Source organism: Aythya marila, assembly GCF_965140915.1.
Source record: "Aythya marila genome assembly, chromosome: 1".
Lineage (NCBI taxonomy): Eukaryota > Metazoa > Chordata > Aves > Anseriformes > Anatidae > Aythya > Aythya marila.
In genome coordinates this window covers 114,115,691-114,171,625 of record NC_139042.1, presented here as the reverse complement: position 1 = coordinate 114,171,625, position 55,935 = coordinate 114,115,691, and the positions used below count along the sequence as shown (strand labels likewise).

At 40.6% G+C, this 55,935-nt stretch overlaps 1 long non-coding RNA gene across 1 annotated transcript; it reads left to right on the top strand.

Annotated features, from left to right (window-relative positions):
• Positions 1 to 3,820: 3,820 nt before the first annotated feature.
• LOC309879627 lies at positions 3,821 to 54,816 on the top strand. The gene is made up of 6 exons (XR_014317808.1): positions 3,821 to 3,911; positions 5,976 to 6,047; positions 6,385 to 6,444; positions 11,580 to 11,698; positions 52,186 to 52,260; positions 53,655 to 54,816. It is a non-coding gene; the product is annotated as an uncharacterized lncRNA (long non-coding RNA).
• The last annotated feature ends 1,119 nt before the right edge of the window (positions 54,817 to 55,935 follow it).

Genomic DNA, 55,935 nt, shown 5'->3' with positions numbered 1-55,935 from the left:
CAGTCATTCTGAATGGAGTTACCTGATGATACAGCTGCAATTTTTGATAAGGGACTGAGTGTGGGTTTGCCGGGGCAACCTGGTTTCTACTCAAAGAAGCTGTTTGAAGTTGGTAGGCATGTTGTCATGTTAAGCAGAGAGAAGAAAAATATTTTGCTTAATAGATTTCATGACCCTCTTCTCTCTGTCAAGTAACTAATTTTTATCTATATTTTCCAGGTGTAAGAAAAAAAACAGGTGATGGTGGTAGTCTGCAGTTTTAGTCTCTTGGACCTCTGTAACTCAATGCAATGGAAGCTTCAGAGATTTTGTTCTTTCAAAATATCACTGAAAAAAAATGATGGTTTAAAGCTGAAGTCCTAGAAAAAAAAAATGAACAGATGAGTGGAATCTGTTTTCAAGTTGTACATTTTAATTCTTTATATTGTAATTGTTGTAATTAATATTGTAAAGGCATTTATAAAATTTGCAATGATTTAAATGCAGGGAGAAGCCCTCCTGATTACCAGGTTCACAGGTTTGAAAACTACACGAATGATTTAAATTGGGAGGGATGTCTGGAGATTATCTAGTCCAATTTACCACTTGCCTCAGAGTTGTATCAGATTACCCAGAGCCTTGTCCAGATGAACTTTGACCAACTTTGAGGATGGAGCTCTGTACAACCTTTCCTGGCATATGACTACCATCACAGGGATAAACTTATTTGAACAACACTTGCTGTAACTTCTCTGTTGCCTCCTACACAGTGAAGACACCTCTGAGAAGAGCTTGGCTCAGTCTTCGCTGTAACACCCAGCCCTGTTAGGTATCTGAAGACAGCAGGTAGCTTCTCACACCCCTCAGACTCCCATCTGAACAGCCCCAGGGCCCTCAGCTGTTCACTATGCATGATGTGCTACAGCCCCTGATCTCTCCATGGCTCTCCCTGGGAATTATCCCAGTTTGGCAACATCTGTCTTGTACTGGGAGGGTTAAGGCTGGACAGTACACCATGAGGCCTCACAAACACTAAAAATAGAGAAGACGTCTCCCTTGACCTGCTGGCTACACTTGTAGTTACAAAGACCCATAGGCAGTTAGCTGTCATTGCTGCAAGGGCATTCTGCTGACTCAAGTTGTTATTCACCAGGACTCACAGATCCTCCTCTGCACAGGCCAGATCTTGTTCTCTGCTTTGTCTCTGTTCCTGCATTTTCTGAAGATAACAATTGAGTTAATTTTCTGTAGCTGAGGAATTGAATACTGCTATATACTTGGTTTAACATGTGTACCATGCATATAGTTAAGATATGTAGTTGCCATAAACTTTGACCTTGACTTTAAAAAAATCAGTTAGCTCTCATAAAGGGGAAAAGTTGCTTTGTGTGTTGTTTGACACTGGATTTGTAGTTTTCTTGCTGTCACATTGCAGGCGACACACTTTGCTGCCATGGTAATGAATCAAAGGTTACCTGCAAGCCAGACAACTGTGGTATGTGCAGCTGAAGATGAGCTTATTTTCTTTGTGCCTTTAAAAATACTTAATTAACTCCAGAGACCTTTCTAGCTAAGACATTTAATTTTCAAAAAAATAAATAGAAGATAAAAGAGTAAAGATGGAGTCACACTTGATTGTTCCTGTTTGTTAACAGATTCTCTGTAAGGACAAAGTCACTTCAGTGCATCATCCCATAGTATGGGTCTTGGTCACATCTATAGCAGGATAACTTCTTGTAATGATACTGACTTATGAATCTAACTTTCCATTTCCCTGTATCATGGGTTTGTATTGGATAATTGATTTGTAACTAGCACTTCTTACAGGACTGGTGTCTCCAGTTTTCAGGAAGGTGTCCCCACCTTGTTAGGTATGTACAACTCCTTGTATGATAAAATTATTTTGCTCACGGAATCCCCAGATCTGCCCAACTGCTGCATTCAGAGGTGGAAGGGGAAGATACCTGAAAGACACGGCAGCCTGGCACAGTGAGATGTGCTGTCCTGCAAGTGTCCTTGTCCACTGGAAGAATTTCATGCAATCTATACTGGATTAAACCACAGATGGATTTTGCCCTCTGAATCAATGGAGCATTCGGATTAAGGGTCTGTGGAAAAGGGAAGCCATATGAAGGGCCAAGGGTCATGACTGAAAAGACAATTTGCTATTTGTCAGAATAAAGACTGATCTACCTCTTCATATGTGACAAGTGTAATTTATTTAAGAAGAAAAAGAAACAATGTTTAAACACACGCTACCTCACCTCCTTATCCTCCCCTCAAAGAAAACAGCCCCAGGTAGCATCATAGCAGGATTTCGTAACAAATTATGAATTATTAGGTTCAGAAACACTTTAAGGGGGAAGAAAACATGATGTACTTCAGAACTACATCACTTTAAATTGTGCTTTTCATATTTTTTCTTAACTGTTGATTCACTCTGCAGTTTCTGGAAACAGAAGACTGTTTTGTCTTGACATATGAGGAAAGTTCCTAAATGCTGTTTGCTCTTTAGGGTTAGCATCTCAGTACAATCTGCAGTAGAAACTTCTATCACATTTGCAATGCTCACACTTGGAAGACTGCAGCTGCCAAACTTCACTAAGGCTGCCTAAAACTGACAATACAAAAAATCTTGTAAATAATATGGTAAATGGTGGAAAATAACAATTAGTTCTATATTGGTGGTTAAATATGCTAATGTACAAACAGACTTATATTGGAAGATCAGGTAATTTTTATGAACCCGGGGAAAACGCTGTCTGAATGGGCAGCAGCAAAATTAAGGATGTCTGCTGAATTACCCAAGATATAAATGCAGAGAGGGTACTTTTCTGCTTTAGATTGTTATATTATGTGCCTTTCAAGCCTTACAAAATGTTTATTACAACTTCAATATTATTTGTACTCATAGCTTTATCTGCAGAAAATATAATTAGTAGCCACACTTACCAGAGAGTTCAAATGCTTTTGTCTTTGTATTTTAAGTAATACGTTGATTAAAAACCACTTCCCTTTTTTAACAAATGTTTCAACTCCGAAATATTTGATTGGGGGAGGTGGGCATGTAAAAAATGCCCCAGTGAAATCTTCTGGGACATACTACTTTAATGTAAGAGTAACAGGACATATCAGGCTGTGAAAATAACATTCCCTGCTGTCACATCTAGCTGCTTGTAAATTCACAGACTGACATTATTTCATCTGTAAAGCTGTTTTGTGTCCATAACTTTAATAGAAAGACTGAGCACCTGATAACTATTGGCTACGGACCTCCTGATTTCCAGGTTACAGGTGCATTTGGTAAATCCATACTAGTTACTCCTATGATGAATTTGCTGTCAGTTTGTAGTTTTCCTTTCTGGAGTCTGTTATCCTCTGAGTGCATCTATATGCAATGCCTGTAGTTTTCCCTTGTACTTCAGTGTACTGGATTAAAAGTAGTGTTCATTGCTGGTAATGCTTATCTATTGGATGTAACCACTGTAAGAGACAAATAGCTTCTGAGCCACCTTCTCTCCTACTTTGTCCTGAATGCTTAGGCTTTTAAATTATTTATCAAATAGCCTCCATCAAATCTCACACCCAGTATCTATATCTCAGGTAGTAGTGTTGTTAAACTGTAGAAGAGTTGCTTTTTTCCTATATTCAGACACATGGGAAACAGCATGTGGTTCCTTAGCTGCATGTAGTTCCTTGATCACATGTGGTTGTATATCTTCCCAGGGGCTGGCAGGATAATTAACCTGGCTTCAACTACTTGAAATGCTATTTTTGTTGAAGGAGGATACATAATATGAACACTGAGGCATTAGGATGAAATTAATTCCATCAGAGTGGCCAGGGAGTCCTGAAGAAAAGACTGCTATTGCACTCAAAATCCTACCAATTAGTGTTCTGAACTACTTGGGCATTTCTTGTGTCACTGGTTGGTAAGCTGCTAGTTGAACAGTGCACCTCAAATTTAAGGCAGGTGTTGCTGGGAATGTAATTACTTGTTTGCTCCCACCTGCTACTTGCTACTCTTTTGTGGTTTTCACAAGTGTGCTGATGTGTGGTGAGTAGTGACTTGTGATTTAGGAAAAAATATATATTTTTTGTCTGATATAAATACTTGGTGTTCACTAACAACAGGGATGTGAAGCTAATGTTTTTAACAACAATGGTGTCTTTGGATGAGATGTTATTTAAATAGCATAGCATAGCAAATAATGGAAAATGAAACCATATAGTACTGTAACTCACTCACACAGCTCTGCTGTTAACATTGCATGGAGGGGAATCAGTGAGCTTTCCATCCCACTGTTGCTAGCATTTTGCACAGTAGATGAAGGTAAAGTGAAGAACAGTGGTTATCCAGCACTGCACAGGTCTGCAGGTTTCTGTGACTCACACTGTCAGGGACAGGGGAGATGGAGGTGGGTGCTGTCAGTGCTCTGCTGTGGTTTAAGTTGTTCTGATGTGAAAGTGGGAAGAGTGAAAGGCTGCCAAATTCTGCTTGTGTCTGCTAAATGGTCACCTGTTCTTTCTCCTATCTATTGTGCAAGGCTCATGAGATCTATAGTAGAAGGTGCAGTGTCAGAGAGGAGCAGCAAGGCCAAGGACTGCTCTGAAATCATTATTCTGATGGAGGCATGTTCCTTCATATAAAGATTAAGGTGTATGCTAGATAAGAGAGAACTCAGTACCCTCGTTAAACTGTGTTGGGGGGAGAAAGCAAGGTTTCTGTCCCTACACCAGCCAACCTCACAGAGCAGAAAAACTTCTTTAGGGGATGTTGAGAGCTCGGCTGGAATGAGACTGAGTAAGAATTATTAATTCAGTGTTGAAGCATCCCTGTACAATGAGGGTGAAGTAAAGGTTTGAAATAAGTATTTGGGGTTGTTCTGGTATTTTGGATTTCTTCATTTTTCAGGTATTTGCTTTGGAATCCCCATTAAGTGCTCTCATTTTACTAGTTGACTCTCCTGAGGCCTTGTCAGCTTATAGCAATATGTCCCTGATTCATTAAAGAATGAGAAGGTACTTGCAGCTTAAAACTTCTTGAATATCAAAAAAGTCTTTCCAGCCCAAGTATAGACAGGGTAGTTCTTCATTTTGTTGTTACTTGGTGACTGTTTTAGCATCTGCTGATAAGCACATACCGCTCTGCAGCTCTGAAGTGTCAGTGTTTCACTGCTGGGTGAGTTGTTAGATATCTTGAATGTGCTTCACAAAATGTACAGAATGTCTTAGACTGTTTTCTATGTTGGACGATCCTAAGGCTTAGGTGCTACCGTTTCTTACTACTACAAAGTAGGAGGTATCAGAAGCATGATTAAACCAGGCATAGGGAAAAACTTAAAAACAAACTTCGCATGTTGTAGCATGATGAGGAGTAACTGGCACCTCCACAGCAGCCCAGCTCTGTTTAAGTGAGGCTGGAACCTGGATTGTTATCAAGCCCATGCCATTAATTTCAGATGCTTTTCTAGCAAGCTTGAAATGAATCACCATGTGACTAATCAGCTATGAGCCCACTAGCAGAAGGCTGGCTAAGCACTGGTCAATACAAAATCTGCCAATTGCTCAAGCACAGCAGAAGTTAGGCAAACAGCTACTGTCTTCTAAAAATTGCAGCCTGAGCACTCTCACTGCTGTTGTTGACAGATAATTTGAAATCTGAGGGTTTGTGGGTTTTTTCTCTTTACGAAGCTAAGCTCCACAAATCAATGTTGCTATGGAGAAGTGCCATGTAATCATCAAGGGCAGACGATGAACTAATTAATTGTAGAAATCCAACTGTAGCACTGACGATACCCCTGGGACAAGGAACAGTTACCGTTAAATTCGATTGGGCATTTTCAGGGAACCAGTGTTTCCTTGAATATACTATAGTGCTGGCTGATCAACTGTGACAAATGGAAGTTCAGGTCATGAAATGTGTGTAACCAATGATGCAGATGCCCAGCTACTTATGCCTGAACAGGCACATCTGACTTCTGCTTTTTGTACAGATTTGGGGAAAGGTCCGGTTTTGCCCAGAAACATGCATGCATGAGTTTGGATCACAAACTGTTCAGCTGAAGGTGTGTAGAAACTGTTATTTGATTGATACTTTATTATTGGTCTAGATGTAATATTTCAATGAAAGGAACCTGCTGATTGCAATGTGTTTTTTATATAATGCCTCTCTCTCCTTTCTTGTCTACTATGTTCAGTTTTGGCTAGGAAATCCATAGTCCTGTCTTCCTGTTCTGAGCTGCTTGAAAAAGAGTAATATTAAGCAGCAGCCTTTAAGATGTTTAAATAGAGGCATTACTTCACAAGAAAGGAAGAAAAACAGCTCTGAAAATGCATTAAAAATAATATGGGGAACTGCTTATGAAGTGTGACTTCTTAAGGTTTTAAATCTTGTTACCACAGAGTCACTGATCAGTTTGATATCAAGAGAATGGTGGAAATCTCAAAAGGCTGGAGAAAGAGGTAAGAGATCAAGTTGTTTTCAATTTGAAAAAGTTATAGTTGCTAAGGTTAGCAATTCAGCATGAGAGGCATCATTCCTGGCTCTGATGGCTGAGAGAAGAGGAAGGTGGGAGATATCATAAATTGCACATTAGTATTGTATCAATCAGAAAGGAATTGGATGCCCTTTCAGTGTACTGTGTGCATCCCAATGTGTAACCTCATCAGTCAGGGCCAAAAAGGGCAGAGAGCCTGTGTTACCTCATGTTTGGAGACTCCTTTGAAAGGAAGACACAAACTTTCTTAAAAGGATGCGGAGATGTGTCCTTTCTGGATATAAATCTGAAAAGGCGAGTGTTGTGCTTGGCTTGGCCTGATCAAATCCCCCACACCTCAGTAAGAAATGTTAATCTGTAGTACAGCAGGGCCTGGCTTGGTAGTGTGGAAGAATTGGGAAATTAGCATTTCTGAATAATTAAGAGTTCCCACTAATCAGGCCTGTGAGAAGTCTTTCACAGTGCCATGGCATGTCAAGAGAGACACTGGTAAGGCTATTCCAGGTGCAGGATAAACTGAGTTTACCCACATTTGCCAAAGGTGCATTTCAGCAGCTGCTTTAAGTGCTTGGAGCTTCATTTCCAATTCAGAAGGTGGATTTGTAAATGCCTAATGAGATCTGTCTGCTTTCCAGCTGCGTGTGCTGCTGCAAGTACAGCTGACCTGTCTCAGCTCTCAGGTGGCTCTGAGAAGGAAAGCAGGGCATTAGTGAGGGGGCTTGGCTGTGTACCCCCTCTCCTTAGGTGGGCGAGGAAGGGAGACTCTGCAGTGGGGTGCTGGAGGCTGCTGTGGACCTGCAGATAAGGCTGCTGTGGGCTGCCCTTGAACCTTAGGGAGGAGGACAGCCTTCTGAGGAGTGTCTTGAGCAGGTACCTTGACTGGACTGTGGTCACTGGGGGGGAAGTGTATTTAACAGGAAGGGTAGGCCTGTTGTGCATGGCACTGCTAGGCCACAGCTGGGAGCCCTGGGTGGTGTGTGTGTGCAGAGTGATGGGCCTCAGGTGGCAAACCTGTTGTGCTCCTGCCCTTTTCTTCAAGGGGAAGGCCTATCCCTTATTGTAGTGAGGTTGCTGGCCTGGATTAACTAGCAGTTTGAACCAGCGGAAGAAAATGCTGCTCTCTCAAGACTGCTCTCTCAAGACTGTTCATGGTATTAGTGCTTGAAAAATAAGTGTATTTGTAGTGAAGTGCAGCTACGGGGCACAGGAGGAGAGATGGCATTTGCGGAGCAGCAGACCCTTCAAATTGTAGGTCATCTTGCTTCTAATAAATTGCTTTGACATTGAAAGAAAGAATAGCAAATCGCTATTTGCTATAAAAGACTAGTTGTCTTGTTTTGACCGAGTTGTTGAAGTAGTGCTGAAGGAAGCCCTGCCGAGGGAAGCTCATTTGCACAGGGTTGCTGTTACTTATCGCCTATAGCAATGATCTCAAATATTGGAGCAGCGATTTCTGGTACAGCACAAGGAAGGATGGTGCTCGGGATTGAAGAAAAAAGTGGAGAGTGGAGTCATGGAAAGGCTTTGGGGTAGTTCAGTCATAGCCACTACATGTGAATGCAGACAAATAACAGAATAGGAAATCTGCAGAAGGCAGCTGCTTATGGATAAAGAAAAAACAGTAACAGAAGTCAAACCAGCATGGTATGAAAATGGATATAAGGAAATGGGGAAACTGTAGTGCACTTGTGCTGAACAGTGGATTGAAAGGGTTGAATGTTTCTGTTGACCATCAAATAAATGTGAGGGTTCTAACCAAGGTGCAAGTGCTGGAAAGCATATTGCCAGTTGCTGACACCACATTGGTGCTGTCAGAAGAGCTCTGAGTTGAAAATGAGAAATTAGCTGTTCTAGGTGAGGTAATGGAAATCTTGAACACAACCTACAGCCTCATGTGATAACGATAGCAATGGGAAGATGCTGTCACTGCTGTTGTCTCGTCTGAGATGCTTGTACCACTGTGACTTCTTGAGTATAAAACAATTGTGTTAACATCTTGCTGCACACCACAGAGATCCTGGAGTTCCTCTATCTCTTAACCTGATGCTATACCTTGTCTCAAAGCAGTTCAGGCAGCTAGCAGGCTCGCAAAAATGTGAACTGAAAGTTCTCAGGAATCCCTTAGATTTGGTCTTGCATCGTAAGTTCATTAAGATTGTTCTCAAAACCAAGTAGAGTTGCACTAGAAGGCAGAAAAAACAGAACTGGGCTAGTCTGTATTAGCAGAAAGAAGTTGCTCACAGAAACAAGTGGAGTCATAAATACAATCAGGTAAAGATGATTTTTCCCCCCTGTTAACAGGTAATTACTTCTTGTTCTTGGCATAATTATAGTCATTTTACATCTTAATTTGACTATAATCAATGTTTCCTTACCCCTTTTTTTCTTGAAAAATAAGAAAATATCTTATTACTATTAGCTACTTATTACTATTAGGTACTCAGGTGGTCTGTTAATAAGCCTGAATCTGAAGCACTGAGGTCTTTGTCTCTATAATGGTCTCTATAATGAAGTGGATGTTTGAGTTCTGAAGCTCACCCATTAGTACATGTATCCTGTTTACAGATGCTACATGTTTGACAAAATACCTACATTCATTTTGACTGAGGAGAAAAAAGGTGCTATTTTATCCATTTTTAAAAGATGCCATTTTTGTAATACAGAATTCATCACGTGTATTTGTTGATCACAATTGTGATCACCTCCATGGGACTACTAAGGATTTAAGTCTTTTCTCCAACACTTCTACTTGATGTCAACTGCTTAGATGGAAATCAACTCTTCCCACTGTAGCTAACCAGCTTGTTATAGGTTCTTTCATCCTCCTGCTTTACTCAGCTTTTTTCATATTTCCTGGTCCCACCACCAGTCCTTTCCCTGAAAAAAAACAAACAAACAAACTTCTTCATCAGGTTATAGTCTTGCCAATCCAACTTCTACGTTTATCCCTGTCATGTTTTGTTGCTTTTTCATGCAAGGCATCACTGGTTTTATTTCACTGCCCAGACCTCAAGCCTTTGCTACAACAAGCTGTAAACTCCTTCCTCTTCCTGTCCATTTGGTCACTTTGCACTGTAAGAAGCTACGGTTTTAACTTCTCAGTATAGATGCTGGTTTTTGAAAGAGGCTGAACCAGTCCCCCAGCTGCTACTTCCACCACACAGCAAATCCAACTGTTCATCTTACTTGCTGTCAGGAGTCTGACAGGTGAATCAACTCCAGTCTAATTATGGTTGCTTTGGGGGGCTGTTATCTTTCAGCGGGGTTAAAGACTTGAACTGCAACCACCTGACTGCTCAATCTATTCACTGGGCATCAATGACTGTGTTTAGGCAAGACTGATCACCTGCCTGGCATTAGTCTCCTGTTTGGCTGTATTAGGCATGTTCACTCTGAAATCTCTACCCATTAAAACTTGGGCCTGATATTCATATTCACCCAAGAATTAAAAGATACACTTTGTAAAGTCATCTCAATATGATAAATTCAGAGTTCACTGTTGCTTTCTTGACAAAGAGTAGACCCAAACTAACTAACTGTCAGTGGAAAGTCTGGTCTGCAAAATCTGTCTTCTAGGGAGACCAGTAATTACTGAGAGAAGGAAATAGAACATGGGCTTGAGCAATAAATGTCTACAGAGTTAAATTCAGCTAGTTAAGCTGGCAGGAATTAATCTGTTAGAATCAGAAAAATACTCTGTACATTGGTAATTCTTTAGAGGACTAAAAACAGGTCTGCCCCTCAAAGTACAGAAATGTCATTGATATGGTAGTTTGTCAGGTTCTATGTTGCTGCACAGTAGACAGACTCTGGCCAAGAAATGTCAGACCTTGTACTAAGTGCATTTAAAAGGGGGTTGAAAAAAAGATGTAATAGGAAAAAAAAAATCAAGTTTTTGTGGGCAGTTCTGAACCTTTTCAGAAGTTATCATTTCTTTCCTCTCAGAGGGTGTGTGGCAGAAAAGCTAAGCACATGTTGGTGGATCAGATTTATTCTCCATGAAGAAGCTGTTAAAAGCTTGTTGGAAATTACAGGAAAGTGCTTTAGAGGACAACAGTGTCACCAGATAATGCATTGTCTGTATAGGTGTTGGGTTCGAATGTGAGCCTGCTACCTCGGAGCTTGATTTAAAATCTCCTTCCCTACCAAAGAAACAAATCTATTATTTTGATTTGTGTAGGCTTGAATCTGTAACAGTCATTATCTCTCCTAAAGCTTAGCAGAAGTCTGCTAAATCAAGGGAACCCAGTATGTGATTGCTAGCGTGTAGGATATGGTGGACCCCATGGGTGATACCCATGGCAACCGTGCAATATTTTAGAAGTGTGAATTAGCTGTCCTTCAAAAAGTTTCCCTATAATCTCCAGTGAGACTTCTTATTTTTTTTTAATTTAAATAAATCTTAGGTGAATGGCACACTTGTCATCTCTCCCACTGAATTATTTATTCACTTCCAGCACCTACTTGCTCATTTGAAATCCTGTGCTGTCACGTATTCATCAAGGAAAGCGGTCTTTGTTCAGTCTGAGAAAATGCTCAGACTCTGCATATCTAGCAGTATCCTCTGCCTGGGAAAGAGGATGTTTGAGAAGAGAAAGCCCTCATTCCCCTGACCCCTCCTTTGGTCTCTTAATTAGACTCGGAAGCTGAATAAAACAAGCATAAAATTTGGCACAGAAGAGCGATGGACTTGGGGTCAGAATGGAAGTAGCATTTGGGCAAGCGTGGAAAGCCAAGGCACTGATAAATTCATGTGCATCAATATTCTTGTAGAGTGATTACAATAATTATGTAGAAATGTCAGGAAAGGAATGGCCATGAAAGAACAAACCTGATACATGAAAATACTCTTGTATGGTTAGTTGTGGGGATAACTGGGTAACAGAAAGGCTTTGGGGTTCAAATTGTTGATGTTGGGAATCCTACTGTCTGGTGCTTTATTACTAAGTGGTTTCCCCAGAGGTTTTTGGTCTAAACTCTGAACCTGCTTTCCAGTTTTCTGCAAGTTTGTCTTGATATAGACGCATTTACTGTATTTCTGGCATTATTGGTCTTTTTGTCATTTAAGCATTATTTAAATAGCCTAAATGTCTGTTCCAGATCCTGCTATTTTCTGATGTTAAAAGGATGTGTTGTCCTTGTGAGTCAGCCACGTCAGTTCTGTTTCCATTTCCTAAATCCTCATGTGGCAAGGAAGAAGAAATTTTTAAAATGAGTAGGTAAGTCCCTAAGGACAGTGATTCTCCCCAAACAGCCAAGTGTTCAGCCTCTCACAGAAGCGACACTGCTGCATGAAACCATCAGGAAGAGGTCCTGGTGGATGATTTAATGGGTAGTGTTTTGTGGCCTGTTCCTGTATTATATGATAAGGTAGGTCCAAGAATGAGCTGTCTTCTTTTCATTACCCTGATGCTGTAGTACCATCCAAGGCAAGAAGACGAGGGCTTAAATGGTGTAGTTTGGAGGGGCTCAGGGGAGAGAAATCAAGAGGAGGAACACAAGGCTCAATGTTCTCATTGCTTTCATGTTGTCATTTGAGTGAGGCTGATTGTTGCATATGTTTGAAACTCCAGTGATCTCAGGATATAGGTTTGAGGGAGGCCGGTCTGCAGGCTGACAGCCCGTACTGGTGGGCTGCAGATAGCCCAGGGTTGCTGTGGTGTCGAAGTGCCTGGCATGCTTGTGGATGAAGTTACAGCGTGTAAGCAGGCTTGTGGCACATTCGGTTACATGAGTAGGAGTTGAAATGAGGGCGTTAATAGTCAACCTTGTCAAATGGCAACTGTCAAAAGACAGAATACATCCTACATATTTCCTGCATTTTTTTTCCAAGGGATTCCTGCCTTATTGGGAAAGGTGATGCCATCAGTTAAGTTTTATTGACACTGAAGGTACTGTTTGTATACTGGGCTTGCAAATAGAGGGTTTTTTCGTATGATGATGGTCTAAGTCTATTTGAATGATCTTAATCTAAGAAGATAGGTTGATATACTTTCCATTTGAGCTTAAAAAAAAATCCTGGTAGAACTGGAAATCAGAAAATATAAATATATATACATATAATTACATATATATAAAGTTATATATATATATATATATATAATATATTATTATATATAATATATATATAATATATAATTATATATAATTATATATATTGGCATAACAGCATTGTAATACAGCTTCTACCTATAGTTAGTGGCCTTTTTGGTGTGCCAGGTATCCTTGCCTTGCCAAATTACAGGTGAAGCATGCCCATAGGCAGAATTGGAAGTTGGCAGATCCTGTCTCAGAGGCAAAATGCCACGCAGCAGGTGACCAGCAGCGCATTGCCTCTGAACGAAGCCAGGGCTCCTGCCTAACCCGCACTCAGCGTGCTCAAAGCTGGAGGCTGCTGCCTCTCCCAAAATGCCACAGCTTCCACTGGCGTCGTGTGTCACTTCAATCTTGTCACAGTCTGTTGGGCACATGCGATGTGGCAGCAAAGCCCAGAAGCTGCTTTGACAGATCTCTATCCTGAAGCTATATCAGGAACAAATTTCAGTGTAGGGAAACATGCCAAAAAACTGCAGATCGGATTGCTCATACATGTGGTTGCCTATGTCGTTGTGAAGTCGAACAGAACTGGACACGGAGAAACCATTCAGTGAACTGTTGCTCAGGCTGGGATGAGTTTTCCTGTAAAACCTTTGAATTAATTTCTGGGGAAGGAAAATAAGTTTCAGTTACTGTAAATAACGATAGAGAAATCATAACAAGTCATTCTGAAGTCCAGGCACATCTTGAAAGGGATGAGTCTTTGTGTCTGGCTTCTTCAAAATGATTGTATTAATACCCAGTGCATATTGACATAATCTCCAGGAAGTTTTCCAGCAGTGCTTTATCTCTTGCATTTTCAGATCAATAACACAAAATTAGACACTGTAAAACTTTTTTTTTTTCTTCCTAATGGCTATTGCTGACTAGCTCAAAAAGGATTCCAGTAAACTAATCTTATTCAGAGATTATTGTCTCTAATTGGGAGATGCTGATTAGTTACAATATGTTAATGACAATTGAGGAGTAAGACCAGTAGTCAGATCAAGAGATGTAAACAAATCTAAATATAGGAGGTAAAAAGAAAGTGGACAGTTTGAAGCCCATTACCAAGGGCATTGCTAGCACAGCCATTGGAATACATGGGGAATGGTAATAGAAATCATGTGCAGTACAAAAATGTCAGTAAAATACTATCATTGCCCCTTACAGTGACGAATCTAACAAGTATCTTCTTACTAAACACATTACCTGTGCAATATACATTAGTGTAAGGGTTTGTCCACTTGTTGTATGTGATTTTTTTTTTATGCTGAAGGTCAAATTGGCTTCTTGAAAATCTTCACCTTCTCTTTGCTCTTTTCCTTCTGTTTCATTTTTACCATTAGTAGAAAGGATCACAAAGGCTCATTTGAGATGTTGTAACCTCAGAGCATGTATCCTGTTATCTTGTTGTACAGCATGAGCAAAGGCAATGTATAGGAAGCATCTTTGGTTTTGACATGGCTTAGAAGTAGTGCTACGTCTAGATAACTCTCTGTAGTGTCCAAGTGACAGGGTCCAGGTATAGCCAGATGTCTTAGTTGTTGTAGGTCACAGATGACTGAGGCTGCTGATAGTTCTTTCACAAAACACCCAATAGCCTGGGGGAAGTAAGAAGTGCTAGCTACAAAAAATAAAGTCAAAAGCCTGGAAGAAACAAAAATCCAAATAAAAGTTGGTTTAGAGAGAAGGAACAGCTGAGCTGCAATGCCAGCTAGTAAATATAGTGGTGGAAGGACTGTAACTAGTTTGTCCCTGCACAAGCAATAAGGAGCCAGAGGCTAAAACATGAGAAATGCACAGCTTTGACAAAACCACTATTTGCCAACCTGACCCAGCATTACAGAAATCAATACATGTAAAAAATGTGGTATCTATGAACTGTGCTTTCACTTTATTTAAGTGAGGGGGTTGTATGGATCCAGATGTTGCCTTTGGTTCTTTAATATCTTGGAGAACAGTGGAGGACCCGATATGGAAACCTTTTTTTCCTGAAACTGCATGAATAAATGGCTTTTAAAGTTAATTGCACCTTTCCTTTTGGATATTGTTACTGTCTGTCAACCTCTGGCATCATTGGAATAGAGACAGCTTGCTAGGTGCTATATAAATAGCACAGAGAAACCTTGTTTTCAGGAATAATTTCAAGAGGATTTCTGCTTCTAATTTGTTTGGTGATTTAACAACTCCCAATGTATCTGTGTTTTCCTGGGCTTTTTGTAACCCCACTTACAAATTTGAGCTGTTGTGATTTATTTTTTGTAAGGTATTCTCTACTGCATGTTCTCTACTGCGTTCACCTGAGTATGCACTTGTACAACTTCTTGTATCTTGTTGGCTTAATATATTAGGAATCCCCGTTACATCACTATATAAAAAATGTAAGATGGTTTCCAATTCTGTTCTGGAGTCATGTCTTTGGCTCTTAAGTTGTGTCCTTTATTCCTTGTGCAAGCTACTCTGCTGATAGTTCTGTAAGTGTTATATTGAAGGGAAAAAAATGGAGTATGTCCTGAATGCCTTGCAGTTGCAGTAGTATACACACAGCATACAACAAATACTTCTGTCAATACTTGGGCTTTAAGTTCTGAAAGGGATGCATATATGCTACAACTTTGTAAAGGACAAGGAAGTAATGTGGAAGATGAGTTTCCATGTGAATTTAGGACTTATTAAAAAAAAAAAAAAAAAGTATGAGAGGTCCACGTCAGAAAGTAATCAAAACTTTGATGCGCTATAAAAGTGTACGTCTGAAATGTTCTTGGCAAGTAAAAGTATTACCAGGCAGTACCTTAACAGTTTTCCTTGTATGGCTCTGCAAGAGAAATGTGGCTGTTGAAAAATTTGACTGTGAGCTTGTGTTAGCTCAGGTTGCCTCACATGGGCCCAAAGTTTGTGCAGCCTCACTCAGAGATAGCTCAAAGCAGTCACCCTGCTTCAAGAAAATACTCTAAGGTAAGCATTTGATAAAACAATGATTCTTTGAGTGCTGGAAGAAAGATGTGTTCCTCTAAGCTTCACCTAGAGAATGGAGCCTTCCTGAACTTGTGCTTCCATCTCTCCTGCTTAAGAGTGCTATTTCCAAGCCTTTCCTCCCTCAGACATAGCATCTGAAAATAAATGAGCAGGATCCTAGATGAATCAGTCTAAAGTAAACCTGTTTCCAGAAAGAGGGTGTTCCTCTGTAACAACTGGTAAATAGGAGAATGATCTAAGTACATCAGTGTGGGTGCTGTGGAGGATACCATAGGGTACAATTAGCTGGCTGGTGCTCAGAGGTTGCCACTTCCGAAGGGTAGAGCAAGTTGTCTGAAAAACTTGTGGCACCAGTGTAGATGATGACTTGATTGAGAAACTGCTGTGTGTGACTATAAACAGCAGATGAAGCGGGGCCCTGGACGCTGAAGCAATGGGAGGTTTCCTCACTCGGCCCACGGGTTGTATTCCAAGTGGGTTGATGTTTTATTGTAGCTATTTCATGGCATGTTGTTCAAACCAGTGGGCTGTATGAGGGAGTTGAGGAATGGTGATAACTCTCGACAAGCTGTTCTAGACCATGGAAAAAATTGTATGGGTGTAATACGAACTTAAAGGATCAAAGGACTTGTGGGTGTAAAGGGAGTAATTTTGACACCAGAGCTCCACTGAAGGGAGACAGAAGGTACTCATTGGATAGCCACGTGCCCCCATAAGCCAGAAATATTTGTTCATTGTAGGTGATGTTTAGCATTGTAGATACAGAAAAAGATTTAGTACTACATTTTCTGAGTGTTACTTTCAGCATACGCTGTCTTGTGAAGGAGAAAGGAAGATGTTAAGGCAATAAGACAGACGTTAATCATAATTTTCTTTCTTGGATCACTGTTAAGCAGCTGTCTTATTCATTGCTTCATTTCCACCAGGGGCCGATGATGTGGAATTACAGTACTTTTATAGCAGCATCTGTCTGAGCCCACTTTGGAAACATTGGCTCATTAGCAGGAAGCCACTCAAAAATGTTCCACCTTGCTTTTCTGCGGCTTAGCATAACCAGGATGTAGACAGCACGTTTTTTTCCTCTGGAACTGCTAAAGTAAGGACTACTGTTGAGCTTTGTGCATGTTGGTCGTGCACCATGGGATCGGGACCACAGCATGTGACAGACTGCGGCTTGATTGCAAGTGGTCCTGGGGGGTGAGTGGTGTCTGTGTGTGGGAGGGCCCACACAGCTTGACTGGAAACTTAAGATCAAGCTGTCTCATAAGGTTGCTGTAGTTAGCTTTTTCCAGCTGGGTTGTTCATGCTAAGATCTCTTTTCGTATTACAGCATGTGTGTTTCCCCCATTACTTTCCTCCTCCACCCTTGTGAATCAGCAAAGACTCCATAAAAATGAAAAAAAAAAAAAATGCTAGGGAAGTATTTGGAGGCTTTTAGGGTGAGGAAGGGATAGAAGTGTGTGTTAAAATTAATAATTGTTCTTTTTTGTTGTTCTTTGTCAGCAATGGATGTTGTCACCCTGCTGTTGTGTCTGAACCTTAAGCACTAAGCATAATGTAGACATAAGGCCATACCAGTCAGCGAGGTGTCTGGCTGAAATGTGGGCCCTCACAGGCAGGTTCCCAGGTTGAGGTTCAAGGTAGTGCAGTTGAAAATTTCAAGACATACTCTCAGTTTCTGAAGCAAGAAGTTATATTCTACATTCTCCAGCAAGAAGGTTCCTGCTATATTTAGCACTGAATACTGTGTGCAGTTCTGGTCTCCACAGTATAAAAAGGATGTTAAGGTCCTTGAAAGTGCCCAGAGGTCAATGGAGCTGGTAAGAGCTGGAGAGCGTGTCCTTTGAGGACAGGCTGAGGGCACATGGGTTGTCTCATTTGGAGAGAAGGAGGCTGAGATGTGACCCCACTGTTCTCTGCTGTGTCATGAGGAGGGGAAGGGGAGAGGGAGGGATGTGCTGCTCTCTGCTCCTGGTCACAGATGACAGGATGTGTGGGAAGGGTACAAAACCTTCCTGGGGTGGGGGGGGTGTTGTGTTCAGAGTGGACATAAGATAAAAAATTACTTCAAGGGTGGTCGAACTCTGGAATAGGCTTCCTGGAGAGGTGGTTGATGCCCCTTGCCTGTATTCAAGAGGCAGTTGGATAATATCCTCAATAATATGTTTTAACTTGTATTTGCTCTGAAGAGGTCAGGCAGTTGGACTAGAGGATCTTTGAAGGTCCCTTCCAACTGAACTATTCTATTCTGTTATTGTATGTAGTCCAGGCATGCAAACAGCTGAGTGTTCTTGAATGTGTTGAAAGGAGGATTTCAGCTGCTCCTTATACCATCCTTTTTAGGAAAAGAAATCATACATAATGTCTGAAGGGCAATCAACACATGTCAGTTATAGCACAGCATAATTGCTGATCCACTCATGGCTAGATGTGACACTTGCACATATTCTGGGCATGCATGATCACTGGAAGTGCTTACAGAAATGACCGTGTCCCTGTGCTAATATGTGTGTAGGTTTAAATGACAGACCATGCTGGAAAGCAGGTTGTAGGCAAGGTTGAGGTAGGTGAACCTTCCCCTCTGCTTAGCTCTACTGAACCTGAGTCTGGAGTCATGTCTAGTGCTGGGGTCTCCTGTCTAGCCCAGGAGAAGAGGAATATGAATGTATTGGAGCAAACTCAGGAAAGGGAGACAAAGATGTCTAAAGGACTGGAGCATCTTTCAGATGAGAAGAGGCTGAGAGATCTGGGACTTTAAAGCCATGGGAAGAGAAAGCTCTGGGAGGATCTCATCAATTCATATAAATATCTGAAAGGGGGAGTGAAGGAAAGTCAGACTCTTTCAGTGATGCCTAGTGGCAGGACAAGAGACAGAAGACATGAAAATTCCACCCAGTTCCATAAGAAAACACTTTTTTTTTTTTTTTTTCTTTTTTTTTTTTAATGTGAGTGTGGTTGAATACTGAAACAGGTTAGCCAAAGAAGTTGGCCAAGTATCCATTCTTGGAGATGTTCAAAGCCTGGCTGGACACAGTCCTGGGCAATCTGCTCTAGCTGTGCATTGTAACCAATAGGAGGGTTAACTAGATGATTTTAGAGACTTTTTAACAATTCTGTGAAAAGAGCTGAGTTGTCTCTAATAGAGAAACTTGAAAGAGGAAAACTTCATTTGAGTAGAATTTGGATTAAGAGTAACAGGCTTAGCTCAAAAGAGCTCTGGCTTTATGAATGTATGCAACAGTAGAGGGGCTTTTTTTTTTTTTTTTTTTTTCCCCCAATCTTCATTATTCTACAAGCTGTGTTCAGTGGTGATTGACATAAGGTTATAGCAGTGCAGATCCTGCTGGGCGTAGGATTTGTTCTTCAATGGCTTTCTTCTTTCCTCGAAGATCTCAAAAGATAGCAGTAGGCAACTATGTGCTTTCTCAAGTTAGACTTCTGTGGGTTACACCAAGTACTCTACTGTGCATATTCAATATCTATGAAGGGTTGGTTTTGCCTGAACATGCACATTTTTCTCTGCCAGAAGGTGGTAACATCTGATTCTCTAAACTACATTTAAAAAAAAAAACACTATTTCATTTGGCTTATGCTGTCGGGACTTGATTTTTTTTTTTTTTTTTTTTCACAGCCTAGTAGATTAAGATTCACTATATTTAGTCTCTGTGACAGCCAGTTAGTTTAGGCAAAAGAGAGAAATCTGCAAGTACTTTCCAGACTTCAACTATTGCCCAGGAAGCACCTGGGTATTCAGGAGAGCAAACCAGACCATCTGCTTCCCCTCCCACTCATATTTGGAGATGGACAGTGAGGGAATACTTGAAAAGAGGTGCGAACTTTTGTTTTATAGTCTACTAAAGTTGCAGTTCAAATTTTCCTGGTGCATTTCAACACAAATGAGGGCAATTTTGACTGAAGTTTGGCTGAAAAGTTGTGCAGTGTAGCCTCAACAAGGTGAAAAATTTCAGTAGATAAAACCTTGTCGTAATGAACACACATGATAAATACGTAGACATTTCCAGCATTGTGAATCCAGCCAACAGCAGAGAAAACAAGTAATTGGCTGACTAACAAGGCTAATAGGTGTACATTCAGGAATAACATATGTCTGACTGTCCCGTTGTACTGGGTCTGGCTGGAATGTTAACTTTCCCGGCAGCAGCCCATACAGTGCCGTACTCTGCACTTGTAGCTGGAACAGCAGTGTTATTACACCAGTGTTGTGTCTACTGCTGAGCAGCAGTGGCACAGCATCAGGCCTTTCTCTAACCCTCCTAGGGGGTGGGCAAAAAGTGAGGAGAGAAACATCACTAGGGCAGCTGACCTAAACCAATCAAAGGGATATTCCATACCATGTGGTGTCGCACTCAGCAATAAAAGGTGGAAACAAGAAGAAGAGGGGAGGGGTGGGCTCTCGTTGGGAAAACGTCAGTCCTCCTCTCGAACACCAGCTACGTGCATTGAGGCCCTGCTTCAAGGACGTGGTCAATCATCGCTCATTTGTGGGAAGTAGAGAGTAATTTCTTTCCTCTGCACTTCCATATAGCCTTCATTTATTTTAGTTGTTTGTTTTCCTCCCTTCTTTTTATTTTTCCTTTTCCCCTCCCTTTTCCCCTTTCCCTTTTTATTTCCCCTTAGTTAAATTGTTTAGTTCATGGTAGTCTTTATTTAATTATTATAATTATTTCCCTTTAATTAAATTATCCTTATCTCAACCCGTGAGGTGTTCTTTGCTTTACTTCTCCCCCTCCTCATCTAAAGGAGGGGGAGTGAGAGAGCGGTTGTGGGTTTAGCTGCCCAGCACGGTAAAAACCACGACACCCGTGCTTGGTGTTTCCAGAACACCTACTTCTAAGGGGCACAACTTCCCCATTTCCAGCTGCTAAACGCAAGATTTCCATCACTTTGAATCTGATCTATGTTTGTAGAAACAAACCCAGTGATTCTCTGGAGCAAGTGTTGCTAATTGAAGCACTCAATGCATTCACATCCATTTATAGCTGAATTTGTATTTTTTTTCCAAATCATCTTTTAATTAGCTCTCGAACATTTGCTTTGCCTGTGATGTGATGTAATTGGTCTTGTGGGACTGGAAGCAACACAGAAGTGCATGCTATTTTTGTGGAGTTTCAGCCTCTGAAAACTTGATGGCACTGAGATGTGTTGTTAGTCTTCTGCAAGACTGGGGTCTATTGGTCATTATAGCCCCATAGCCCACCTTGCTTTGCAAGGCTGCTCACTTCACAGGAGCTCAGGACTGATTTTTATCGGGCTTCACCTGAATTTCTTTGCCAGTGTAGAGCTTTAATTTAGTTTGAAAGAATAATTTCTTTAAGAGTGGGGAGGCTATTGCATAACTTGCTCTTGCTTAGATTTGTATAAGCATGTGGGAATACCATTATTTTATATTGACAAATATAACAAATAGTTATTAATGAAATATTTATGGCTATGGCATAATGTAGCATAGAGGAATGTAGTAATGGTGTGATAGGAGATGCCACCAAAGAGGATGCAGGATGTGATGTAGGGAAGCAGAGGCACAGGGAGATGACAGGTCAGAGGATGGTTCTGGAGACCTCAGAGCTATCAGCAACTCAGATGTACTTGGTTAAAGAAATGCAGAGCTTGACAAAGCCAGTTTTAGTGGTAACAAATTAAAAGAACAGGTATCAAACATTTAAGAACTCCATATGCATGTATATGGCAAGTCAGGATATAATATTGAATTCTACCTCAACAAAGAAAGATTAAGGAGTAAAACTGTTAGAAAGCATATAAGAATCCTTGAGTATATGCCCTGGAGATAGAAAGAAGAAGCTAACAACAATATAAAAGGAAGGAAAATTAAAACAACACAACAATCAGAAGCATTGTGCTCCTCCTGGCAAAGGACTCAGGATGCTGGCAAGCTGTGTTCCCCACAGCTGACTCTCAAGGATGACTTACTATCATACTTGGGAGCTGGAGGAACAGGGGAAGGGAGAACATAACACCAGAAAATGCTTTTGTATAGCAGTCCTTAACTGTATTACTGAGATGTGCACTGAATTATTTAGGCAATTTGGACTCTGAAGGTTAGTATTGTTGTAACTGAACTATAATAACAGTTTATTGTATTTTAGTTAGGCTGTTAAGATTTTAATTAGTCTAACAATAAATTCTTGGCTTCCTAAATGAAGTATTTCCCCTTTTGCCCATAATAAGGTTTTGAGTGCAATAACTTGTCACATAGGTACTACAAGAATTGAAGAATGATTGTGTTCACAGAAAAACAAAGGACTGTGCAGATGCACTGAAAGAAAACATGGAGAGAAATAGACAAAGCCAGAATGATCTTAATCCTGATGACTAATGATAGAATGCTTGCACTGTATTACTTAGGTTATTTTAGCAATCTCCTGAGAAACCCAGTGGGAGGTGTTTCTGGTGATGTATGAAAGATGCCAAAAGAAATAACCGGTGTCTGAAAGAATTTTCCTTCATTAGGTAAAGCAAGGATATGATGAGGGGAAAAAATATTCAGTTGAGATAGCTTGTATAATCCATGCCAATTTCTGCTCCTAGTTTAGTTCATAGTTGATTTGCTGCATACCATTTGCAAGGAGGGGAAGCACTAAAGGCCTGATTCTTTAATGTTCCCAGTACTTTCTTGGTAAGTTTTTTTTCCAGCTGGGTAGTTTCAGCAATGCTATGGAATTGGGAAGGTGCTGCAAAGCTGGGATAAAATAGTGACAACCACAAATTTAATCAAAGCCAACTGCGATTAGGTGCAACAAGATTGTAAGAAAATGTGAAGACTCAACCAATGCAGTCTCTGCTGTTTCTCACCTTCTTGAGAAGTACTATAACTACAGACCATGTCTTTCTCCTGAAAGCACTACTGTGAACAAATAAAAATAGCTGCAATGTTTTAGGATGATTTAGATGCTGCATACCTGCTGCTGGCACCTGAGTAATCAGTCAATCGTATCAAACAAATTTTAGCTACATATCGTGGTGAATCCTAAACAGCAATGAAAGCCTACCTGTTGTGTTAATTGGATGCAAAATAATGCATTAAGCTTTTTGGAGAAGCATAGTTTTATGCTTTATAGCTTTTCTGGTTTTCACTGAGACACTTAACTGAAACTGATAAGTGCTACTTAAGGTCGTAGGGGGGTGAAAGGTTGCTTGTTTACCTTGCCTGACTGCTGCTCCTGCACAAGTAACATATGAAGCTGGCAAGGATCTGGAGGGGAGCACTTGTCTCTGCTGTGGTGAGAAACAGCTTGTTTTCAGTGATGTGTGGCAGGCTGAGGTGGGATACATCCTATACCATGCTATCTAGTGTCACTGGCTTTTTGAGGAGCCAATAGGAGAAGGACCAAGTATCCTTCTGCTCCATGGTGGCAGTCTCTAAGCTTAAGGTAGGCCCCAGGAGCATCACTCTTTAGTGATGGGGGACACCAACTTCCCCCCAGGAGGGGTGTGAGCATCTTATTTGGCTTCAGAACACTGATTCTGCAAAAGGGAACAGCTGTTGCCAAAATATGATAATTACACTGCTGGGGCAAATGGTGCTTCACACACAAATCCAGCCAAGACCCATGTTCTGTAGGTCATGCTCCATGGATTAAATCTCCATGGCTTGAGTATGGAGCTTGAGGCTTGGAAGGGCCACTAGGATGTAAAACTGTCATCTTGGTTTACAAAGCAGGTATTTACCTAAGGCACAAAGGAATTGTCCTCCCACCAACTTCCCAGTGCAGAGATGGACTTGTGTGCCAAAGCTGTGAGGTGAGTGTGTGCTCCTCTACTATGAAATGAGATGCTGACCTCAGTCTGGGGTGAGGGGATCTAGAGTGGCCTTCTTTTTCATTTTCTTTAATCTATAAAAGAATTCTACCTTCCAGTGATACATCTGTTTCACTTGACAAAGTTGACAGCCACTGTGATCGAGCATGTTATTTGGTGCTAAAGGAATGCAGTATAAGAGAAAAGGGACTTTATAACTGATTATTAATCCCTTGGCATCCACAGGTGCAGGTAGGTGGTAATTTGGTCTCCTCCATGGCATGAATTATTCACAGATTTGTTAGAATTTATAAGTAGACATTGAATAATTCTTCTGTAGCCAGATGAGATGAATGACTGAATCAAACATGAAAAACAAGAAACAAAAAAAAGCCTATGTTCCAAAGTGAAAAGTCAGTACGTATTCTCACAATGATTATGGTGTTTTTCTTAAAGCTTTGGCTCACAGTAATCTGTCTAGTGAATTTGAGCAAGAGGAAGGGTTCTAACATGCTGGAGGAACCCTGATGAAAAACATACCTGAAAACATGACAGGAATAAATGAACTTGGTGTTCACCAGCACTTGGAGGATGGAGTGACATAGGTATCTATTCCCCCTGCAGACTATTTCTTGGAGGAAGAAAGTCTACTTTACAGGGAGATCGTGAATCCATAAAGTATAACTTTGTCTTCAGCTTGAGGGGTAGCACTGATGTATTTGGAAGTTAGGATTATGTTCTGATGATTTTGGAAGTCAAGAGATGAAATGCAGTCCAATGACCCTTGGCTTTAAATTCCAGCAGATGATAGTTACTGGGTGCATTTGTGAGGGAACAGTGGGAATCTGGCATGACCTACAGTCACCGCAAAATGGTGTCGTGTTTGAGTAGAGTAGCAAATTCTGTAAGAAGCCAGAGGGTGCTGTGCCTGAGGGATAGGCATAGGTCAATGCAAATGCCTTCATTCTTTACAGTAATAACTTGGATATTTTTAAATTTCTTGGTCGTCTTCCAATTTTCTAAGAGGCTGGGACATATGGGGTCTGTTCTGCTCTTTCTCTTTGTTCTGCTCTTTTTGTTTTTGAGATTCATTCCTTCTGGATATACAGGTAGTTCAGTTATCCACAGTTTAATCACTGCCCCTCTTGGTATTACTACCATTTTGTAATAGAATCTGCTTTGCTTAGAAGTGCTGTGGCTGCTTGTCTTTGCCACTTCATCTTCTGAAGACAAAGATGCCAAATAAGCAATAGTCGTGCTTCTTTGAGGCCTACAGGGATATGTTAAATCAGAGATGTGCTTGATGATGTGGATTTCCTTTTAAAATAGGTGCACGAAAAAGCATTCAAAAATTAGACATACATATTATAACTCCTTCCCAATGGTGTGACAACTAATGGGAATAAAATTTGGGAAGTTTTCATTGCTGGATGTCATGTCTCCTATCAAGTAGACAGCATTAATAAATCAGCTCTTTGAAATATTGAGAGTCCTTTTAAAGTGTGAGGATACGTTTTTTTTTTTTAATCTAGTTTTTGATAGCGTGAGATCCAATCTCAGATTAGGTAGCTCTGCATCTTCATTTGTGCAAATTGCAGCAAAGGTGGTGTACCCCACAGTGTAACTAGAAGTATTGCCTATAAAGATGCTTGATGTCAGTCTGCCTCTATACTTAGTACTGTTTACTCTTCAAGCAGCATAACGTATTTGGATTTCAGCATCACACATGAGAAAGAGAAGGATCAATTGGAAGAAGCCTTGAGGGGGAAAATAAGAAGACGAGGTCTGGATAACTTGTGGCCACTCACAAGCACCTTGAATAATTGACTGAGAGGGAATGCAATAGCAACCTTCAAATATGTAAAAGGATACTGCCTTGTAAAAGAATATACATACATTTTTATTCCATGTCATTAGTGGATAGGTGAGAACATGTACTGCTACAGAGGAGAATCTATGATTCTGTGATTCAGAATGGGTTCCAGTAAAGTTAGCTGATGATGAAGATAGAAAATCCACAGTGGAAGTGGCATGCAGAGGCACAGCTTTTGGATTCTGTGTTGATGAAAGTTAAAAACAAGCCAGGCAAGAGTATGTCTGGACTATCTATAATTAATAGATGTCATTAACTCTGCCTTGCTGACTTCATTCCCTCCTTTAAAATTTGATATGGTATTTCTGCATTATATAGAATGTATTTTTCTGTTAGAACATGGTTGGTAGATTGTGTGTTCAATTACAGTCATTTGTCAGTAAATTACCCTTCATGTTCTGTTAGTAATATTATGCAGCTCTAATACGTGAAGGCCATAATGCATAGTGGGAGTTTTAGCAGGTTATGAAAGCCTGTAGGAAGTCCTTATGCTAACGAGTCTATGGACTGAATGTGCAGGTGAAAAGTGAGAGACAGAATCTAATAATTTTTGTACTGGGCCACATTTTCATTAAAAAGATCTGATCTGAATGATATCTTATGAGTCCTGATATCAATTTGCTGTTTGAGTGGAAGGAGCTTCTAGTAAGGCTGAAGATGACAGGTTTTACATGGTTTCTTTCTGGTTAGTGATAGATTATAGCTGAAAAGCTTACAAAAATGGAACTCAGAAATTGCTGAGAGAGATAAGAGGAAGGCGGTTTTGCTTGTATTGAGTGAGAAAGAGCAATGCAACTTGGCCATGTGGGCTCTGTGCTCACATGTGGTGTGGCTCTGTGGGGGACATAATTCTTCAGCCTGTCAAAGCTCAGGATACAGCAAAAAGTGCTGATGGAACTATTATTCTTTTTATGGACAATCAATTTGTATGGAGCCAGAGCCTTTAAATCTGGCTAATTGTGGGTTGACTTGCAGACAAACACCACCGGAGCTTTAGGTATTTCTGATCTCCCTGAAGGATCTGGGTTTCCTTTATAACATCCTAATTATTAAAAGCTATGCTTTTTAAGATTGCTTTTAATTAAATATACTTACTTAGTTGTTTCCTGGCATATGGATTTCCCAACTCCAGCCAATAATGGATAGCCAGCGGAGCCCAAGCAGACTGAAGATGCTCCTGAAAATCATTTAAATTGTTTCAAACGGATCATCTGATAAATGCATTGGTGTACTTTTTCTATATTCCATATAGAAAAGTCAATAACAATGATGACACTCAAAGACTAGGCTGGCAGCCCCTCTTTTTATATGTGATTTCACTGCTTGTGATTCCAGCTCAGAAAGATGGTGCTTAAAATTAAGGCTATCTTTCTCAGGAATTATTTGACTAATTTGCAGGCCCTTAGGGTGCTACCAAAACAGCACTTTGTAACAGGGTAAAGAAACGCAGCCCTTGGTACTTGAGACAAACTGTGGGTAGAATACAGCGCTCGCAGTATCTTCATTTGGCACAGCTGCCCCTGTGTTGGCACAAGCATCTGATGGACAAATGTTTCCAATCCCGGAGAGGATTTTCCATCCGCTTCACAACCTTAATTGTGAAATGGGAGTAAAGATTGCCACTGAAGCCTTCTTGTGATTTCATTTATTTGTCTGACTGCACCTTAAGCAAAGACTAACCCCTGAGCCACACTTGTACCAAGTCCTCTATGGAGGAGAAAAAATGTGGCTTTGAATAAAGGTTTTGTCACTGGGGATTGTGTGTTCATTGTAACGTGGAGAGTTCTGTCTGCTACTTTTTTGGATCCCACTTCCTGGACAGTTTATAGGTTATATACAGCTACGATGAAAATGTTGCTTTAAGTTCATCTTAGTAGGGGAAATATATAAAATAAAAAAAAAAAGAGTTTTGTCTACTCATCAATACACCTCTGATGAAAAGTATGTTATTCACATCTGGGCATATATGTTGAAGCCTTGGCTTAAAGGCCTTTTGCTCTTGCTTTAAATGTGGGGAAGGGAACAGAAGATTGGAGAAAAATAAATTGAGCTTGATTTTGGCAGAACTGTATGTTGCCATTTTGAGTTTTTCTGCAAGGTGACTAAAATGGAAATAAAAACTGTCTCTATTCTAATGTAGTCAGTAAATCTGCAAGAAATTTTTTTAATTTTCAGATTTCAGGTAATGACTGCACCCAGAAGCTTTGTCAGTCATTCTTTGATGTTTCTTCTCTCCTATTCCCCAATATTAAAACTCTAGAATTCAGTGCTGCTTTTCAGGCTTTTCTTTTAGTACTGAATATGGTACTAATTACAGGGATTTGACAGCTCTTATGCATTCATCGCTTGTACTTGCTCTTACTTTAGATATTTAACTTAGTTGCAAAATAATTCTTCTGGAATTTGTTGTTATAATGATTGCCATTGACAACGTGGCATGGTAGTTCTCATGACATTACATTAGGGAAAAGTGATAGTAATATAGCTCTTGTCTGAAAATGTAGTCATCCAGAGAATATCACAGGGGTGTTGGTGAGAAAAAGGAATATCAGAAACAAGGTCATAACAGATGCTTTGGGGTGTTGGCTGTTGTCTTATGTAATGGGCTTATGCCATTTGGCTATATTTCTTTATAGAAAGAAAGGAACAAGAGGTGTCATGCAAAAGAAGTTATAGGGAGGATGGATGAAAGCAGAGGAGTGTGAAATGATGTCTTTGGGAATACTTGGAAGCAGAACAAAACCACATGGTGAAGAATGACATCGATAGCTTTTATGTGACAGAAGAGCAAGAAAATTCTTTCAATGGGTAGGCTGCCTATTTCAGCTGGATGAATGTTTTCTTCATGAAAGTGTGATGCTTCAGACAGTGAAATGGGATTCCTGAAAGTTTAAGTGTAACTATAGCTATCTGCTTCTCCACTGATGATCTGATCCTGATTTAGTGACCTGATGAAAGGCCCAGAGAGCAGCAGTGACCCAATCTCTGAAGCTGAAACAGGAGTAAGGCTGCTCTTGATGTGAGGGTGACCCCAAGCTGGGGGGAAATGGTAGAGTTCTTCAGTGGCCCTAAGGTGATGCCCAAGGAGTCTTGGGCCAGCCACAAGCACAGACACTGCACCATGGGGAGCAGAACAGGGATCCTGACCAAGACAAAGCAGTGTATTGACTGTCACTTCAAGTCAGCAGACTGTTTCTGGCTTGGGATATTTGTATGTTGTGTTTTTTTTTTTTTTTTTTTTTTTTTGGGGGGGGGGGAGGGGATTTTTCTCTCTCTCTCTCTCTTTTTTTTTTTTTTTTTTTTTTTTTAAACAAGGATCAAGGTTGTCTTCTCCACCTACCCTTTCTGCTCATCTTGTGTGATCGTTAAGAAAATAGAGAATCATAGAACTTCCTGAGTTGGAAGGGGACCTGCAAGGACCAAGTCCAACTCTTGTGTCCATAAAGGACCACCCAAAAAAGTCAGACCACGTGTCTGAGAGCATTGTCCAAACACTTCTTGAACTCCAGCAGGCTCGGTGCAGTGACCACAAGCAGACTGAATGTGGAAAAATGGGGTAGAAGAATGCATTGCATGACTAATTTTGTTGTAAGAACCAGCAAAATAAGCGTTTGTATGTTGTGTATGGTGGACTGAACAGAGGGTATTCTTGGCAGGTTAGTATTGCAGTGCAGAGGAATGCACTCTCTGCAAGACTACTGGGCATGGGGAAGGAGGGCAGTTGATGCTGTTAATTTTAGGACTGTCAGACTCAGGCTTCCTTGTCTGTCTGCAGTTGAGCCCTTTGTTGCCTGTGCCTGCTGGTGCCGTATGACTCCTGCGGCTGGGGAGCACTGGGAAGCACCTTGGACAGCGCCCGCCTTCCCCTATGCCCTTCCTCCGGCCTCTAGAAGTTATTTCCAAGCCCATACGGGCAATGATCGATCTTGACAGAGCAATCCCTGTCCTAGCTGCTGGACCACTGAAAGTAGTTTTTATCTCTTAATTAGAACTGAAAAGCATTGCTTCTTACTCTTTGGTGGAATCAGACATATTTCCAGGAATCATCCAACTGTTCTTCTAGAGACAATTTGATATCTCTTCCTTAAAATGAGTTTGCACCTCCTTCATAGCAATTAAAACCTTCCATATTTACTTAGCGGCGGTGGTGGAAATGATCTCTGCATATCTTAAGCTGTCAAAGCATGCGAGAGCACTATACAGAGATTTCCCTGGTGTCTAAATGCTTTCACGTTGGCCACAAGGGAAACAAGGGAAGATGGAAGTGACTTATTCCTTGTGCTGCCACAGTTTCATCTGTTGATAAGAAACTCATCCTTTGACCCTCATGTTGGCTGTGATGGTGCAGGAGAGATCAATAAATGGGTTTTCCTTTGCAGACAGCTGCAGAATGGTGGAGTATTTGAGTAGCAAATTGTTACTGGAGAATCTCAAATCTTTTCATATTGATAAAAGTGGAATAACCATGTACTTCTATACTTCTCAGTAGCTGGGCTGCTAAAGCCTAGGTATGTATGTCCTCATTTGTAACAAAATTTGAGTATGTGTCTTCCAAAATCTATAGAGAAGGTGTAGCTTAAAGGGAGTAAAAAACATTGTAAGGAGTACTTCCTTAATGTATGGGAACACAACTTCTGTGTGAAGCTCTTATTGTATTTAGCGTGGTTTTCTTCCACTTGAACAAATTGCTCTTGGACATCTGAGGTTTATTCTATTTAATTTCTATTACTTCCCTTCTACCTGACTCTACTGCAGGTCAAGTATCTTGCAATTAAAAGAAGTATTTAGTGAAACAAGAACCTGATCAGGAACATAACTCCTCAAAGAGTAAGACTTCATTCTATGGGAGAAAGTTGCCAATCGCACAGGCTGTAGCTTTAATCCGCTGCAAAGTCAGTCAAGCCATAAAACAGAAAGCCAGTGAATTGGCATTGCCTCAGAAGTCTCAGCTTCCATCCCTAAAATCTCTTGGGGTTCCTTTTTCCTGGTGATTCAAGCCCTGAGATATAAACTTGCAATAAGAGCAGTGGTACATATTTTTGAAATCATGCTCATAAAATCATTGCTTAGATTCAAGGCTTCAGGGGAGTAAGATTTCTGTCCTGAACATTTGACAAGAGATACTTAGTGCGTCTTTCCAGGCTTCGATATTTCATCTTTAATAAATATATATTATATATATATATCAAAATGTACCTCCTAATTTTCACCCATTCAGACAGTCTTATCAGTTGACTTCTGTAGGTTATCAGGGACATGTTCAGACAGAAGGCCATTTTGGAATGAAATCTAGATGTAAAGCATGCTGCTAGTGGCTGAGCTTTGTCATTCTGATAAATATAGTTTACAGGAACTATCTACACCCCCTAGTGTGATTCCTTTTACTCTGTTTTTCTTAAATTCTTGTGAAATGAAAATGTCAAGTTGATCACTGATCCAAAACTGACTCAAGTCAGCAGAAAGAGACAGTATTTACTGCTTGACTTCTGGGATGTGCATTAGGCCCAGCTGTTTTTAAAGGGTGATGTAAGAAGTGTTCAGTACTATGTTTTGTGTTAATAAATCTGTTCAATCTGAGCAATCTCACAGAGTAGCCAAAGATTTTTTTTTTTTTTGAGTGACTGATGAAATATTATGTCACATGGATGACTTGACAACTTTACCCCTTCCCAAGTCTGGCACAATAAATTATAGGTATATTTTATTCACTCTGAGAATAAATTGATGTTTTTGGCTGTGAGTGTGTAATTTTACTAAACTGAAAGGAAAAACTTTTTTTTTTTTTCTGTGTTTTTCAAGGAACAAGGTGGGAGCCACAGTTCAAATAAGCTTTGAAAGATGTGGATTTCCATTGTTTGTACCAGAGTCAGTAGACTAAGGCAAGCAGGACTACAAACATACTGCCCTGTGCATATGATTTTGCCTATTATGCAGAATCATACAGAGAAAAATTGAGGTTGGAAAGAGCATCTGGAGATCATAGAATCATAGATCATTTAGTTAACTAGAGCAGGTTTTCCAGGATGGTGTTTAATCAGGTTTTTAATATCTCCCCAGGTGGACACTCCACAGCTTTTTCAGGCAACATGCTCTAGAGATTGAGCCACCCTCACAGTAAAACAAGTTTTTCTTCTGTTTAAGTGTAACTTTCTGTATTTCAGTTTGCCTTCATTTAATCTTGTTGACAGATCTTGAGAAAGCTCTTAAAATTCTGATATGTCAGAGACTAGCTTGAAGGATCCTAATTTTTGGAAAAAAAAAGATGTTTATTGCTACTTGTAAACTTCTCCATGTTTGCTGGGATTCCTGATTCCACTTGTTCTTGGAGGCTATAAATTTTCAGCTATAAATTTCCTTTGCTTTACCATAACTTTCTTTCCTTGTGTGGTAAAGGCCATTAGGGCAACAGAACTTGTAAAACACTTTTTTTCCATGTATGAACAGCAGACATTGAAGTCTTTGAGGCTGCAAATGATATGGTAGAATGTAAGAAAATCATATGCACAGGGCAGTGCTGTTTCAGGCTGCCTGCCTTAGTCCAGTCCGCAGTATGAAAAGGATGTGAAGGTATTTGAAGGCATCCAGCAGAGAGCAACAAAGCTGGTAAGAGTGCTTGAGGCCATGTTGTGTGAGGAGAGGCTGAGGGCACTTGGGTTGTCCAGCTGGGAGAGAAGGAGGCTGAGAGGTGACCCCGCTGCTCTCTGCTATGTCCTGAGGTGGGGAAGCGCAGAGGGAAGTGCTGGTCTTTGCTCCCTCATCACCACTGGCAGGATTCCTGGGAAGGGCACAAAGCTGTGCCAGGGCAGGTTCAGACTGGGCAGTAGGAAATATTTCTTTACTGTGAGAGGGTGGTCAAACACTGGAACGGGCTTCCTAGGGTGGTTGATGCCCCATGCCTGCCAGTGTTCAAGAGACATTTGGACAGTGCCCCCAAAAATGTGTTAACTTCTGGTTAGCCCTGAAAAAGTGAGTCAGTTGGACTCAATGATCTTCACAGGTTCCTTCCAACTAAACTATTTTAGTTTGTAATACTTACTTTGAGAAGATTTTTAGCAGTGCATATATAAATTTGAAGACTGAGCATACCAGGGAATTTAAATCTCCTATTAAAAAAAAAAAAAAAAAAAAAAAAAAGAATAAATTTTTTAAGTATGTTGAAAATCCTCATCTAAGTCTGGTTCATTGCTCTCTTGGAATGCAGTAAAAATAATAGTTGCTGCTTAGATGTCGTCAGAGTGATTCTGCAGAGTGCTAGATATGCCCAGAAAAGTGAGAATAGGTTCAGTTTTCATTCTAGGAGTCAACTCATATTTAGTAATGTAAAAGTATATTTTGATTAGGAAAAAAAAAAAGCCACATGGCCTTCTTGACTTTACATCCTTGAAAATCTTAATTACAAATTTCCTCTATTTGAATTATTAAAAATACTTATCAGTTAATTTTGAGCCACATCTGTGTTTCTCCAAAATGTTACTTTTTTTTTTTTTTTTTTTTTTTTTGAGGGGGGAGGAGTAGGGGAGGGCGGAAGGGAATGCAGTGACTTTTTTTGGTAGCTCAACTGATATTTTCCCATCTGTGCTTTGCTTATGCATTCCCTTTGTGGGAAAACTGAAGTCACAATCCAAATGCCTGGCAACAGAAGCAATGGGCTTGATATTTATATTAGAACTGTAACACAAGGACATCTGTTGCCTCTACCCTTTAGAAGATATTACTTTCAAAGACTAATATTTGGCTTCTTTGGCTGTGGACTGCTACTGTTAGATGTGATTGGTGGGAGCCTGGGAAAAGGCTCTGTTGATAACCAAGAAAGCAATGTCTTTATACCCCAGGATGGCCTCTGCCTTACAGATGCCCTGGTGTGGGTGGGCAGACTGGTCTCTGGCCCTGGGACCAAAAAACAGGCTGCGCCCAAACACATCCCTCTGTTTCTGCCCTGCAACAGGTTGCAGATTGATTTTTATTTTTTTTCTTTTGAAGTTTCTTTGTAGTATTTCTGGTTAGTTGAGGGCATTTTTCAACAAGTAGACTGAGAGACGAGAAGCAGCATGGGGCAGGTGGAAAGTACACTTCACTCTGTTTTCAACACCAGTTATTTTATGTTGTTTTCACATGCCATCCAAGACAACATTAAGGATTATAATGCCAGAATTTTTCTGGCAGGGTTTAGCTCATACAGCCTCTATTCCTTTCCACACAACTACAGCACTGTACATTTCTCACTTCTGCATTACTCCCTGCCTAGAAATGGGAAGCTGTCAATCCTGAACAAGGCTTATGTTAATGCACAAAATGTGGGTGAGGGGAGAGAATTATTTCAGTGCACTGAGGGGTGGGAAAGTTAACCTGTTCCTGTACTGTAAGGCTGGCATGCAACGCTGTGCAGCATTTTTCTTTGCTAGTGCTGTATATATTGTTGCCTAACAAGTTAAGGCATTTTGCAGTGGTTATGATTCAGAGATAACCTGTAATGTCTGAGCATTTGGGGAACTTCATCATGGATCTAAGACACTTAAGTCACTGAACAAACTAAGTTAGAGGTCCAGGCTGTGCTGTCACTTGCATGTGCTGCCTTTCACCTCTGCCCCTCTGCATATCTATGCCAGCTGGTAGTAACTGCCTAAGCTGGAGATGTGCTACAGCCTGTCACCTTGCAGTCTTTCACCCAGTTCAGAGGTTAATAATTCTTAACAGGCTGTCTTAGAAATTAGAGCAGACAAGGCAATGAAGCACTGGGTGGGTGAAACAGTCCCTTCCCAGCTCAGAAACATGGGGAAAAAGGAGGCAGTGCTGATGAAGAAAGGTGCTGTGATCACCTGTGGGCATTGAGTGACAGCTCTAGCCACTGCTCCCTTGTCAAGGGGAGACATGAGTTTGTATCCTCTTGAGCGCACAGCAGAACGGCTCCCACATTTCTCAGTAAGCTCTCTAATATCTGACTAGAGAGGGGAGAGGGCATCAGGCATCAGTCGATTTGTTTTCCTTTCTTTGGTGAATAATGCTCCACGTCCTTTTTATTGCATTGCTTTAGGTTAAAATCACCATTATGGAAACATAATATTTTATTTCAGCGCAAACAAAACCCGCTTGTCTTTTTTTTTTTTAAAGAAAGACAAAAAATCATTCTAATTAGGGGAAAAAATTGTTTTTCTTAGGTTAACAACCAGAGAATCATTGGTTTGTATATCCTTATTTCATATCATCACTACAGTTGGTGCCAAGCTGTTTTAGTTCAATTTCATTAGCACAAAGTGTAATCTTTAGTCATTTGAGTCTTGAATTTGATTGCTGATTTTAAGCCTCTTCTGTACTTGGCAAAAGCCTGAGGAAAGACTGTGAGAGAAACTTGCAATGAATTTAATTATCTGTTTGCAAACAACTACATAAATCTCTGCCTGTAACAGGTAAAGCTTGTGATAGTAAATGAATGAAGTAAATAAAATGGTTAGTGGAAACTGTAATTGGCTAGTTTGGCAGCTGAGCGGTTTAATGAGACAGTGAATTTGGTACAAAGACTTGGACTACAACTATCATAGAAAATCATACCTTGATGTCCTCAGTGAAATTCATTTTGTCTCTTTGTAGGAATGCATATCTGATGAACAAAGGAAATTGATTTGGTAAGGTTTGCTTGGGTTTCTCCAAGATACCTGGAGATATACAGACATATGCATATGACACCTGACTTTTCTCTCAACAACAATTCCAAAGCAAAAATAGCATATCTAGATCAGACAAGGTGTTACCAGAAAACAAATTCAGAACTGGTATACCTCCGTGTACCTCCCTCAACCTGCTGGTCATGCAGGTCAGTGTTTCAGCTGTAGTGGCAAGCACAACAGTGCTCAGTATAATTTAGGGTGGCATGACAAGCTTGCCAACGAGACTTGGTAAGTCATTCATTGTCATGGTTGGAAAAGAAGAGAGAGGTTTGATGTCAGACTGCAGCAAAACCCAATGGTTAAAGATCATTCGATTGTTTCACGTTTCAAAGTGGAGCAAGCTTATAAGTATTGCGCTTCAGTATGATTTACTTATTGAAGAACTTCATTAAGGTAATTGTCATGGTCCCCAGACTCGGAGCTTCAAATGCTTGCCCTCAGGAGCAAATTAGCTACTGCATATACAGCTAGGCTCTGCATATCTTCCTCTCAAAGACTAGGCATTGGCTGTGGCTGGAAATGGGATGCTGTAAAGAGAAACATTAGCTGCAAGTAGTGTATTATCCCTTCCCTCTAGTTCTGCATTGGTATGTCTGCTCAGAGACCATGCATCAGGCTGAGAGACAAGGGCTGGGAAGGAGTTTTCTTCCAGCAAACCTGGGCAGTGAGCTGTTGGACTTTCTGCAGTGTGGTGTGGTTCCTGCATTAGGATCAGGCAGATGTACTAGACCTATTAAGCTCATGGACTTTGATGGCCCCATGTCCTGCCTTTGCCTCTGACCTCCACAAGTCAGTCTTAGAGACTGACTGAAGATTTTGTTCCTCTCTTCCCCTCCTTACAGGGAAAAATGCTGTGGAAAGCTTAGTGATGTTTGTTCATCTAAATATCACTTTTGTGCAGGTGTCTGTTAGGGGATGTAGAGGACAGATAAGTTAGAAATTTCGGTTCAAGGCAACTTTACTACTGGAAAAGAATATTTTGGCATTTTTATTCTGCTCTTGCTTGGTTTATGATGAATGTGTCTGCTTTGTGGGATAAATTGTATCTTGCTTTTGACTTCCAAAATCAGTTCTGTCTTCATCTCCAAAGCTGCTGCACATGCCTATGCTGAAGGATTATTATTATTTTTTTTTTTTACATTTTCTGCAAGTAGCAGACTTTGTCAGTAGTCTAGAGGCAAAACTAAAGATGATGCAGCTTTGTTTTAAAAAAGTATGATAAGTTTGAGAGTTTCTCATTACTCTTGTCTCCTTCCCTTACAGCAATCAGGAACAGATGTTTGAAGAAATAGGCTGATGACTGATGGTTGAAAGGAAACCAGGCAAATCTAAGGCGATTTCCTCCGAGCAGCAGATTTCAAGTCATTAGAATATTTAAGTTTGACCTGCACACCTTTCTCCCTCTTTCCTTCAGCAGCTGGTGTAGTTATTTTAGTGAATCACTTGCTCATTTTATACAGTAAAATTGTGATTTGTTTGGTGGAACATGTTGTTTAGGAGGGATATGACCTCTCTGAACTTGATGATGGTAGCTTAGGACCAGTCTGCTGCTGTGAGGCATGAAATGCATCCTAGTCTGTTAAGATCAAATGAATTGGGTACTTGCTTGCAGGGGATATGTCTGCAGTCAAAATTATTTATACTGATTAATTGCTTTTTTAGAACCCTTTGCTTGAATTGCTAACCTTCAAATAAGCCACTTCTTGGGAAATCATTGACACAGCCACTTGTGTCAAAACTCAGCCACTTGATATTTATTGAACTTGATGAGCAAACATTTAAATGATAATTGAGACACTAATTAAATGCTGTGCCTGGGCTCCTGGTTCAGAATTGCAAGGGAAGACTAAATTAGTTAATGACAATTTAGGGAATTACAACTCCAGATCTTTATCAGACTTGTAAGAAAAGAGGGTTTGGTTCAGAATTTTGAACTCTAGCTGCTGCTGCTAATTGCTCTGGTTGTCCTGATCCATCCTCTGGCTTTACCAGGACATAACTAGGGTCTCAGTCACCAGATTTTTAGTCAGTGTCAGAACATTATGTGTACACCCATGGGCAAAAAGGAAATGGCAACTTGGTTTTTGGTCTACATTTTCTTATCATTCTCACCATGCTGTCTTGACTCTATTAAACTGCATATGCATTTGTAAGTTCACTTAGCTTTGAAAAACATGATCCTGACTGCAATCACATTGTTTAATTTTGTTTCAAATTCTCTTCCATTTCCTTCATTTCCACTTCTAACAAATCAGTTGCTTCTTCCTACATATTCCAGCCTGTCTGTCTTTATCGCTGCTCTTGTACATCCATGAATTTCCGTTCTTTTTCCCTACAGACCTACTTAAGGCATCTGCTAAGGTAGTCAGGGCATTAGACCTTATCAAACTGTCTCAAGCTCTTTAGTAAGACACATATAACTCTATTTTCAAGTGACAGTAAATGACTTCCTCCCAACTTAGTCATGTATCATTGCAACTCTGCCCAGGAACCAGAGAAGTGAGAATCATGCTTGGCACTTCCATGGAGATCTCAGAGGCAGGAAAAAATTTTATCATTGCCAGTGATTTGTGCCCTGTGCAAAACGGATTTGTTCAACAGGGCCTGAGCAATGCTTATGTGCTTGGTGTAGTGCCAACTTTGGCTCTTCCTTTCTCATCCCTTGAGCAACAATAGCATGCAGCAGACCAATTTCCTTCACTGGGGGGAGTCAGGAAATGCTCCAGGAACAGATGCTAGGGAAGCAGATGGGGCAAGAGTTGATTTGGAGCAGTGTCAACTCCATAACCTTTCAACATAAGCCTGAGATTGCAACTTTCATGAGTATTCTGTAGTGGAAGGCAAGTCCAGGCACCCACAAAAGTACATGTTTATTGCTGTGTTTGGGCAATGGTAACTGGGAGCTAGGGTTCTGCAAAGTACTATGTTGGCCCTGAAAAGGTACTTGATGGTGGAAGGGAGCTTCTTCTATTTTAATGTTATGCTGTAGCAGTAGTTAGTGCAGTAAATACCTCAGGGCCTTTAAGGAGTTTAGTCTGACAGGACTCATCAGCCAGGCAGGCGTATGAGCTCTATCCCACACAAGCTCTTTTGAGGACTGAACAAATGTCAGTTCTGTGGTAAGGGACATGAACTTCTACGCTACTTTGAAAAAACAGAATGTGTTGGGTAGGCCTGAGGTCAGTCAGAAGGCTGATGGCAGAGCCGGCAGTGGAGTGGAGGTGGATGGCCTCCATCTTGGTGTGGAACCTCACTGGACAGGCCTCCGTGTCCAATGGGGCAAAAGCAGTTGGATTTTTTGTTCCTCATTACATGGTTTAGAGGAATCAGAAAATGGTCAAAGCACGTAAGTCTTCAGTAGTGAATTTAAATTTACTCATTCAACTGAGTAAAATCACACTGAAATTTAGTCAATTGAAAATGTGTTTTTAAAATATTTAATAAGGTTAAAGGAAGTTTATTTTTTTCAAAGCATGTTTTACACATTTCCTGCATAAATTCTTCAGGATGTTGTGCAAAGTCTTAATTATGGCAAACCACAGGGTTAAGGCTGAATAAGTGCCTTTTAGATTGCATAATTATTCTTTTAGTGATTTATTCATAAATACATACATATCTATATATTATATAGATATTTATAAAATAAAAGATTGGGAAGACTGAGAGGTCCCTAGTATGTTATTTAAACATGTACTGCAGACCAAGGCCAAAATAATTTATATTTTTTCAACCTGAGCTTTACCTTGAAATATGTTATAGATAATGGAATTTCCTGTTTTGAACTTGATGGATTTGTAACATGGAATATGACTCAGAAGCTGTTTTCTATTCAAGATTTATTTAAGGGAGAGCCAATGCTAACATATTAACGCATGTCTGAAGATGCTTGGTTCCACTATAAGAAACCCTGAGAACAATGCCACGGGTGTGATGGGACTGGAAATAAAATGAAGCATAATTGTACATCTAGTGCACTTGCTGACAGATCCCAGAGATTTTCTTAATTGAGTGAATGTCACTTAAGCAGCAGCAGGCGAATAAAAATAGTTGACGTTGTACATCAGATCTTGGTTTGCTGTATTACTTTTCAGTGTAAGATTTTAGCTTACCCTGATCTTGGAACTGTATGAATGGTAGTGAAAGGAAGCTGATAGCTGTTCCTCTCACATAAGTTTTCTAATACTGTCTTTACATCACTCCATTCATAAAAAAAAAAAAAAAAAAAAAAAAAAAAAAAAAAAGCTAAATTAAACAAGAATTAAATCAGATATTTGGCTGAAATGTTTTTCTCTATAAAGATTATAAATCAAAGACTTGTTATAGGGTGCTGTGTGTTGGAATAAAAAAGCTGTCAAGCTATTGCTTGTGCTGGTGTAATCTACATCAAACTTCAGTGTTGCTTCCTTTTTAATGGTGCTAAGTGGAAGACCAAGGCAAAATGTGCCAGCTTGTGTTACCGGCTGTCAAGTTGAACTGGAACGAGGTGATTTAGGTAGTTCACCACAGGAAGCTGTCCTGTCAGGTGGGCCACAGGGTGAGAATGCTATATTCTCTTGTGGGGGACAGAGACCGGAGTCCTCCCAGGTGACAAGGCCAGAGCAGAGCACTCACTGAGAGCCTGGCAGTCTGCTGCAGTGGTCAAGGTCCCTAACATGACGCTTGTCACCAGCCTACTCAAAAACAGCCTCCAAGGTGGGAAAGCTGTTTGGAGAAGCACCAGGGAGAAGTGTTACAATATTAAAATATCTGGAACGATCATGTGTCATGCATTGTTGATTTACAGCTTAATATAAAAATCTTAATCTGTTGCACAAGGGAAGGCTGGTATCAGCTGACAGAGCTGATCTGTGTTGTTGTCAGAAGCCCATTCTTTTCTAAAAAGGCTGCAGAGTGGTAGGGATGGGTGGAAAAGAACCATCCCAACCTGTGAGTATGTTTACTTATATCAGGAGTGCTAAGAGATGAAGGTGGTAGGTTAGAGGCAACCTTTACAGAGGAAATGGTGGTCATCAGAACAGGAGAGGGAAGCAAAGCAAAAAAAGGTCTTGAATGCTTTTGAGTGAAGTCCCTGCCACACCTGAGACTATTTCCCCTTGCTTGTGTTCTTTTCGATAAGTAGCTAAAATTAAAGCACTTTATAATTCCTTTTGATTTCAAAGAAGTGCATTGGTCTTTGCAGGGTTGTTGAGAATTTACTCTTCCCTGATTGCTTCACTTCCTTCTCAAAGATGCTGGGTGAGCAGTTTAACACGCAAGTAGGCTGGATCAGCTATAAGTGTCCCCTGCTCTGCTATGGTCCTTGTCTCACTGAATCTACCAGCATCTTGATTTGTAGTGTAGTTTATTTGTGTTAAACTTGGCTCTTCTCTTAAAAGGATAACATTTTGCTGAGCCACTTGGCAAAATAGCACTTTGCAGTTAGGGAAGCTAATGCCCATGGTTGTAGAGTGGACAGACATACGTTGAAGTGGCACCTATAGTACAGCATTAGTCTGTACGTTGCTGCTGCCTCTGGGGCCTGCACTGTGCAGCTGACACAGCCCTCAGGCATTTAGTAGCGGGAGCAATTGCTGCAGAGGGTTTAACAGGGAAACATGTACGAGCTGAAGTCCTAGGCTGAATTGAGATATTGTGGGGGTAGATGACTATTATGGTTCAGTTCTTTAAAAGCATTTTAAAAACCATTCTGCCACCTACAAGGTATTGTGCTGTGCTTCTTCAATTTAAGACTGCTGACTGCCAGGCAGCAGTGAAGGTCACTTTGTGCCTTTCTCTTTAAAGCAAATTGCTGCTGTTTCTATTAACAAGGGAGCAACAGTGCTGGCTAACTCCTGGCATGTTAACCTGCCTCTCATGGGAACTGGGTCTCCAATGGATTCCCCCAGGACATGTCTGCAAGTTGGAGAGCTGAATATCATGTAGATGTCAAGTACAATTGGAGATTCCTTGTCAGGATGTGTTAGGGCAGCTGTCTCCTATTTGTGTGACAGTGCACATCTTTGCCAATAAACTACTTTTGCTCTCGGTTGTGCTGTGTCTGCTGTCTGCAGGGCCACTGGGAAAACTGCCAGGGAGAGAGAAGTGCTTGCATGAAGGTGGCTGGGCGGCACCTCTTGTGATGTGCACTATGCACAGAGTATTGATTGGCTCTGTAGCTGGATCCCAGGGGACGAGCAAGAACACCACGTACCAGAACATGACATTTTAATCAGTAACAGGTTTAAAGGCTGGGAGCAGCTGGGGTAATGTCTACTTAGGAAAAAAACAATAGCACCAGACAAAACAACAAAAATATATTGGGTGGTTATTGCTTAGGAGCTGTGTGTAATTTGACACAGGATACAAATAAGGAGCCTAGGGCAGGACTGAGAGTGCTTTGAAGTAAATCTGTAGTAAGCATGAACCATGGATAGATACAAGGTAGGCACCGAGCATTTTCTCATTCACCATTGCTAAACAGAGGAGCCTGCCTGGTACAGCAGCATTCCCATGTGGAGCATCCCTCCTGCCAGCAGTAAAGTCACTCTGCTCACAGAGTATGTGCTGCAGGAGATGGGGCTGGCAAGGAGCAAGAGAGATTTAGAAGGAGAAAGTGGCTGGAGTTTCCTCTGAGTTTCCAGTGATGAGGAGTTGTGAAAGAGAGAGCATTTATGGGGTGAAGAAAGAGCAAGGGTTGAATAAACAGCTACCTGAGAAACACCAGACAAGGTTATCCTCCTTCCTGTCCTGTAAAAGCCACAGAAATTAGCTTTTCTGTGGTAAAATCATGGTGTCCCAGTGCAGCTCCATTAACCTTGAAAGTTGTTGTGGTAGGTTACTTTCTACCTGCAAAGTAGAAAGCACCACTTACAGGCATGAATGATGCTGAGGCTGATCCAGACGCAGAGTTGAAAGGATATTCATCTCCTGTTTGTGGGAATTTAACTGAGAAGCAGCTATGTTAAAACAGAAAATTGCAAAAGCTATTCCCAAAGTGCTGTCTGCTTTCTAATTGCTGGCCAACTCCTTTTGTGAAAAGAGGAGAGAGAATCAGTTTGCACAAATGTGAGTGCTTTAAGAGTTCTCTTCTGGGGAAAATGGTCTTTCTTCTATTGCTTTCAGATGCTTAAAATGAGAAAAGCAACACATCAGAGTTGAGAGAGGAAAATCAGTCAATGTCACCTTGGTATTTGCTGATCAAAGGCATGCTTCCCTTTTCCCTGTGCCCTGAGAAGGCAGCAAGTGTTTCTTGAGCGAGCAGCACTGAGCTGGAAAGACCCCTTTGCTCCCTGTGTTGCCACACAGACCAGGACCTGGTCCTGGGCAGCCTGCCCTAGGTGGCTCTGCTTGAACGAAGGGTTGGACCAGATGACCCCAAAGATCCCTTTCAGCCTCAGCCATGCTGTGATTTTGTGACTGCCTGCTTTTCAAGAGCTGGGGAGTTAGCTTTGCTCTGTAGCAAGAAGGCAGCTTAGGCAGTTACCCTCTGCCCACAAAAGGAAGTAAGAAGATGTGTCTCTGATTATTCCCTGGGTAGTGACGTGACTGACATGCATTTTCTTGTCGAGAACCACAGTGGGCTGCAGCTATTAAGTAGCAGTCATTTACAAAACTCATAGCCAATTTCACCATTCAGTTTCTTTCCTTAATTTTAAAGTCTATGATTTTGTTCTGACTACTATACTTTAAATGCAGAAAATAATAGAAGCTAAGAGAACACCTCTTTGTTCTTTATGTTCATTTACCATTTTACTGTTTCCATTTTAACACTCAAAATGTACTGGCTGCTGAAGGGCTTCTGCATCATGTTGGAGTGCCTGTATTCCTCTCATGTTTCTAATGAGGCACAAAGTATAGAGAACATAAATGACAGAAAAAGGCTACATTTTTTTTTTTTTTTTTTTTTTAATGACCAAAATCGTATATATTTTAAAGCTGTTGCCTAAGGTTATAGCACAACAAAGCAGGCAAAGTCTCTTTCATCTGCAGTTTACTTGGAAACTAGGACCAAATTACCTCTTCTCCCTGGCTGACAGAAAACAACAGACCCTTTCCAGTACAAAAGCAAAGACCCAGCCACACACTGTCCTGCACTGAAGAGTCCATGTGAGTTATTTTTCAAGAATCCAGCAATACCTTGGAAGGAGTAAAACACGTAAGGGCATGAGAGCCAATGAGACAAAAGAAAATGAAGAAATAAAATTGAAATGAGGCAATACTGCAAAGCTATCAGATATATCTGTTAGAATAGTCAATATGAGGGAATCAAATCAGGACGTATGTAGCATTTTTCCCCACCTCGCTAGACAAATGATTGCACTGGTGTTATGATCAGAAATCAAGAACAGCATCGGTTCTTATAAGTTCATAAAAAAAAAAAAAAAAAAAAAAAAAGGAAAGAAAAAGAAAAGGTGGGATGTATATTAAGATTTTTTGTCACAACTCTAGGGTGATTTTCTGATATGAGAATTATTTTTTCCCACCTGTGAATTGTAATTTTGTGAGGTATCGTGCTTAGGAGAAGATAGTCAAGATGTTAATGGAACCCCAAGGTTTCTCACCCCAAGCTGGCTCACCAAGGCTGTATATCTGACAAAAGTGATTTTTGACAAGGAGAGGTTGTTATATATGGAGTGGTAATTTGTGTTGAGAAGATGGTTGATGTTAATAAAGAAGGGGGAGATGTGTGGCCGTGGGGGTCGGCAAGCCCCTTGTATGATGATATCATCAGATTCTTGACAATGAGGCCATAAGGAGTGTAAAGGGAACAAAGAAGGGTGATTCGGAGACTCCATGCAGTCTTGGTTGCTTGTTCTCCAGCCATTAAGGCATGGAAGTTTCTGGGTGTTTGCCATTGCTGTTATTTGCAAAGTTGTTTGACCAATGAAAAGTTGTTTTAAAAAGAACTGCTGTGGGGGAGAAGGGTATAAGAGGGGATCCTGTCCTCAAGATAAAAAAAAAAAAAAAAAAAAAAAAGGTAACACGATGTGATGAAGTTACGTCATCAATAAAGAAGTAAAAAGAAGGAATGAAAAGGAACAGGCTAGCAGAACGGAGACTGAGACGGGAACAGGCACATTGATCATCTTATGAAGATACATGTAGGTTCGGCCAAACTCAGCAAACTGCTCAGAGAAGCTCGTACAGAAAGTCGCTGGAAATGGGCGCACTGGAGCTGGGAGAAGCAGTCTGCTTCTCTCAGCTTAAGCTGAGAGAAGCAGACCCGCACACACAACTGCCCCTCGCTGGCAAGCCTTTGCGCGTTATGGGGAATCATACGTCCTTAGGAACAAAGACTGTCCTGGTAACCTTACAGCTTATTCTCCTTATTAACAAATAGACAGTTTATGATCCTGAAATATGGGACCAAATTGAGGTCAAGGTGTGGGACTCTGCAACTAAAAATGACAAGGTTGCATCAGGATTGCTCAGCAGGCCTTAAAGAGCCATGTGGGGTCACAATCACAAATGTGTGATTTGCCAGACAGTGAGGGAGCTGTGGGCTCGTTTACTGATCCGACTGCTATGCCATCGGCCCCTCTGCTGCTACAGCCGTCGAAGGCTTTTGCTGTTATGCCCCCTGTTGACCTGGACGTGCCTTTTGACCCAGGCCCTATTGGCCTTGAAAAGGAGATGGATATGCTTTTCTTCGATCTGGGAAGAACAGGATACATAAGGCCCGAAGGCCGAGTTGCTTGACAACTTAAAGCAAGGCATTGTTCAAAAGGAATGGAAAATGAAGACTGTTAAATCATGGAACTTAAATGATTGTGTTACCTTTTCTGATTGTATAGGCATACTTGTGTTTAGTATGTAAAAGCAATGTTCTGTATATTTAGAATGTTTGATGTTCGTGTGTGCGTGTTGGTGGAGCGCAGACTCCCTGCACACCCAGCGCTGTTTACTTACCTTTTATACCTTTTATAAATATTTCTTTTATAAATATTAATAAATTCAGATTGAGTTGAGACTTCATTTATAACACGTGTTGAAGAAAAATAAAAAGAACAAAGTTCAGTTCCTGGTGTTTTGAACAGACTAGTGAAACTGCACCTGTTGTCAGGAAAATGCTAGTTTTCAGATACAAATCTACAAGGAACAAATAACACTGACATGAAAATACCAGCTAGAGTCAGTATCCAAATGATGTTGTTCGGTGTAAATAGGCTTTGCTTGAGTCATGGCAAAGTGTTGGAAAGGGGGTTTTTAGCAAGCTTGCAGTTACCGCTTGTATTACATCAGCATCGAGAGCCAAGTCAGGTCCAGGACCCAATTTTACCAAGTGCAGGTTACTCAAGTAGTGTACATCATGTATTTTGTGTGTATATATGTTTGTGGCAAGACCCTCTCTGAGAACCATAAAGTCAGTTTAGAGACATGAATGGTTGGAAAGAAAAGCAAAAGAAATGGCTCATATTCTGTGTGGGGAGCTGAGATGGAGAAACACTTCTTAAAAACTCCAGAGAAAACATGACAAAAATTAGGAAATGTGGCTCATCCATTGCCTCCTTGTCAACTGTTTTAATGGAAGATGTTGAAACCTTCAGTGACAGTAGGTTTGTGCCGTTTTCAGAGTTTCTTTCAGGCTTTCCTGTGTGCAGCAGAGTTTCTATATGATGGAAGTGAGGCAGCCTGAAGGGTTTTCATATTATCTGGGCACACGGACTCAATGCATGAATTTGTTCCTCAGGCTCAGACTTCCATTAAGTCAACTCATGCTGAAATACTAAGAATGTAGTAAAAGTGAACTGGGAAGAGATTAAACTGGTAAGACACCTTCTGCTATTTGGAGTGTGCATCAGGCCTTTTCTTAAGCAAAGTTGCCAATGTTATCCAAATGCTAAGTGTACCAAAGGCATTAATTGCAGAGATAATGAACTCCTTGACTTTGTTGCAGCTCTGATATTGGGGAATTTCTCTTTGTTTCAGTACTTAAACAACTGTCTGCAAACAATAAAGTGAACTAGATAAGAGGCTTTTGATAACTTTCAGGCAGGGCAGGGTAATGAACATAGCAGCTATAGATGTATGTTCTGATATCAAGGAGGCCCATTTGAGACAATCTGGTGGGTTTAGATTATATTGAAAAGTAATGTCTTGGACTATCGTTTATTAGATATTTTGATGTCTACCTTTGATCTGAAATGTGTTAATCTAATGAGTGGGTAGAGGAATATGGGTTACTATGGAAACAACATCTTTCTCCGACTTACTGCCCCAATTGGCTGCTCCAGCAATCGAAGCACAACACAGAATGGAGTGAGGCCACCAGAGACCAAATTGCATTTCAGTCTGAGAGGGAGCTATTGAGGTTGGGTGTGGGGTATAGATCTGTGGGAGTTGCACTGTGTTTGAAGCCAAACTGGAGGAGGAGGAGAAGGGAGCTGCAATCCAACCAGGACAAGGAAAAGCTCTGACAAAGCAAGAGTTGTCTTGTGCAAATGAGACAAAGGTTCTGCTTGTGCTTCTTGGGCTGTAGCTGATAAATGATTAAGGATAATTGGTACAACTTTCAAATCTGTTCTAGTGATTACTAATAAGCTACTTTAGTATTAAATGCCATTGTGACCTTCATTTGCTTCATTTTTTCTGCTGGAAACTCCCAGAAGAAGTTGTCAGTGCCAACATGAGAGTCTTCCTCTGAACTGAAGAGCAGAAATGCCTGCAGTGATGGCTTGTGATCTCTGGGACTGTGCTTTTGGCTGGGAAGCAGCATCCCTGTTTTACCAATAGTATTTTCTGTTATCTGTGTGTCTCCTTGAAAACCACTGCACTAAATAGCACATGTGGAGAAGTAAAAGCTAAATTCTTGAGTATTGCTTGTGTAATTAAGGGGATCACTTTTACCTGCACAGAAACATTTTATTCTTTTATTTGAATCCTCTCTGGTCTATTGCTTGGGCAAGCAAAAGGAAAAACACACAGTCATCCTCTTTGCCTTCAGCTCAGTAGCTCTCAGCAACATACGAACATCATGTGGGTGCTCACCCCAACTTTAACCCCTCCAGGTGAGCAGGAAAGCAGTCTGCTGGGTGGTTTGTTTTTGTGACACCTTCATTCCTTGCTATGTAGTGTGTGCCATCTGGTTTGCCTACGGTGTGAGGAAACAAGCTACGTGATTTATGCAGTTATATCAAATCAAGATCAAAGTCACTTTTTTTTTTTTCTTTAAATGAAAATAATTAAAGAACGATCAGTGAAATATATATTCAAGATCAATACCACCAACAATATAAACCACAGTATTACACATTAACAAAACCGTAAGGAATGTGTATGAATTTGAGTTTCAAATTGGATTTTGATTGGCACCATGTTACCACTTTCCCCCTTCAAAATCTCCTTCCACAGTCATAAATTTTCCACCTTATTATTTTTTTTCCAACTGACTTCTGCTCTCAAATTTCTCTTGGTAGTCTCTTGCTCCCCGCGTAACCCAGCTGATGGTCAATTTAAGGAAGGTTCATCATTGGTAACTTCCTCCCAGAGCTGTTGTTTTTGGGCAGATGTCCTCTTGAAGAGCTGCAGGTCTTCCCTTGACCCCGCCCTCTTCCCAGCTGCTGTTTACCAGGCAGCATCACTGGGGGCCTGTGTGGATCCCCCACCCCTTCATTCAGTGTCTGCCCCAGCTTTTGCCATCAAGGCCATGCTACTTGGGCTGCTGCCTGCAGCCATGGTGTGCTGATTTCTTGGACTTCTGGGTTTTCATTCAGTGCAGCTACAACTTGACCTACATCTCTCTGATGCCATCTGAAATGTAATGTTCTGCTTATCACTTGACTCCTCTGTTTTCTACCCTTGCATGAATGTCTCTCTTTCCATTGGAAACCCCAGGAACTTGCTTAACTCTCAGTTCACCTGCCCATGAGCCCCTTTTGGGGGTGGGCTAAATGGCTTTTTGACATGTGTATACAAGGTGGGGACATTCTCTCCATGACTATCTCATGTGCCTTAGTTGCATCCAAAAGTTGGGTAGGGTCACACTGTGCCTAAGTCTTTGGAAGCAAGGATTCGAAACAACGAAGGCTCTCTTTTTCCCGGTTTTGAGACCTACCAATGAAACTAATAACAACAACTAAATCCCCCTGCTTTCCCCATCTGCACGCGTGTAACATCAATATCTCCCTACCTGCCTTCAGCAACTGTTCCTCTCCACCTTTGGCATATTCCCAAGCTCTTCTCCAGAGAGCTTTCCGTGGTGTAAAGATGTCAACACTACAAATAATTAATGTCAAGTGGCTGTCAATAACTTCTAGGTCTAAAACCATAACAAATACAAAACCCTTGTTAATTAATCGCATCTCGCTCTGAAATTTGAAAAGTGAGCAAATGGGGATGGATGGTATGGTGGTAATTTTTTTTTTTTTTCAGGGAAATGTTGAGAAGCACAACAGCCTTGGCACAGGTAGATCCTTATTACAGTTTCTTTATCTCCCGCCATCTTCTGAAAATTAACCTTTTGTGTGTGTGTGTGTGACATAGTTAAGGTTATAACATTTAGTCTACAGAAAAGGGGTAGTAATCATGATATATATACATATATATAACATATTTTGAAGTATTTATTTTAAATATAAAAAGTGGAACTACATAGAAAAGCGGCAAATAAGAAATTACATTTTGTCTCAACACACAGGTTTTTCCATGACCAGTTCCAAATTCTTCTTCATTCATACTAGTCCTTGCATCTGGAGTGCTTTTTCCAGCCCAATCCTTTGTCCTCAGAAGCATTTCTGCACCTTCAGCATGAGGTGGAAAGGCAAGCTCTGCATCATGGCACACAGATCTTGAAGTATGTTATAGCAAACAAAATACATCAGACAAAGTTTCTAATACCATCATAACAAAAAGAGCCTGTATCATTTTTCATTATAGATATATCAATATTTGTAGGAGCTGGTGGTGCTTTTTGTTGTTGTTTTTGTTTTGTTTTGTTTTTCCCTGACATTTGTAAGGTAGATATAGCATCAAGCTTTCTGTGTTTCAAAATATTTTTTGCAAATGTGAGGGTAGAGAAGAGAGATACAAGAATAAATATTAAAACCTTAGAATGTGTTTTGGTTCTGATACCTAGAATAATCTCACTAAAAGGTCTAGGAAAAGACAAAGAGGGGATCTGACTAATTTATTATTACCTTTGGAATTACACAAGCCTGTCTCATTCGGTGTAACAATCCTTGTTTGTACGTCAAGAATTGGATAAGAGTGCAGTGAAAACAAGCTCCTTTTTGAGGCCTATTTTTCAGAGCATAGGTGACCATGAAGGTCAATGTTATGTTGTAACAAACAGGACCCTGTGCCAGAAGAGTCTGGGAAACACCTCAGGTTTTCCCATGCACCATGCTAGTGTTCTTCCCTTGAACTTTCTGGCTTCTGCAGGCAAAGGGGAATGTGGCAGACCTCCAAGAATGACCTTGTCTGGGCTAGTGTCACTGTGGGAAATTGATATCTGCAATTCTTTTATCTGGGAGGGGAAAACATACACAAAGAATGTGAAGAGGAAACAAAATATCTGAGTGGTTAAGAGTTAATGAGACTGTTAAGTATCTCTGAACTGAACTGAAATTAGCTCTATTGCTATAAAAATAAGAAAAGGTCTCCAAAGCAAGCTTCTTAGTTTTGGTAGTGCTGGATATTCCTCCAGCCAGACAGCACGGTTAGTCCGGTACAACAATTTCTCAGATTACTCTGTGGAGTCTCTTTGGATGCTGGGAAACTGAACAGGGCTTCAGTCCCTGGTGGAGTAGCCAATGTTATCAAAACATGGTGAGCTGCAGTGATTTCTACAATTACTCATGACTGATTTATCACTTGATTGTAGGAACACAGTTTAAATAGATTTTTTTTCCATCTCCCTTGCTCCCTAATTGATTTTTTTTTGAATGTTGAAGATGTGACTTCCTCTCATAAAATAGATTAGAGTCATTAAGGCTGTGAGCTGTTTAATCATTTTGCTGCATAATTACTGTTGCTACTGTTGTCTTCTGGTTTACACTGTTTCTTTATTAGCAGCTCTTGTTGCCAGAAGGCTTAAACACTTAGTAATCTGTCAAGGTGGTATTTTTTATTTTATTTTTTTAACTTGAAGACATTTTCAGCAATATCTTTGAGCACCTGGCCAGGTCAGGTGCTTTAATATTCACTTTAATATTCACCTCTGTCTGGTTAGCTTCATATTATGTTTTAATTACCCTTCTTCTAGATAACCACAGTTACTCATTCATCATATAGAAAATGCAAGCAGGTCACACGTAACTATGTGAAGCAGTAGGAAATTAGACCCTCCAGACATAGTAATGAGGATGATGGCCAGAAAGGACACATCAGGCAACCCTTTGTTAGTTGGCACGAGCAAAAGAGCCTGACCCAGCATGCACAGTAAATGCAAGCTGTAGGGGTTTCCATGACACTAAGGAATTATACCACCCATTAGGGTCCCTGCAGAAATACAACCACCCTTCTCCCTTGTCTTTTGTAGTCATTTCCAATGCAGCATGCCAGCTCCAGAGCAGCTTGCCTTTCCCAAATGCCAGATAAAGCCATCCACCCCGTAGGTGGTATTTTAGCTCTGTAAAAGGCTTTTGAATCTTAGTTCTTGCTGACTTGAGCTGTCACTTGCTGAGGAGTCGTGAGGCTATGCCACAGCAGCTCATGTGTCATGTATGCCTCTGGCCACCACAGATGGGTAGGACTGCTGTCTGATGGTGTTTTGCTGCACTGATGGACATCAGTCTTGTCTGGGGTCAGAGCTGTGAGCTACAGCAATGCCCAGCCTGAGAGGAGCACTGAGCCAGGAAGCCCTTGTCCTGAAACCAGGACAAGGCTCTGCTCATCACCCAAAGTTCCTGCTGGAGGCAGCAGGTTGGCTTCTGCACATCCCAGAGGTGAAATTAGCTTTTCTGGTGTCCTCAGGATGACTGGAGTCTGGAGGGCATTAGCAAGGTTTATAGTTCAGCACAGATTACTGAGACTGTGGACGTGGCAGCTGGTCAGTAGGTAATGAGTTTTGGTGGTGAGCAAGCGATCAATTCTCCCTGCCCTTGGGGGAGAAAACAAAATGTAATGGGATTCCCTAGACTTCAAGTAAGAAGAAATTTATCAGTGCTAAAAGACAGGGAAAACTGGGAACAGACCAGCTAGGGAACTGGTGGCATTTCAGCAGCTGGCAGGCACTGCAGAGCGAGAGAGACAAGTCTGTCAGAAATGACATAGATATAATGGAGCCTCCCTCCTGGCAAGGCAGTGGCTCAGGCTGCCTCTTAATTCTCTTTCCTGGCTGGATTTCTGTATGGGGAAGTGCAAGCCAGAGAGAAGAAATGCTGTGATTTGCACGCACTGGTCTCCCCCGAAGCTGAAAACAAAAATGCAGAGTAAAAGTTGGCTTGTGGTTTTGAGGTACACAGAAAGAATGAAATCATAATGAGGGTAGAAAAGAATTATGACTGGAAAGAATGAGGAGTCAGTGACAACATGTGGAAAAGAATATACTTAATTTTAAATAAAATCTTACAGACTTGTATCATCTTTACTTTATAATTTTGTGTTGGGGAAGTGCTTGCAATTATTTCAGAATTCCTTCAGCCTTTTGGGGGTAAGCTTTTACATTGCTGGGAGTGACTGAGTTTCTTCGAGTGCCTTGTCAGTGCCTTATTTTATCTTACCCAAGGTAACTCGCAGAAACTAATTCTAGGGTTTTTTTCTTGTCTACATGATAATCCAGGAACGATTCTGACAATTTCAGTACAATAGCCTCCTCTCAAGAAAGCTTTGATTGCACTAAAACATACTCCGAAGTGCTAATCTCTTATCCTTCTAGAGTTCGTTATTTGGACAGATGAAAATTGAGTTTAAAGTGACCCATAAGGTCTTCTTGACAAGATATAATCTCGTTAAATTTTTGTAAAATTGAATTACGTGGACTGCATACCATGTATTGATTTAAAAAAATCATCTTAATAGAGTCATTTAATATGACTCTTGACACGATTTTTTCTCTTTTGATGGACTCAGTTTTTAACAGACACTTTTATTTTTTAATGCTGTCACCAGCTTGATAGCTTCTCAGTCATATAAAGCTTTGAACTCTGTGCTACTTCCTTGATTGAAGGAAAAACAACTGCAAAGTTAACCATTCCTATGCCATTTCTGAATACATTACACTGACAAGAAGAAGTTAAAGACTACTTGGAATTATATGCTGAAGGACTGGTGCTGGGGCCTTTCAAGATGTATCCTCTGTGTTTCTGAAGTGGGATTTTTGGTAAATGTTGCTTTCAAATTTCCTTTTTTGTCATAATTTATAATCCTTAATTTGGTCTTTTTTTTTTTTTTTTTTTTTTTTTTTTTTTTTTTTTTTTTTCAGACAGAAACAAAGCCAAACAAAGTAGATAAGAACATTAAGAAGACACCTTCAGCTATGACCCATGGTTTCTGGAAGGTGGGCAGAGAGGTGGACAAGTTAAAATCAAGAACTGTTCTGTGGTGTTGGATAAGGAGGAGGGTCCCAAGTTTATCATTTCTTTCTCTGGTCCCATCTGTGGCTTTAGTCTGATAAATCTTTGTTTCATGGATTTGGGACCTCTACAGACATAGCCTCTTTCATCCCTTTGCTATTCAGTCACCTCTACTGGAAGCATCAGGAAAAAGTCTGATGCTTCATCAATTAACTGCTAAAATACATGGAAAAAGAGAAACAAAGATGGTCTGGAGGCCTCTGCAGGGACAGTGTTTTAAATCTTGCTCTTGACCTTAAAGGGAAATTTGAACCTGTCCAAGAATGATGAGTCTTTGAACTCTTGTCTTTTAAAGAAGGTTGTTCTAATAGTAATATTGGTTTTTGAATGCTCTGTAGCACATTTACAAAAACTGTTCATCTGAGTTGATTGACAAGTTCAAATACATTGCAAATAGTTTTTCTGTATTTAAAAAAAAAAAAATCAGCTTGGGATTATTTTTTTAAAGGTTGCAATTCTCATAAAAAAGCTTTTCTGGTAGGCAGATCCTAGTCATTTAAGTGAAACAATAACTTGGTTTCAGATATATATACATATATATAATTAGTTGTCCTTTTTTCAAGATAGTCTTGCAGTGAGCCTGAGGTTGACAGTATTTGTTCGATTCATCATAATTACTAGAAATGCTTCATCCATTCAAAAGCCTTCACAATACCCCCAGGGACTGCTAAGCTTTAATATTAGCTCTTTTATCTTTGAGTTTTCTCTCACATGATTTCCCCTTTTCTTTGCTGTAGGTGTCTAGTTTTTGTTGCTGTAATGTTGATTTTTTTTTTTCACTTGAAAAGGTAACAGCAATGATATTTCACATCTTTTATATGAATTTCCAGGTTCCAGTTCTTACGTAGAACTAAGCTACTTCTTGATAAAATTATGTTGCAGGTTTGCTACTGAACAAGCTCAATCAATCAATAGTTCCTGTTTGATAGAGTAAATAAATGATGTTGTGGTATGTGGCAATCTTTGGGTTTTCCCACCACCTAACAGAATGCTGGTACCAAGGTGGGAGTGTGGAAATAGAAAAACTGACAGGCCCAGACAAATGAACAATTAGGTTGGTGTACTGAGGTCTGTGGCAAGGCAGTAGAATAAGGTAGAATACGTGCGTGGAATATCAACATTTTAAATGCTAGTTTAAAGTGTCCCAGGAGAGCTGCTGGCTAGATAACACACAGAAAATGAGCAATATTCTCATTACAGCAGATTAGGTTACTTATCAGTGGCCTAAATCTTGGGAATATGGGAAAATGAGCCCAGAACTGTTTGAAAATAGAAAAATATGCATATATTTATAAACCAAAGTCCTGTTTATTTTCAGGATGTGTATTTTCAAGCAACCGCTGGTCAAAGAGGAAGAGAATTGATGTGTTGCAAGGAGCAGTGTGTGGGAGTTTTCCGGAGGAGGAAGCTTGATGCCAGGTCACAGCCTGGCTGGCAGTGCCAGTAAGTCATATACATGTACCTCTTATGAGTCACAGATTCGAAATGTCATCATTATCCAGCCACGTCTGTAGGATTACAAATGGTGAAATGCATTGAGAAGTGGATATATTTGCTTCAGTTGGTTATTTAAGTAATTTCCCACTTCAGAAAACACAGACAGATGTAGTTGATATGGTACATGGTCCTGCACCTCTACTTTAGACAGAAGAATTTTGTTAGCACATGCTCAACCAGAGGTAAAAGCATTGCTAAAGAAATGGACTCCAATGAGGATCCAATTTTCGCTTTTGTGGTAAGTTAATTTGTTTGCTTCAGGATTTTTTTTTCTGCTTCAGGATGTTCTTTCTTCCCTTTTTTCCCTTTCAAGCCAATCAACTACAAACTGGATGATAGAAAGAAAACTGGATTTCCAGTCATAAATAGGATTATTGACTAAATTCCAGTTGCAGGATCTATACCGCTGATATGTGAGCCAGAAAGAACATCTTGGCTGTGCAACTTTATTTCTATTTTCATAGAAGCAGCAGTTAAAAAAAAATCATTATCACTTGCGTCTGAGCTGATCGTGTTTGATTTGGAAGTCACTGGGATGCAATAAACAGGAAACCCCAGGGTGCCATTTTACTAAGACAGTTTTCAGAGAGGAACCACTGTTTCTGCTGCAAAGCACTGTTGATTTACATGGATTTTCTTGACACATGTTTTGGCAAAATGTATCAGCTTGTGCTTCTTAGCATCAACAAATAATACTTGACTTGCAAACGAGCTCCTTGGCGAGTACCCAGCCACAGGAGGCTTGGAGATTTTACTGAATAAAAAAGACTTTCATTTCATCAATTTGTGAGCTGGCACTGTCCCTGCCGTAGTCGTCTGCAGCCACTCTCATTCTTGCTTCTCAGGCTCTTGATTCTTGGGTATTGAAGCTATTCAGCCTGTTAGCTTTTACCAAATTCCACGCAATGAAAATTAAACATTTATTTTCTCAATTTCCATATAAATGTCTTAAAGGGCTCTCAAGCTCTTTTGTGCACTCATGTTTGAGTCACCTTTTCTACTGTGTGGTGTTGGCATCTTTTCCCTCACTTTATAAACCCTACATAACATTCACCTTAAAAAGGGGAGGGGGGAGGGGGGGAAGAAAAAAGACAATCTGGCTTTGTATTTTCCCAGTGCAGCTTTCTTGTTCATAATGAGCTTAAATATAAGGAGCATAAACCCATCTGGAAATAAAATTATTCACTAGGTTCCCTAAAAAAAGGTAATTACATTATAATCAAACTGTCACTTTATGAGATAGTGGGAGATGAAATACACCGTAAACTGACAAAAGAAGAGGACGGCTTTCTTTTCTAAATATCAGCTGTGGCACAAAGTAGTGTAGAAACTCTGAATGACTGACAGCGTAACCAGGGAAGTTCTTGGAGTTTGGGAGGGGGTCAGGGCACTAGGACTGAAAAGACAGGTTTGCTTTCATGTAATGAAACGGAGGAACCGTATGCAGAGCAATGCATATGAAGGCTACTATTACCAGTAGAGAGGGCCCCCCTCCAGTACTGGGACAAAGGGTGGGAAGTACTCATTCTGATTAGGAAATAAATTGAATTTGTGCATCATGTTTTGCACAAATGCCCAATCTCTGCAACTGTGGTGATTCTTAAGGTAGAGTGATCTCCTTGTTTGAGTCACGTGAAGCTCTTGCGCCTTACCAAGCTGTCAGCCTGTATTCAGCAGCTAAATGGGCACGAGAATCAAGAAAACCTGAATGTGTGAGGGCTGTTCTGTTCTTTGTTCCTGTCCTGCCTGTTCTTGTTGCCCCTGCAGCCCAGGTTGCTTTAGTGTGAATGGAAGCATCTTGGTGTGAGGGTGTAGTGGGTTTACATGGCAAGGTTTTGGTAGCAGGGAGCCATAGGGGTGGTTTCTGTGAGAAAGATCTAGAAGCTGCCCCATGTTTGGGAAGGGCCCCATTGTTTTCCGGATCCGAGCCAATAAGCGATGTTGTTTTGCGCCTCTGTGAGAGCATATTTAAGACAGGGAAAAAACGCTGTGCCACACAGCAGCCAGGAGTGAGAAACAGCCTGCACGTGCCAAGGTCAGTGTAGAAGGAGGGGGAGAGGTGCTCCAGGCGCCGGAGCAGAAGTCCCCTGCGGCCTGTGGTG